General features: G+C 35.9%; 3 protein-coding genes across 5 annotated transcripts; 1 reads left to right on the forward strand and 2 right to left on the reverse strand.

Annotated features, from left to right (window-relative positions):
• Positions 1–8,814: 8,814 nt before the first annotated feature.
• On the reverse strand, positions 8,815–14,086 carry LOC138309107 (inactive carboxypeptidase-like protein X2). 3 transcript variants are annotated; one of them, XM_069250248.1, is made up of 6 exons: positions 13,970–14,086; positions 13,519–13,675; positions 11,889–12,055; positions 9,990–10,121; positions 9,572–9,731; positions 8,815–9,421 (listed from the first exon to the last, which is right to left on the reverse strand). In XM_069250248.1, exons 2-6 carry the CDS (start codon positions 13,586–13,588, stop codon positions 9,186–9,188), a joined length of 765 nt encoding a protein of 254 aa, XP_069106349.1. In that variant the 5' UTR covers positions 13,589–13,675; positions 13,970–14,086; the 3' UTR covers positions 8,815–9,185. The 3 variants fall into 3 exon arrangements, with proteins under 3 accessions (XP_069106349.1, XP_069106347.1, XP_069106348.1); XM_069250246.1 differs by having other exon boundaries at positions 9,975–10,121; XM_069250247.1 differs by having other exon boundaries at positions 9,975–10,121; positions 13,920–14,080.
• A 5,114-nt stretch (positions 14,087–19,200) lies between these two features.
• On the reverse strand, positions 19,201–27,531 carry LOC138309230 (contactin-associated protein-like 2). Its single transcript, XM_069250383.1, has 5 exons — positions 27,187–27,531; positions 25,765–25,931; positions 22,591–22,740; positions 21,520–21,679; positions 19,201–19,851 (listed from the first exon to the last, which is right to left on the reverse strand). Exons 1-5 carry the CDS (start codon positions 27,245–27,247, stop codon positions 19,592–19,594), a joined length of 798 nt encoding a protein of 265 aa, XP_069106484.1. The 5' UTR covers positions 27,248–27,531; the 3' UTR covers positions 19,201–19,591.
• A 9,111-nt stretch (positions 27,532–36,642) lies between these two features.
• On the forward strand, positions 36,643–47,270 carry LOC138309710 (uncharacterized). Its single transcript, XM_069250926.1, has 7 exons — positions 36,643–36,751; positions 38,638–38,695; positions 39,310–39,493; positions 43,361–43,514; positions 44,145–44,356; positions 45,493–45,641; positions 47,068–47,270. The coding sequence occupies exons 1-7, from the start codon at positions 36,706–36,708 to the stop codon at positions 47,210–47,212; spliced, it is 948 nt and encodes a 315-aa protein (XP_069107027.1). The 5' UTR covers positions 36,643–36,705; the 3' UTR covers positions 47,213–47,270.
• The last annotated feature ends 24,819 nt before the right edge of the window (positions 47,271–72,089 follow it).

Consider the following 72,089-nt stretch of genomic DNA (forward strand, 5'->3'; position numbering starts at 1 on the left):
AAGCCTGATTTTGAAAGAAATTGTAATGTTATGCGACTGTTAATATTGTTTCTGTCATTGTTATTGCTTAAAATATTTATATCCTTACGCGAATACACCAGTCACACAATACAAACACTGCACATCGCATACATAAGAGGCCGTCCTTACATAACCCTGGCTGTTAATAGGACGATAATTTTATCAAGTAAATTATTTTGGAAATATGTTCTTTCCTCAAGATTACTTACATGAAACTTCTTTATTTTAGCGATACATATTTATTTTTCGAAGCGCGAATTAAAATGTTTCGCTAATAATTCTACAAATTGTAAAATGAACTTAATAGTCTGGTTATGTACTCGCGGTTAAAATATGTAGAAAATATAGCAGAATCGAAAAGAAAATGTTTTACAGTTAATGATCAACTCAAGGACCAACATAAGTAGTCCGCTAAACCTGTCTATATTATTAGTCTATTTTAATTTCTTTCTTTTGTTTTGCGGCAAGGCAAAAAAAAAATTCTTGTTTTGCCTAATATACATGTAATATATATGTTAGGCAGGGTTAGCGGACTACAACAGAAGTACCTGGTATAAGTTATATTATTTTTTTTCTTCAAAAATAATCTAAATAGGAACAGTTTAAGGATAAACAAATAAATAAATACATTTATCAACTTAATCTCACATAACTCTTCTAGAGGAAATAGAAATAGATGGGAAAAGAAAGAAAAATATTAACGGTTTTATATACATTTATAAACATGATGAAATCTAAAAATTTGAAAAGCACAGTCTTCATGGTGAAAATATCCAAGCAAGTGTCCACACTCTGATCAACCATCGCACCAGGCAGGTATCGATAGATCTAACGATCCAAACCGTAAACGAGTTCTTAAACCTCATTAAACTATGTTTGACTTGAGAGGCAGGCTTTCCATGTCATTTTATCAATATCGAAACCCAATCACACGAGCCAATCAATACACCTTTTGTTCTGTGTATAATTAGAAAGGAAGGGTTATATGTTAAACTGTTGTTAATACAATTAGTTTGTATTCGACCTCCAACGTTGCGATCAAATCTCCTACCGTAGAGATGTATGTGCCATATTTTTCATGCTCACAAATTAAGATGGGCTTCTAATATGTTATTCATCGGTAAAAGATACCATGAGTTTGAGATTTACAGTAGTTTCAATGCATAGGTTTAAATTTTACAAGTACAAATAAGAGTTCTAATTACGTCTATAGTTAAGTATACATACGATTAGACAATCAAACGAAATTGTGTTCTTAAATTTCCTTCAGCATTTTTACAGCGTTATCATTAATTGTTAAGTGATTTCCGTTTCTATCTAAACATGCAGGTGGCATAAAACTCCTATTTTACAGTTCATAATTTTTGTGTCGTAACAAACTTGTATAAAATATCTGAAGCCATTTCAATGATGTTCAAAGCTTTATTCACCAAACCTTATGGTTTTCAATAGATTAATGAAGAGAAAAATAACAAGTCAAAATTTCCGTACAGTTACAACTCCTATGACTTTAAATATGGATATTTTAATATTTTAATGAAAGTGGTAGTTCCTTCTCCTGCTTAGTGATCAGCATAATGAGACTGGGCGGGTTGTGTTTTAGGGAACCTAAGACGAAGTCTCAAGTGACCTATTCTAATCGCCTTTTGTCCGTCGTCTTGCGTCGTGTGTTCGTAAACAAGCTACATTTTCGACTTCATTTCCAAAACTGCTGGAGCAAATTTAATGAAATTTTGCACAGACCTTCTAAGGCATAAGGCTAATCACAATTGTGAACTATATGGCCCCCAAGGACTGGTGGGAGGGGCCAAAAGGGGTAAAAATTATTAAAATTTCAAAAACATCTTCCCTACTCGCAGATGTTGTAGAACCAAACAATTTTCATAAATTAAAATTTACCAAGGCCCTTTACTAAAAATGTTATTTTCATGGCCCTGGAAACTTTGGGGAGGGGTCAAATTTACTATAGTGTATATAGGATAAACACATTTATGAGCATTATTTGCTCAATTTTCATAGGAAATGAGTCAAACAGGGGTTACAATTAATTAACCTGAGATAACAGTGTAACATCATATCCATATAGGTCCTGGCTGACCCCCAGGGGCTAGAGGGGCGGGACTAAAAGGGGTCCACATGGCTAAAATTTCAAAAATCTTCTCAATTCACTGATATAGTAAAATCAAATACTCATATATTGAAGGTCTAAATGCCGTCTACAACATTTGTGAATTTCAAGGCCATGGGGTCTCAGATATCCCCCTGGGGAGGGGTCAAATTTACTATAGTTTATATAGTAAAAATACATTTATGAGTATTATTTGCTCAGTTTTCATAGGAAATGTAACAGATGTAATGGGATTTTTTATAGATTAAAAGGTCAAATTGATAGAATCATTTATTGACTTCAAAAACTTTATGAGCCAATATCAATATAGTGTTTATGTCTTTGTTTCATTCTTTATCGGAACTCAGGTGAACGTTAAGGCCCATTGGCCTCTTGTTCAGTGTCTCGATGTCGGTGTCCTACAGTGATATAGCACTATAAAAAGGCAAGAGTTCCACAATTTTACACAAATATACACGCAGTTTCCCAAACTCAGGTGAACGTTAAGGCAAATTGGCCTCTTGTTCAGTGTCTCGATGTCGGTATTCTACAGTGATAAAGCACTATAAAAAGGCAAGAGTACCACAATATTACACAAATATACACGCAGTTTCCCAAACTCAGGTGAACGTTAAGGCCCATGGGCTTCTTGTTCAGTGTCTCGATGTCGGCAAGAGTTCCACAATTTTACACGAATATACACGCAGTTTCTTAAACGACGCACCTCGCACTTCACACACGTAAGACTAGACATATATGGGGTACCGTCCTTAAGTGACTCTTGCTGTTAATAGAACGTTAATTTAATCATTTTGTTTGTTTATTTGATTTACGTTATGTCAACAGCCTGGTGTGCAGCGCGTACGTATGTACGGTGCTTGTGGACTATTTTCATGTGTTATGTCTTCTTTTATAGTGAACTCTTGCCAATGTTATAGTGCGATATCACTGAAGCATGCTGCTGACGACACCAAGCAACACACTCCACCCGGTCACATTATACAGATGACGGGGCGAACCAGTCGTCCTACACCCTGTACGCTGAGCGCCAAGCAGGATCAAATTGTCGTATCACGAGAACGCGAATGACGTAATATTATAATAGTTTTTGCTGTTTTGGAAATAGCTTGATTCTATTTTTGATTAGCTTATTGATGTCAATTTCATATAGACTGTGAATTAAGCGTTCATTGATAGTAGTATTTATAATAAAATTCAATCAACTGGCAAAGCCGATTCCTATGTGATAAGTGAAGCGTAACGCGTGTTGAAAACAATTAAATGCTGTTATATGTATTAAACAACCATATGTATTGACAAAAAATAATTTAAACACATATGTACAATGTACAACAATCTGATTAAAATACAGATCCTTATTATCACTACGTTGGATATTTAACGGAGTTGTTATAATAAGGATCTGTATTTTAATCAGATTGAATGTACAATGGCTGATTTCCATACTCTATATCTCACAGACTTTGATTATACATGTAAATAATGTACATGTAATATGAAAATATGTTAGATATAGCCCGTATCGTTACAATCAGAAATATAAATAAAATTACGAAACTGTTATGTGTTTTCGGTTCCTTCATTGATGAATGCAACTATCAAATGAGTGCCATGAGATTCATTGCTCGTGAAATTGCCGATTTAATTTTGTATCTCCAACTAGTTCAGAATAAATATATCACTTTTATGATGAAAACAGGCGATAATCGTTGTACAAAAACAGGGACTTATTTTACAAAGAACAATAAGATTTATGAAACAATCTGACATGCTTTGCCTTTTATATGATCTTACATATTTAATTATTTTACTTCATATCTACAGTTTCTGCGTCATAATTTTCAATAATGATATCATTCATTATCGCGATCAAAGGACTGTTCCGGGAATCTCAAAAATGACACGCTACAAGATACAACATGTCATACGTGATAAAAAGAACCCTGTCTCACACCTCTGTCATATAATATACCTTTTGTTTTGGTCATAGAACAGACCTCTAGGAATCACGATGATGTGGTTCAAAACTAATTTATTCCTACACATCACATCTGGCTCTGATAGACTGTGGTAAAGTTTGTCGGTATGTGATGGTCGAGAAAGATGAATTGTGTCAGCAATGAAATATCTTACCACTTCCTAAGAGCTTAATTGTAATCTATACTGCAGTTCCTTGTCAAGCAAACTGGTCAAATTGTTACTTTGTGTTATAGAAAATAGGTCTGTGTGACCATTATAGCATCTTTATTATTTTGGTACTTAATTAACATAATGAAAGGAAAGTAAAGCTTGAAAAATTATAATCAATGTTTTTTTATGATTTTATCAACGTTAAAAATTCATCGCACTCCGCTCAATATTGAATTAATAACCCGGTGTATCTGCACCGTAAGCGCAAAAGTTAATTTCACTTATTTATAGAAGTTAATTAGACCTATATGTACTGCGTTTAAGCAATTTTCGAAGAATTAATGAATATTACATATTACATTGTGCGTCCTTAGTAAATATTTATTCTCATTAAAGCATCATGCAGGATTTTGCCTGTGGAAGTGATTAAGAATTTTCGAGGAAAAGTAATTGATTTGATCGAATCTTGAAAACTGCTTCATGCACAAATGCATATTGGAAAAAAATATTGGTATACTGATATAACACTATACAAAGAGTTCAATTTAGCCTAGTTCATGTAAGGACGGCCTCCCATGTATGGGCTTTTTAGTGCTGTCATTGAAGCATGTCACCGAATGATACAGCAAATGTATAACGTTTCAACTGACACGTTCTAGATCATCGAATGCAATGACATTCTCCCATGATTGCTGTCTCTTTCAAACACCTTACTAGTAATTTCGCGGGGTCACACATTTTTTTTGCTTTTGAAAACAACCAGTATTACATTATATTAAATAACATGTCAAGTCCCTATTGCATGATCGTAAAAGGCAACTAAATTTAGGATCATATCTTTCCTCTTCTTCCTAACTGACTTTATCTTTCCCTTGGCACCGCCTCACTTTCGGCCTTGAGTTAAGCGTTCGCCCCTGTGAGGAAGGCTCTGGGTTCTGTCCCCTGACCGAGACACACTAAAGTCTGTAAAAGTGGTAGTTTCTGCTCCTGCTTAGCGCTCAGCATACAGGGAGTGGGGCGACTGGTTCGCCCGTTGTCAGTATAATGTGACTGGGTGGGATATGTTGCTTACCACTGTCTCCCAAAACAAGCACCTCGCACAACATACACGCAACACACCGCATACATGGGAGGCCGTCCTTACATGACCATAGCTGTTAATACGACGTTAATTAATAAAAAAAAACACAAGTTTAGAGGGTATCTGAATGAGTGTCTAAGGCGGAAAAACTCAATACTTTAGCAGCAGAAATTGATAGCCGTGGTCTGAGATAAGATTGCTCAAAAGTTCAATGTTATACCTGTGTCGAAATAGGCTCAGTTCCGCTATCAGTCATATTATAATACGTGGATTTTAATCTTTCGGTAGATTAGTGCGATAATTCTATATTAGATTTAAAGTAATTATTTTGACAAATATCATAGAATAACAGCAAGTTTATCTATATGTTTTGATTTAGTGGATAGTGCGTAATAAAATATTATATAGTGATTTCGTCATATGTTTTTTTGCACTCGGCGATAACCGGGGGCATATAGCCGTACTGGGCATCAAAAGTCGAGTTTTGTGGCAGATTTTCTGGTAAAAATATAACGCGTAGAAGTTTTTGCCTTTGACAATTTATACCAATGCCTTCGACTTAGTCCACATCAACTTTTGGAAAATGCTCTTTTTTATTTCTAGCCTAAATTACAATGAACATTGCTATATAAATCCTAGTTATCTGCAGCTAACCCAGTTAATAAGGAGGGGTAGCTTAAGTCCTGCCAGCTAGTGGAGGTCGCTAGTTACCTGTAGCCGAGCCTTCCTGTTACAGCTCGTATCATTTAAAGTATTTTATTTTGCATCGGGCGTTCCGTAGCTACAGATACCTACATGTATATGTTACCGTCTATTTACTTTACCATCATTGTACAATTATATCAAGCGTGCGGGTATATATTTGTAAAGAAAATCGAAGCAAGGAAATTAAAATCGAAACGGACTATAAATGCCGCCAGGACTGCAGCTGGTCCGATTTAAGTGTTAATCGTTTCTTACTCACGCATACATATGTAAAAAATAAATGCACCGTTGAATTTCAATATTTATAAAATACAGCAGACCTGCTTTGTTAATAACATATCGTAATAAATATACGGATGTATGCGCAATTTTACACCTGGATGATGATCATAACAAGGAATTTGGAAACGGACTATAGATAACCTATCGTGTATAAGTGTAGCAATAATATCTGATCTATGGATCATGAGCCCTTAGGCCTGTGGGCCTCTTATAAGTACATTTCCATTTTTTTGTTTGGACGGCAAATAAATAAATCAGTGATAAAATATATACAAAGCGAAGTCGGTGGAGAATGAATGTAAGTGTTATGCCGGCCTCTTGGTAGAATTAGTCAATTAGTCAATAGACAATTATGTAGAAAATAAGAATGTCCTTCTTTACAGCAAGGTATCCATCCCTTTCAAGCGTTCGCATGTAGATAGTTGTATCAGAAATTAACCGAAAACACAATATAAAAATGAAATATGAAAGGGAAACTTTCAAATTGATAGACTTCAGTTCCCCAAGCTGTGTATTTAAAAAAAACACTTTTTTTTCGAAAAGTCATTCGGTACAACAGTCCAGGGAACGTAATATATAAATAAACATCAGATAAAATTGAAAGGGAAACGCTTGTTCAAATGCTTAAGCCTCTTTACATTGTCAGTCGAATGGTTCAATCAATTTATTATGTTTGTGAGCCTCGCTGTAATCCCAGAACCGTAATGTATTTAATTTATAATTAAATTATAATTGTGTCCAATCCATTTCTTATTTATGTTAACATAGACATATAATTGTGAATTTTTGTAGACAATCCATGCAAATTAATTTTATTATGCAAGACACAACAAACCATACACCGCGCACGCGCACACACAAGACTTTACATACACGGGAGGCCGTCCTACATGGAACGTAAATATGATAAATCAAATCATCATTGATTTAGTCGCAGTTAAGGAGATCAATGTAAGCATATTAATGGACAGAGGGAAAAAAGTCAACAAACGGCCAGAATATCAGAATAGAAAAAAATAATGAATTTGTCACGCTTGTTCTCCGCCGTAATTTACCAATTACCTCATGCAAACATTTGTATTATCTTTTTCTATTGTTATCTAGTCTGGCGAAATCTACTCTAGATGTTATTTATTGATTATTTCTGTATAAAAATAGGCCAGAGAATAAACCAATATACTAAAAGTTACAATTGATTACCTATTGTGTTATTCGTGATTGAATGAATAATTACTCCTTGATCTGAAAACCTTTCATATTGGTGCCAATTCTTTATATTAAATGACAACGAGTTTTCATAGATATCTTGTGTGCATTTTGATGTGCTACTGAAAATGTACGAATTGAATAGTTGGTCTGGCTACAATGTATATATACTATAACCGTACATATTTTTGTATTTACCTGTAGTGGACAATATGACGATAACATCAGCCAACAAACTAATTTAAATAGGGCACCGCGTCGAGATCTGGTTACTCTATAGTAATCAGGTTGTCCGTTCTTAGTATTAGGGGTTCTTTGCTCAATGTTAATTCATCAGTTTGTCCTTGTCCATTGTAAGGAACACAAGGATTTTGCCATGTGTAGAGATAAACACTTTGACTGCAAAATGCTGCATCGAGATATTTATAGGGGATATGTACAGTATGAAACAATTGGGATTATTATCAAGCTCTGATCAGTAATAGCAAGAAAAATAAGTAAATGAAGAAAAGAAACTCTCAGAAACTTTTAATGTAAGTAAATGTTATTTAAAATTAATCCCATCTGTGTTTTCAATTGATAAATTGCATTTATATCAATTCCAAGGCATCATTTGTTGATATAAATGGTCCTGAGGAGTTAAAGGTTTTCCTTACAATACGAAGTTGCTATCATATGATAATTAATTAGAATAATGATTAATGAAGTTTGTTTATGTACATTTAAATAAATGTGATTTGCTAATTGTATTGTATTTTTAAAAATATTGTCAGAATTGGTTTGTTGTTCTATTGATTAATTTAATCATAATAACAAGGTGGGTAATGATTATCTCCCCTCTCTTACAGCATTTTTTACCATGGTCGACTGCACACATGTCCAGCCCCTTTCATGGTCATATTATAATCATGCTTGGCCATGCATGGGGGATTCAGTCCCTTTCATGGTCAATTAATCCTGATTGGCCATGAAAGGGGGTTATTGTGGAGTCAACTGTGGTAGCAAGACAGTTATTGGCCACAATTTTCCTTTGTGAGAGGTTAGAAGTATGCAGTAAATCGCATACATAGTAGGCCGTCCATACATGACCCTGACTGTTAACGATGTTTTTTGACGGAAATCAATATCACGAGCAGCTGATATTTTGCATTTTGGAAGTTTCTGCTTTTACAATGAATGCAGAGATTATATTTAATGGAATATTTTTAATTATTTTGTTTTTCCATACAAGACCAAACACTGAAATACAATTACTACCATTCTTTATACAATTTTATTTCATTTTTTTAAATTTCATAACAAATATGAAAAGGGACCAAACAGGCTAAATTTATACAGATTCTCTCCCTCCAGTTGATTGTTCACAATTGTTTCTCGGTCATTTATATAATCATTATCATAATAATTATACTCGGAATTCAACAATCTGAAGTGGTTAAACTACATGCAAATGAATATTGGAACAAGACAATTTCTTCTTATAATGTTTGTTTTTATCATTTGTAATTTTCGGGAGGTTAAAATATTGACGTCTTGAACTAGAGCTAGCATCAATTTTGTCAAGGTCACTAACGTAATTTTCCTTTCGTCGTTATAGTAAAGAACTATATTTTGACAAAAAAAAAACGATTATTAAGTTTTTACGAAATACCAAACTCCATGTAGATTGACAGCAGGATATGACTGATCGGGTGTCACTTTCAGCAGTTTACAGCGTGCAGACCCTGCGTCAAATAAAAAGGCGTCACATTCTAGGCGATTGCGACACTCTAGACCACAGACGCCAATGTTTGATGCGTCTGTGTCCACCATCACTGGTAACATGTCTCCGCCGGACCCTCTCTGAGCTGCCCATTTATCACATGAATCTGCAAAACAAAATAAACGTGTATTTAGCATTTTATCATTCATGACATCAAAATATCTGTGACCGGGTGGGCTGTGACTAATGGAATGCTACATTGAGATGTAAAAGGGATGAGTTGCTCTATTACAAGAAGACAGTGCAGTAAACGTACTCGTTAACAACGATACAGGACATCCTTGCACCTCCAGTCTCATTGATCTGTAATGATTTCCGCTTCCGGGTTCAGATATGACCCGGATGTACTTTCCCACGACGTTTCCCTCCAGTTGATTGGTCACAATTGTGTCTCGGTCATTATTTCCTGGGAATACCTTATAAAAGATCGAAAGTATTATTGATAACAGCACCAGCATGTAAATACAATAAGAATTGAAACCTTAAATTATTACATTTATTACAAATAATCCCTAGAAAACTGAAGTAGGAAGCTTGTTTGGAGGGTGGCGGGCATTTTGCTTATTGCCTTACCAAGATCATTTAATCATACACATTCTGTGTTGACGGAGGTAAAATAAAGTTACCGCTAAAATGTATAGTTATACAGTATGTGTAACCTTTATATCTCCTACTGTGTTTAACACAGCGCTCCAGCTGATTCCGTCCATACTCGTATTTACACTGTAGAGAGACACCCATTGATCTAAATCTGCTCGGCCACGGGTCTGCACGGCCGTCAGACGGGAGACATTTTGGAACTCCACCTGCGGATAGTCAAAAATGGGAAATGAAATATCATGGCCGGGGCAGTATAAAATCTACAAGAGTCGAACGTTGAAATTAATAAGTAACTGTCAAAACAGACTTAACCACTATAAACGCCAATAACACAGTGCCGCCATACTTCTGGAGTGAAATTGTCGAGGCAGTGTAAAGCGCCAGCTGATAATAACAATAAATGGGATAGAATATACAGTCAAACTCAAATTTACCGAGGCAGTAAGACCACTGTTCCGAGATAGCCTGAAACTTTAACTGCAAATATTGGAATAACTATTCGAACAAGTCTGAAAAAAATCAATTATCAAATAGGGAACAACAAGAATTGCCGAGAAATATCTGAAGACTCAAGCTGCAGATTATCACACAATAATTATTAAGTATAACATTGTCAAGGAAAATGTAGTATGCAAGACACCATGTCAAATTGGCAGTCCTTGAATTACCCTGACTATTGAAAGGATGTTACAATAATTAAACCAATCCAAAATTAAGGAATTAGTAGCAGGATACATAAATCTAAGCTATTGTGTACAGCAAACTGTAATGACGACACAATTTGTATTCAATATGATAGAAATATAAAAAGGCCAGTTCTTTTATTAGCTCACCTGCCCGAAGGGCAAGTGAGGTTATGCTATGGTGCAGCGTCCGTCGTCCGGCGTCAACTTTTCCATTTAAACAACTTCTTCTCCAAAATTTCGAGACCTAGAGTCCTGAACTTAGACTTATAGCATGCTGGGATGAAGGGCTACTAAGTTTGTTCAAATGGATGACCTTGACCTTTATTCAAGGTCACAGGGGTCGAATAGGTGGAAATGTTTAACAGACTTCTTCTAAATAACCAAGAGGCCTAGAGATCTGAAATTATGCCTGTGACATGCTGGGATGAAGCGCTACCAAGTTTGTTCAAATGAATGACATTGACCTTCATTCAAGGTCACAGGGGTCAAATAGGCTGAAATATCTTGTTAAGACTTCTGCTTCATAACTAAGAGGCCTAAAGACCCGATATTTTGCATGTAACATGCTGGGATAGAGGGCTACCAAGTTTGTTCAAATAATTGACCTTGACCTTCATTCAAGGTCACAGGGGTCAAAAAGACTAAAATCTTTAAACGACTTCTTCTTAATAACCAAGAGGCCTAGGGACCTGATATTGGGCCTGAGGCATGCTGGAATTAAGGGCTACCAAGTTTGTTCAAATGAATGACCTTGACCTTCATTCAAGGTCACAGGGGTCAATAAGGCTAAAATTTTTAAACAACATCTTCTTAATAACCAAAAGGCCTAGGGACCTGATATTGGGCATGTGGCATGCTGGGATAGAGGGTTACCAAGTTTGTTCAAAGAATTGACCCTGACCTTCATTCAAGGTCACAAGGTCAAATAGGCTAAAATCTTTAAACGACTTCTTTTTAATAACCAAGAGGCAAAGAGGCCTCTAATGTGCTTAGGGATGATATAAATTCTTATTTACTCTATTTGTTAACTACGAACCATGTATTGTATGATTACCAGATTGCAGGTGAGCGATTCGGGCCCATTGGGCCCTTGTTGCAGGATGTCACAACACGAATATACCGCAGTCTTCCAAAACACGCATAACACACTACTTCCATGCTGCACACTGCATACATGGAAGGCCGTCCTTATATGACCATGGTTATTGATAAAACGTTAATATAATAAGAACCCTGGAGCCTACCTCACAGGGGCGAGCGCGACGTTATTCTAATCACATAACTGACCTGAAGATAATGTCCCTCGCCTTGGCCATTCGGGCACCAGCTCCTAGAACTAGTGAGTCGTCCAAGTCGTGTAGGACAATCCCTTGCTGTAGACGAGGCGGTTAGTTTGTAGTCAGGCACACCATATGTTCCTGTCACGAGATTTGAATTACAGACAGCACATCCTGCTGTAAAATAAAGAACATCTTTACATTAATTACCATTATTGCTGTTTTTCGTGATTATCTTTTATATTTTTTTTATCATTACGATCATTCCATTCGTTCTTTTTCTTGCTTTTTTCAGACTGGTAATTCAATGTTACAGCATTGTGCTACTGCAATCTAAACAGTTTTTGCATGATTTGATTGATTTTGATTGAACATGGCGGTCAACGAGAATTTTTATAACATAGATTTCCTCGGAGACACAGCAATACAAATCAGAAGGAGAAGGTTCCGATACATGGATATTAGCATATCAGACGTATATTTCATTACGTGTCCGTACCTCTGAATCATATTTGAAGACGACCTGCTCTTAGAAGAGTGAGCTGGGGCCATGGCTCATTACGATATCCTAACATGAAGTTTTTACTTTGTATGTAGACTTACTTATTTTATATCGATTGTGAAAGAATACAAATTACTCGGATGTAAGTACGCAAGGTAATCTGAGTTTTAAATTAACACAAATAAAACTAAACCGCAATTAAATTTGTTTCGCTTGTTGTTTTTAATATAAAGTGATTAAATAAATGCTATGCTTGCGAATGAAGGTAAACTGGGTATTTTCGTTTCATTTTTATTAGTTTCTTGTCTTGTAACACAAGGTGAATTTTAGTTTTATATTATGATATTATGCTGATTTCATAAAGTCAAACGTTCGACAAGTAGTATGGTATTGTATATGCAAATGATATTTATACCTATATATGTAGAAAAGGGGATGAAATATTCAATGGCTTGGGTATTTAAAAGTTCGAATTTAAAACCTTAAAAAATATTATATAATATGAGGATATCATTCTTTCTATATATTGCAGCTAATTCAAAATTCTGTATTTTATTTTTGGGAATTATTTTGACAAATATTACAGAATATTAGCTAGCCAGGGAATTTTTCTGATTAAGTGAATAGTGCATATCTATCGATTTCGTTATACATGATTATTAGAAATGTATTTTTATGAATGTACTTAGTACTTAAAGATGTTCCATCGCCGTCAGAGCATAGACAATAATCATCATTTGAACAATTTTTTGTTTGTTTGATTATTTTAACGTCCTATAAACAGCCAGGTGATGTTTAGTCGTGTATATATTATGTGCCTGATTATATAAAATTTTGCTTTTGGTGCATGCGCAATCAGTGCTTAATTCCATATAGGACATAGTGCCATGGATTTTTGTTTTGGACGCAATTAAAAACTTTAAATATTAAGTAAAATAAGAAGCAGAAATTTCAATGGTGGTAATGATGTAAAGTAAGTAACTTTTGTAACTGAAGAAGAATGCTTATTTGTCTATTTCTTTTTTGGATGGAGGAACAAATAATATTTGTCATCGGTGTGGCATTTACAAAACCTTTCTCTTTATTTATATAGAGTAATAACCAAAATACGACATCAAAACGATGAAGATAAACTTACAAGTTGAAGTCACCAAAGTAAGAATCCCGAAGATTTCAAGCACTCTCCTCATCATGTGGTCCAAACACATTTCTGCTTTTTCTGTTTATTTAAAAATATAGACGCTTCGCGTTTGTTAGTCCGCCACATGTGCTCTTCAAAACTGTTCGATGATTAACTGAAATCAAAAGAATAGATTTTCGTTCCACAAACTTTGTACTTAAAAATACTTTTTCGCAAATTAATTTGAAACAAAGTGTTAGGAAACAATAGATAAATCAAGATAAGATGCAGTTGATATAATTGAACGGCAAATGCATTGATGAAATAACAGAACAGATTTTACAGTGTCTTTCTAATGGTTCAATCCATTCATAATATTTGCGACCCTTGATATAATCTCAGAACATTAAAGTATTTACAATCTATAAATGTGTCCAATCCATGTGCTAGTTATGACAACATAACATACGGTGAAACATGTCATTTTGACCTCCTCATACGTAATTCATGCAAATAATGTCCACTGTACAAGACATAACAGTCTCACAAAACAAGCACCACGCACGTCACACACACAAGACTCAACATACACGGGAGACCGTCCTTAATAAATCAGGCACATCAATATATAAACACATATTGCTTAACTAATGAGCAGGGGAAAAAACCAATGCATTTTTATCACAATAGGAAAAAATCAATTTGAAAGACTTGTTCTCAGCCATAAATTACCAATTACCTCATGCGAACATTTAATTATCTTTTTCTATTGTTATCTAACACGCCGAAATATAATGCAATGTAATTAATTGATTATTTCTTTATAATGATAGGCCAGAGAATATATAAAGGTGAAGAATCACACGTCCAATGTTCTGTAAACCAATATCACAGCTGGTTACTTAATGTGTTTTTCGTGAACGAGGGAGTGATTGATCCTTAAAAGTCTTTGATGTGAAAAACCCGTATATGCGGTGTGTAACGTGTATCAAATGCGTAGTGCGTGTCTTGGGATATTACAATATGTTCGTGTTTTCTTGTATAGTGGAACTATTGTCCTATTTATAGTGCTATATTACTGAAGCATGCTGCCGAAAACACCTAGCAACACATCCCATCCGGTCAAATTATGACAACGTGGGCGAACCAGTCGTCCCACTCCCTGTATGCTGAGCGCTAAGCAGGAGCAGTAACTACTACTTTTATAGACTTTGTGATGTTTCGGCCAGGGGACACAAACCAGAGCCTACGTCATAGGAGCAAGCCTTTAACAGAAGGCCAAAAGTGACGCGGTGTTATGGAGTCATTAGGAAGAGAAACGTACTAGGGTCATCAGGTATAATTCTAACGCCCTACCTGCAGGACCAATCCGGTTTAGACCCCTCTTGACCACTGGTGGCTATGTGACATTGATCATTCGCTCTCAATTTTAAGAGCTAATCCGTTTTAGACAAAGTAGGTCTAGGTATTCAAAGCGAATGGTCAATGTCATACAGCCCGTGGTGAAGTGGGTAGGGCTAGTCATCAATGTACTGTATCGCTTGATAGCCAATCACACTTTTTGTTATGTAATGATGGCATTTATCATGTTTGTTTACATTCTCTTTGTCTGTTCAAACTGTGTCATAAAACAAAACGACGTGTACAGTAACGACAAAGCTTCAATATAAACCAAACAAAAATAACGGAAATAACTATAGTCAATAACGCAAACAAAAAGCGGACGCCACCAGCAACTTTTAATTTTCGGCACATTAAAGATGACATTTTTTTTTTCAATAGATACATTGTCTTGATTGGTAGTGAAATCGATCTGCTTGTCATGTATAAACATCGAACGGCATTTATTATCCATTTGTTCATTAAGAATGTGAAATAGAGGGTAAACCAATTATAACTTTTGCAACCAATATTGACAACAACACTCAGTAGCTAATGACATTTTTATTCGATTCCCAATAATAATAATACCTTTATTTAAACGTCGAAGACCGATTGAGCCAGAGGCTCATCCATCTCCCATGGGGTCGACAAAAAATCATTCAATTCAACAAAGCAGACAATAATATTACTTTTACATGAATAGAAAGAAAGAAATCAACTCAAACTAAGTTAACTAATCAAAATATTATACGAAATTTATCAAAAATTAAATGTTTATCAACTACAACTATAAATCAAGTTAAATAAAAAACTAATCAGAATAAAATACGAAAAATATTTACATTTAAACAAGTTAAATGAATCAAAGTAAAATAGATTTGTTACGTAACACTTAAGGACAGGATCAGGGTTGTATTGTTTACAACATTTAAAGTTGTATGTGCCGTAGTTTTCATATTCATGAATCAAAAAGTCTAAATTTTTTTTACTATTTTACTCATTACTTGTAATTATCAACATTTTGAAAATTAACATACTTACAACTCCTAGCTGCCCCCCGAACATACCACTGTCTCCCAAAACACGCACCTCGCACTTCACACACGTCACACGCTGCATACATGGGATGCCGTGCTTAACTGACCCTGGTTATTAATAGGACTTTAAAATAATCAAACAAGCAAATACAACTCACAGGTTTTAATTTTGCAAGTACCAATAAGAGCTGAAAACGTATTTTGGCAGTACTGCTAAAAATCAGTGTGTTTTCATCGAAAACGTTGTGAAATGAATAAATACGAACAACTCATGAAGACAAGTTGTGGTGTGCTAATCCCATTTTTAACATGCATGCTTTTTTCAAACTGATGATTTTCAATAAGATAACTGAAGAAAAAATAGCATTAATCATGCACACACGCACAAATAGCATGTCAAAATTTTCAGCCAGTTACAGCACAGATAAATTTAAACATTTTCCATACACATTTGCAATAAATTTAAATTAAGCTATTTTAATCAGATTGTGCCGCATATTCTTTAATTGGACTGGGTAATAAATCAGCACTATATTTTAAAACATTAAAGATGCTCCACCGCTGACAAATGGTATGTTTTCACTATCAAAACAGCAGCAGACGGTTTAGTATTTTTTCTTCAGTTACAAAAGTTACTTATCAAAAACAGCAGCAGACGATTTAGTATTTTTCTTCTGTTACTTTACACCATTACCACCGTTGCAAAGTTTGAGCTTTTAATTTTACTTCAAGTTGAAAATATATAAAAAAAAATAATTAATTGCTTCCCGAAAAAAATCCGTGGCACTATATCCTACATGGAATGAAGTACTGATTGCGCATGACCCAAAGGCAAAATAAATTATTCATAAATTCATTTTTTGCGTTAATTAGACTTATGTATGCACGATTAAACACTAATTATTGTTCAAATAATGTATATCATTTATGCTCTGCGATGGAGCATCTTTAAATTAACCAATTCCCATCTCGCTCTTACAGACGTCGACATGTCACAGCAAGGTATCAGAGAAACACTACAAACCGTATACCCCATACATGCCAACGGAACGTTACATACATACATGTATACGGAAAGACATCTTGACAAATCAGAGCACCCAGCCCAACCACAATCTTCAGTTACTCGCAATAGGCTCACTAGAAACAACCAAATATACCCGTACTTTCAGGGGTCCTTCAAGGATCCTATCTGGTACCAATTATATTTCTCCTCTACACCAACAATTTTCATGAACACTTGAATGAATACTCAGAAAATATGAAAATAAATACCCGTAACATCAGGGGCCCTCAAATGAAGATCTACACGAACATTTGTTATTTTCTTTTATTAAATGAACGTCCTACTAACAGCTAGCCAGTGTCATGTAATGACGGTCTCCCGTGTATGGGTTATGTAGTGTGTATGAAGTGCGCAGTGCGTGTTTTGGTCAAGAAAAATATTGTTTATCCTTTCGTCACTCAAAAACATATGACAGGTAGGTAGGGATAATTTCAATAGGTGCCCGAATGCGACATAGAAAGCAATTATGTGTATTGCCGTGTTTGGTACTGAATACCTGTATCTATTTCAGGATAATTATACCAAAGATAGATAACATTCTTACAATCTGATTAAAATACAGATCCTCATTATCACTACGTTTGATAAGGGGATTTTACAACATCTCATTTGGGGTCACGTCAAGATAACCTTTGGAAATGGCCAATCAAATTGCCAATGCTAGAATCTTGACTGTGGACAAAATAGTTTGAAAAAGCTGTCGGAATTATATTCGTATACGAGGTCATCTCGCCCAAAGTGCCCAACAAAGCTAAATACATATATATATACTTATATATGTACACGTGGTAAAAGGTCATCCGAACATGACCCCTTATGGACTGTTGTCAGATCCTCTATTGAACGGAGTGGTTATAAGGATCTGTATTTTAATCAGATTGATATTCCTATCAGCTTACTATTTTTATAGTGTAGCTTCGTGGCCGCTACGGCATATAATTCACATATTCACTATGAAATAACCACGTGTATATGAACTATATGGAAGCCGTGAACAGCCATATACGGAAGGTGTTTACCTTTGTACACAAGAACTCCGACATATAATTGTTTGGTGTTGTTGCCTGGTGAGGTGATACTGCATCGAGACTGAGACCCTTGCAGTGTTTATCGTACTATGATTATACGTTATATATTGAACACCATTGAGGCCAATATGTGTATTGCGGCAGTAAGATAGTGCATGGTCAGTCGGTGATTGATAGACGACCATAGACCTTAATGAGCGCTCGGGAACTATATTGTATTTAGTACATAAAATGTTGTTCATACGGAATAAAGAGTTGCACTACACCGCCTGATATCAGACAGGTACTACTGGCCATATCTGTGTATGGAAAGACAGAGGAAGCACCATGACCATTGATATTGTGTATGGACTTTGTGGAGGCAGCAGTGTAATGGTGTGGAACCGATGAATTTTACACATAGGGGATACATTAGGGATTGAAATTTATTGCATTATTACTATATAGGTGTACATTCTATAAGTTGTTATAAATAATATTGTAACATATAACATATGGACGTGCGATTTACTGGAAGAGTACTGTGGGAGTGTGTACGGAAGTGGTTATTGGATATTGTATATTTTGTATAGTATATGTTGTAACTTGTAATAATTGTGGATATTGTGACATGCTGTTCATTAATTGGTGAAACATGTAACAATATGTCTCGGTTAGTTTACAATGCTCAAGGCTATATAAGCGCCGCCGTGGTTTTTGAATAAATCAAGTGTTTACAAGAAGTTTGTGTGGATAACGGAAGACGGACTAAATTTCCAGAATTTCCCGGTAGGCATTTAGTCTTAGTATTGAAAAGAAAGTCAATAACAAGAAACAACGTGCGTTTTGTTTTATTTGTTTACATTTTTAACGAATTTAATTAAGTTTAGGTTCTTGTCATTGTCAGCTCTGGTCAATTAATTTGTAACCATCCCTTCAAACGAGTTAGTTCTTTTTTAAACTCTGATCAATTTATTTGTAACCATCCCTTGAAACGAGTAAGTTCTTTTGCCAGCTCTGATCAATTAATTTGTAACCATCCCTTCAAACGAGTTCTTTGCATCCTAAACAGTATTGTTAAACTGTTATGACGTAACCAGAAATCACCGGAGTCATAATAACCCGAAGGCCTAAATAACATATGGGAGCGAAAATTAAATAACATATGGGAGCGAAAATTATCATTTATCTAATACGAAAAAGTAAAGGAATATACTGTTTTCGAGGTCACACGTCTAATAAATGTAGATGGAGATTATAAAACAACATAAATGCCGAAACTATTTGTATTCAGAAGTTGGATCAGAAGATGGCGTTGATTTGTGGCAGTTAACATGCATGTTGTTATTGTGTCGCTTTTCATCTCATGTCGAGTGGGTGTGTAACAAATATATTTCGAGCAATCAATAATTAAACTGATACAAACAGGACCAGGTGCAATCAATCAATTCAAGTTACAACATCAATAACAGCTTCAGGTCCTTAAGATAATAAACAAACAAAACCGATTTTATTTTACATGAGAATGAAACTTCAGGTGCTAAAATACGCCAAACACATGAAACATAATAGGTTGTGCATTACCGCTAATTTTATTATCAAAAGTCTACATTGGTGTTTTTGATAAAATACCACACTCCATCAAGATGTACTGAGGGACTTGAGCCATCGAGCGTCGAATTTAGCAACCTACAGTGGTTGTTACCAACGTCGAAAAAGAAACTGTCGCAATCAGGCTGCCTGAAACATCTCAGACCACACATTCCATGGTTAGAAGCGACCATTTCCTCGAGAACCTTTAAAACGTCCCCTGTGGATCCCAGTCTAGCCTTCCATCCTTTACAAGTTTGACAGGTGTCTAAAACATACCACCAGTTGGCTTTGCTTTATATAGTAAATGCTGTTCGTCATCGTTGTTGTGTTAATTTACAAAAACACTCAATCACAAATTTACTTAAAATTAAATTCATTTGATTACATTATCCCTATAATTTAAAAAAAAAACATCACTTAAGTAAACAAATACCTAAGATAATTATAGGGAAAAATTGAAAATTCAATTTTAGCAGAACGTTAATTTGTTTGTTTGTTTAATTATTTTGACGTCCTATTAACAGATTACATACATGTACATCATGTATATACAAATTATGTTATGTGTATAATGTGTCGACGCATAGAGATGCGTAAAAATAAATGTATTTGAATTGTGGCTTAATATTGGACTCTTAAGGACACAATTATACGAATAACATTGATTGTAATAAATAAATAATCCATAAGTAATCCAACTTAGCTCCATCAAACGTGTTTCAAGATCTAATTGAAGTTTGGTTTTATTGAATGTTTTTCCATTGTATCAATGACATATTACCTTTTTCGACGTCGACGGGACTATGGTGATACATTGATGTATCTAAATATTGGATGTCGATAGGACTATGGCAATATCCCGAATTATCCAAATATTGGACGCTGATGGGGCTATGGTGATATCTCGAGTTTTATAAATATTGGACGTCGATCTGACTGTGGCGACATATCGAGTTTTCTAAATATTGGACACCGATGGGACTATGACAATATCCTCAGTTATTTAAATATTGGACATCAATGGGACTATGGCGATATCCTGAGTTATCTAAATATTGGACGTCAATGGGACTATGGCGATATCCTGAGTAATCTAAATAGTGATCGCCAATGGGCTATGGTGATATACAGAATTCTTTAAATATTGGACGTCAAAGGGCTATGGCGATATCCTGAGTAATCTAAATATTGGTCGTCGATGAGACTATGGCGATAATGAGTTATCTATGGCGTATCTGGTTATCTAAATATTGGTCGTCGATGAGACTATGGCGATATCCTGAGTTATCTAAATATTGAACGTCAATGGGCTATGGTGATATCCTGAATTATTTAAATATTGGACGTTGATGGGTCTATGGTGATACTCGAGTTTTTAAATATTGGACGTTGATCGGACTGTGGCGATATCTCGAGTTATCTAAATATTGGACGATGATGGGGCTATGGTGATATCTCGAGTTATCTAAATATTTGACGTCGATCGGATATGGTGACTTATCGAGTTGTCTAAATATTGGACGCCGATGTGTTTGGCAATATACTGATTTATCTGAATATTAAATGCCGATGGGACTATGACGATATATCGAGGTATCTAAATGGGATTATGGCGATATACTGAGTTATTTAAATTTTGGATGTCGATGGGACAATGGCGATATCCGGAGTAATCTAAATATTGGTCGTCAATGGGACTATAGCGATATCATGAGTTATCTACATATTGGATGTCAATGGGACCACGGCGATATCCTGAGTTATCTTAATATTGGATGTCGATGGAATTATGGCGATATCCTGAATTATTTAGATATTGGACTTTAGGTTTCGTATTGTATCAATTCGAGTGGAGGAGGTTATGGGGTATCTAGATATTTATAAAAATCACAATCCAAAATTATAATCAGTGTTCACAAAAGGGGGCACCTACCTGATAAAAAGGAAATCGGACATCCTAACACTTCCAGGCGCATTGACCTTCTGGTACTTGCATATCCTGAGATAGATATGACCCGGATGTACTTAGCCATTACATTGCCTTCCAGGTTGTTGGTAACAATTGTATCCCCGTCAAAGTTTCCAGGAAACGACTGCAACAATTCAATAATGTTATTGTTACATAGTTTAAGTCATCTTTAAATTATCTTAAAATTATATGTTCAATCCGGCATGTACAGAGGATTTTGCATGGTTTGAAAATATTGTATTTCATCGCGTCACATGTCGATCTACTTATGACATAAATCTGTTGACCAATCTTATCTAGAACTCAATCGAGTTCATAGAGAATTCGACAACATCCCATTAAAGATCACGATATAGTGACCTTCAGGATTTACCAATCAAATTGCAACTCCCTTTTTTCTGTGGGGATGGAAGTAAAGGAATCATCTCCATATAGCCAGTGTCTTGTGTTGGGTTTCAGGGAGGTGAATGAAAGCCATATATAATAACCCGATATCTTATTTTGGTAGCGTAATGTTTTCCATTTTATGTTAAAATTGCTTTAATAACTACGATAACAGGTCATATACAATTAAACCAATCCGTCACCGCGACTATTGAAGTGTAATTAGTTTCTGGAGTGGGACGACTGGTACGCCTGTTGTCAATGTAATGTAACCATGTAGAATGTGTTGCTTGGTGTCATCGGTGGCATGTTTTAGCACTATCAAACGAGCAGGACTTACCTGCACCTCATACACACTACACACCGCATACATGGATGGGAGGCCGTCCTTGTATGATCCTAGCTATTAATAGGACGTTAATAAATCAAACAATTAAACAAGTTACACTATACAAGAAGACATAAAACGAATATACCACTTAAAACGAAACACACACCTCGCAGTGCACACACACACGGAAGACCATCCTTAAATGACCCTGGCTGTTACAAGAACGGCAATATAATAGCCAATCTAAACCAAACTGTTCGTGGTCCCAAATAACCATTTTAACACAATGCTATATCAATTATTTGTTCTTTGTCCTTTACCTTTACATCACCTGTCGTAGAATTCAAGATGGCGGTCCAGGTCAATCCATCCAAACTCGTATTAACACTGTACATGGTCACCCATTGCGTAAAAATCTGGCGCCCACGAGTCTGTATTGCTCGCAGCGATGATATCTCCTTGAACTCCACCTTGTAAATATCAAAACAAGAGGCCCATGGGCCTTAACGGTCATCTGACTATTAGTATAATACAACATAGTCGTTTAAAATTTTTAGCCTATTTGACCCCTGTGACCTTGATTGAAGGTCAAGGTAATTCATTTGAACAAACTTGGTATCCCTTCATCCCAGCATGCTACATGCCCAATAATAGTACCACGGCTTTCTGGTTCTTGAGAAGAAGTCATTTAAAGATTTTAACCTATTTGCCACCCGTGACCTTAAATGAAGATCAATGTCATTCATTTGAATAAACTTGATAGCCCTTCATACAAGCATGCTACATGCCCAATATCAGTACCAAGGCCTTCTGGTTTCTGAGAAGAAGTCATTTAACGATTTTAGCCTATTTGACCCCCGTGACCTTGAATGAAGGTCAAGGTCATTCATTTGAACAAACTTGGTAGCCTTTCATCCCAGCATGCTAAAGGTCCAATATCAGTACCATAGGCATTCTGGGTCTTGAGAAGAAATTTGATAGCCCTTCATTCAAGCATGTCAAAGGCCCAATATCAGGTCTCTAGGCCTCTTAGTTATTGACAAGAAGTTGTTTAAAGGATTTTAGCCTATTTGACCCCTTTGACCTTGTATGAAGGTCACAATATGAGTATCCTGGGCCATTTAGTTCTTGAGAAGAAGTCATTTAAAGATTTCAGCCTATTTGACCACTGTCAAGGTCATTCATTTGAACAAACTCGGTAGCCCTTGATCCCAGCATGCCACAGGCCTAATATCAGGTCTCTAAACCTCTTCATTATTCACAAGAAGTTGTTTAAAGGATTTTAGTCTTTTTGACCCCTGTGACCTTGAATGAAAGTCAAGGTCATTCATTTGAACAAACTTGGTAGCCCTCCATCCCAGCAACCTACAGGCAAAATATGAGTACGCTGGGCCTTCTGGTTATTGAGAAGAAGTTGTTTGAATGAAAAGTTTACGGACAGCGGACGATGGACGGTGCATGATGACCTAATAATATCATTTAAATTAAAAACAAAAAATGTATCAGTTTTGAAAAGAACTGCTCTTTGAAATTTTCGTTTACTAGAATCCATTTGTGACGGTTATAAATAACGTCATACACATTACACATCACATACATGGGAGTCCGTCCTCACATGACACTGGCTGTTGATATGACGTTAGTTCATCAAACAAACAAACAATGGCCAATTAATAAGGTTTAGACTGTATTTTATGGAAACAAAATATTTATACACAACAAGTGAAGGACATCGCCAGGATAAATACAAGCAAGTTTCAGCCAAATCGATATAACTATAGACGTTTAAAACGTAAAAATTTTAAACACGGCGGACGACGACCGACTACACATGATAACCTTTCGGATCAGATAACATAACAAGAGGCCTTAGCGGTCACCTGAGTTCGGATACAGAATGAAACAAAGACACAAAAACACTATCTATTGGCCCACCAGGCCCTTGAAACCAGTCAGTGATTTTATAACTGACTTTTCAATCTATGAAGAGTATCTGGTTCCATCAAATCTGTGAATTCAGAAGATTTTTTTTTTCTTATTTTAGTCATTTTGACCCCTTTTGGCCCCGCCCATCTACCCCTGGAGGTTGGCCAGGACCAATATGGATATGATGCTAAAATGCTATCACAGGGTAATAATTCTAACCAAGTTTGACGTATTGAAAATTAAGCAAATAATGCTCATAAATGTATTTTTCCAATATCAATTAAAATAGATTTGACCCCTTATCAGGGGAAAGTCTGAGATGCCAGGGCCATGAAATTAACAATTTTTGTAAATGGCCTTAAAAAGACCTTCCAATCTATTAAGAGTATTTGGATCTATCAAATTTGTAAATTCAGAAGGAGACTTTTGATATTTTAGCCATTTTGACCAATTTTGGCCCCACCCTCTGGCCCCTTGGGGTCGGCCAGGTCCAATATGGATATGATGCTAAAATACTATCTCAGACTTATAATTCTAACAAAGTTTGACTCATTTCCTATAACACATGGAATTTCTGGAATTTCAGAAGAAGATTTTTGAAGTTTTAGTCTATTTGACCCCTTTTGGCCCAACCTCTCAGGCCCCTGGGGGTCAGTCGTGGAAAAATTGTTAATAGGATTCAATGGCCTTCTCATACTGATAATTCTGACAGCATTTTACTTATTTCCTATAACAAATGATTAAATAATGCTCAAAAATGTCTTTTCCTTGTATAAACTATAGTAAACTTGACCCCCTCCCCAGGGGGGAACATGAGACCCCAGGGTCATATAATTCACAATTTTTGTAAAGGACCTCAAGACCTTTTAATCTATGAAGAGTATTTGATTTTACCATTTCTGGAATTTCAGAAGAAGATTTTTGAAGTTTTAGCCTATTTGACCCCTTTTGGCCCCACCCCTCAGGCCCCTGGGGGTCAGTCGTAGAAAAATTGTTAATAGGATTCAATGGCCTTCTCATACTAATAATTCTGACAGCATTTGACTTATTTCCTATTACAAATGACCAAACAATACTCAAAAATGTGTTTTCTCTATATAAACTATGGCAAACTTGACCCCCTCCCTAGGGGGGAACGTGAAACCCCAGGGTCATATAATTCACAATTTTTGTAAAGGACCTCAAGACCTTTTAATCTATGAAGAGTATTTGATTCTACCATTTCTGGAATTTCAGAAGAAGATTTTTGAAGTTTTAGCCTATTTGACCCCTTTTGGCCCCACCCTCAGGCCCCTGGGGGGCTGGGAGCATATAATTCACAATTTTAGTTGACCTTTGGCTATGGAAGGTTTCTGCAAAATTTCAACAAATTTGGTTAAGTAGTTTTGAAGAAGTCGAAAAAGTAAATTGTTTATCGCCATACGACGGACGACGCACGACGACGGACAAAAGGCGATTAGAATAGGTCACTTGAGACTTCGTCTCAGGTGACCTAAAAAGGGTAGATTTCTAGTATACAAGAAGACGAATATTCTTAAACTTGAAAACATCACACTTAAAAACAATACCTGGAAATAGTTCCCATTGTCTGTGTTGTTCGGACACCATCCATCAGAGCTGTTGATTCTCCCGTCTTCTAAATAGCAGGACTTGTATGTAGATGAGGCCGACAACGCATCGTCGCTAACACCGTGTGGCCCAGTCACCAGATTGAAATTACAATGGTGTGCTCGTGCTAAAAAAAAACAACAAAAAATGTAAGTTCCTAAATTTCGCGGGTGCAAAATTTCGCGGTTTACTATGGAACATATTCACTGGGGGTTAGTTACGGGAATTATCTTTGTTGCCTAGAAAGGTTGTAATTTGTAAAGCTATTATTTAGATACATTTCTCGAGGTATTAAATTTCGCGAATTTGGGTCAATCTGCAAAAAAAGCGAAATTAAACCGTAAATTTCAGCAACTACATATTACTGTACGCCGTTGTTTTTGCGAGTATACAAAATTTCGCGCCTCCGTTATTTTCAATACATTTGCGAATATATAAAGTTGCGATCAAGAGCTCTTATTGACAACATTGCATTTATATAATATGCATGTATGCAATTATTCACAAAATATTTGAATTAGCATTCGAGCTATAGCGAAATTACGCAAAATAATATGGTTTGTACTATTGAGTTTGTTACAATAGGACAATCACATGAATTAGCCATTAAGGTAAAAGTTAAAAAAAATTATTATGACAAAATCTTTATTGTAAGTAATGGATATAATGTTATGGAGCAATATGTCAATTAGTACATTTTAAGTTAATTAAACAAAAAAGAAACATAATATCTTGGAATATAATGTACTACTAAATTACAACCAATGCAACTTAATGCTTGATAAAAGTGTCATATAGATTATTTCGGATTATGATTTCAAGAGACCGAATATGAATTAATTATGATCTTTTAAGATTAATCAATCACATCAATAAGCTAGAAGAAAGTTTCCAAAGGTGTTTCCTATCATTGAATATTGAAATATGAATTATGATTACATTCTTCAAAATATATCGATGTTAGGAAAAATACAAACATATCCTATTATTGAAATACAACTTCGTTGAAATTTAAATATCATTTAAAATTAATCCAACACATTAGTACGCAAGCATAGTACTTAGTACATATGCTTTGCCTATAAATAAATCAATAACACTTTGCTGAAAATGAAATATAAACTCACAAGTTCAAATCATTTCAAATTAACCAAACACATTGATACGTTAGAAAAGTGCTTACATAGACATTGCCTGTTACTGAAATTCAATTTCTTTGAAATTGAAATGTGTATTCTAATCATTGTAAATTAATAAACACATCATTACACAAGGAAAAGTGATTACATAGGCATTGCCTATCAATGAAATACAAATTTATTGAAAGTAACAAAATGAGTTCTACTTATTTTAATCAATTAAGCAAATTAATTCCTACTTACCTCTACCTATTATCACCACGATGGAGATAAATCCGAGTGTCTGTATCACTAATCCCGTCATGCGTGGTTAAATGTCTTCTTTTATCAGTCAGATTATATTCGACTTTTGTCGGTACCTATAAACTGTACGACTTTGGTTGGTACATATAGACTGTGGACAGCTTTGGCAGGTACCTATATATATTACCACGTATTTTGGGATCCCAGGATGACATTATTCCATTAACAAGGTAAATTGATCAATAACTTCAGAATGGTAGTGTCAACAATATAAAATGAAATTAAATAGATATATTTTACAAATGTGTAGCTCGAAAGCTAATGTAGATAATAGAAGGATGTCCTTTGTAGCGGTGTAATGTAAAGTATAGTTTAAATACAAAATATTTTATCGGTACACTAAGAAATTCCTCGTAAGCTAGTGGGCTATTTATATCGCTAGGATTATTTTTTCATACTAAATCTGGATGCCGATTCATTTTTTTCATACCACTATACAAATAAATCCCGGAGTGGCGCGGAAACCCGACGTTATCGTGACGACACAATAGAAACATTGACGTTGCGTATTGATTTCAAACAACAATGCATTGGAAAATCATTGGAATCGTTAGTGTAAACGTATTCCATTTTATCAAGTAGCCTGGAAAAGAAACTAAGCATCAGTAAGCATTGATGTCACTCTTTTTTAATTTCATCGAGTTATGTAAGAATTGTTTTTGCAATCTGTGAATCCGCGATGAATATTTTTAAAAAATGATGACATTAGTCTGTGGTTCGTGGCAAGTCCGTCCCTCCGTGTCAACCAAATCCGTAATATCGCTATTTCTTTCTCAAAAAGTACTGGAGTGCACTTCTCAAATCTAATATGTGAGTTCCCCCTGGTACCTAGTTATGCATGAAGGGTTTCAGGATGACTGACAGGCAGTCATCTTGAGTTTTTACAATTATTTTTTATAAGGTTTTGAGGTTTTGAAATATTTAGGTTTAATTTTACAGTAGTAAGCCAAGGAATTCGCCCATGTCATTTGTTGTAATATATTTCGTGTACTTTGAGATATTTTAATCAACAATCATCGATGTGGTTCGTAGAAGAGAATTTTTTTTAGATAAAATTAATCCAATTTTCCGTCTCTGATGTCGAATAATAGCTCAAGTGGAACTATGACGTGAAGTAAGAATAAAAGAACAAATTGACATCATAGTTTTGTTGCTGTGCTGCATGGCATCGTCTATTTCACAAAAAAGAAATGAATCGCATGTTAATCAACATAGTTGACAAAAGCCTAGTCAGTTAAAACGTCATGAAAAAAAAATGAAAATATGCCTAACTACATCAATTATGCTGTATAATTATGACACAACACACATTTGGCATAGTACTATACATACCCTGGATATTAATAAAGTACTTACCTGTATAAAATATAAAATATGCCTTACTTGGTATCTAGTATAATGCAGGTGATGTTTCGAATCTACTTTTTGTGAATTATGATCCAGTGTAGAAATCTAGTATCTGGTATAATATGCCTTACCTGGTATCCAGTGTAATAGAGGTGAGGACAAGATTTGTATATACAACATACAGGTGTAAAATGTGAATGATGTACAAATCTGGTATCTGGTTTAATGCATGCCTTACCTGATATCTAGTACAATAGAAGTAATGTCAAGATTTGTTTATCCAACATACATGTGTAAACAAGAGGCCCAGAGGGCCTGTATCGCTCAACTGGTTTATAATGCCAAGTATGTTCTAAATACAGGTTCATTGTTTCTTTTCTGAAGGAATTTTAATATTAACCTCTAAATCCCCTATTGGGCCCACCTATCCTGCCCCCCCCCCCGGGGGGGGGGGGGGGGCAGAGCCAAATTTGGTTACAATCCATGTAGAACTCTATGACAAGTAGCGATTTAAAGGATTTACTTCTATTTCTCCAATTGGGCCCCCCCTCCTGCCCCCGGAGGGTCAGAGCCAAAATTTATACAAGTTCTCCTCTCCTACCACAAAGGATGTTTGTGGCAAAATTTGGTTACAATCCATGTAGAACTCTATGACTAGTAGTGATTTAAAGGATTTACCTCTATTTCACCTATTGGGCCCTGCCCCTCCTGCCCCCGGGGGACCAGAGCCAAAATTTATACTAGTTCTGTTCCCCTTCCCCCAAGAATGTTTATGGCCAAATTTGGTTACATTCCATTCAGAACTCTATGGCTAGTAGCGATTTAAAGGATTTACATCTATTTCCACTATCGGGGCCCACCCCTCCTATATTCCATTCAGAACTCTATGACTAGTAGCGATTTAAAGGATTTACCTCTATTTCCCCTATTGGGCCCCGCCCCTCCTGCCCCCGAGGGACCAGAGCCAAAATTTATACAAGTTCTGTTCCCCTTCCCCCAAGGATGTTTGTGGCCAAATTTGGTTACAATCCATGTAGAACCCTATGACTAGTAGCGATTTAAAGGATTTACCTCTATTTCCCCTATTGGGCCCCGCCCCTCCTGCCCCCGGGGGGTCAGAGCCAAAATTTATACTAGTTCTGTTCCCCTTCCCCCAAGAATGTTTATGGCCAAATTTGGTTACATTCCATTCAGAACTCTATGGCTAGTAGCGATTTAAAGGATTTACATCTATTTCCACTATCGGGGCCCACCCCTCCTGCCCCGGGAGGCCAGAGCCAAAATTTATACAAGTTCTGCTCCCCTTCCCCCAAGGATGTTTGTAGCCAAATTTGGTTACAATCCATGTAGAACTCTATGACTAGTAGCGATTTAAAGGATTTACCTCTATTTCCCCTATCGGGCCCCGCCCCTCCTGCCTCCGAGGGGCCAGAGCCAAAATTTATACAAGTTCTGTTCCCCTTTCCCCAAGGATGTTTGTGGCCAAATTTGGTTACAATCCATGTAGAACCCTATGAACTAGTAGCGATTTAAAGGATTTACCTCTATTTCCCCTATTGGGCCCCGCCCCTACTGCCCCCGGGGGGTCAGAGCCAAAATGTATACAAGTTCTGTTCCCCTTCCCCCAAGGATGTTTGTGGCCAAATTTGGTTACAACCCATGCAGAACTCTATGACAAGTAGCGATTTAAAGGAAATGTTGACGGACGACGGACGCCACGCCTGGTATCCAGTATAATAGAGATAAGGTCGGGATTTGTTAATACAACATACAGGTGTAAAATATGAACCAGTGTTGAAATCTCATCTGGAATAATATGCGTTACCTAGGATCTAGTAAAATACAGCTGTTGTCGTGATTTTTTTATTCACTTTTTTTTTCAGCATACAGCTCAGGTTGTAGTTGTATTTTCTAGCATATAAAATTTTCTAAAAGGTAGCAAATTATAGATTTTATGTGACTAGATGATATAGCTCAGGTTGTAACTGTATTTTCTAGCATATAAAATTTTCTAAAAGGTAACAAATGAGCAAATTATAGATTTTATGTGACTGTAGATGAACTGGTTAGTGAACTATTCACAGACATAAGGGCAATTCCGGAATTTGCTATTTCCGCTTTTAGTTTCGGAAAGTGCTTTTAACATATCGTGACACATTTCCGGTTAGTTGTGTAGATTATGTTGGATGTTCGAACGATAGAAAAGTCTCTTTTTATTTTATATCATTTAGTTAAGTATATATGACAGTGTGCCAGGTCTTCTCCTTGGCAAATTTCTGATATCTTTTTTTAAAATGTATTTTTGTGTTTCGTCTGTGTACGTTGTAACTACATGTATGTATCTCACACTGCCTTCTGTCCCACCTTTCACTCTATTTCTTCCTTTACAACACTTCTTCCTTCCTTGGCATTTTACTTCTAGGTTAGATGAGACCTATTTATTTCTAGTTCAAACGTTATAATAATGTAAAATGGAGGGGATAACGATTTTATCAGCTAACTGCCAGGGTCTTTGCGATAAACTTAAAAGAAAAGATCTCTTCTCCTATGTAACAACAAAGAACTACAGTATATGTTGATTACAAGACACTCATTTCATAGAAGAAAATCACAATATTATTACAAGTGAATGGGGTTTTGATTGTTACTTTAGCTTGTTTAAATCAAATTCTAGAGGAGTAGCCATTCTGATAAATAATGATTTTGAAATTAAAGTTAAGCGTGAAAAAAAGACCAATCAGGTATTTTTTAGCCTTTGATATAGAGTTAGAGGGCTCAAGAATTACTTTACTTACATTGTACGGACCAAATACAGATACGCCAAATTTTTACAACATCCTATCTGACACCATTGATGATTTTGGTAATGATAAGTATATAGTATGTGGAGATTTTAACTTGGTATTAAATCCTGATATTGATTATGATGATAGCTATAGAAATATAAATAATCAAAAGGCCAGGAAAATTATCTTGAAATTATTGAAAATTACACTTTAGTTGATATTTACAGAGAGTTAAATCCAGACAGAAAAAAGTACACATATTACCGGTACGGCTGTTCATATTTTCATTGCATGCAGACAGTTAATAAAATCATCCTAAACAAATATTCAGGGTATAACAAATCTTGACTCAGAAATACATAATTTACATTACTTTAGAAATAAAATAGATTTATTGCAACATTCTTAGGATTCAGAAATAAATTAGATCGATAGCAAAGTAGCATTTATATAATTGGAACGATAAGTAAAGGGGAATAACTCTGATGAGCTTATAGCAGATCAACACACATCTAATGTAGTACATAACACACATGGAGGAAGAAAACCCCAATTAAATAGGTTCGATTAGATTTTGTTCTCATTTCTGAAAATTTAGTGTTTAGTATTTGTAAGTCAGCTATTGAGTCAGGATATAGGTCTGACCACTCTTGTCCTATAATAGTCTTAATATTTAATGAATTCAGAAGAGGAAAAGGCTGATGGAAATGTAATTCATCACTTTTATTAGCTGCAATATTGTATCTCAAAAGACTTTTAGACAGAAAATGGTGTCGTCTTTAGAGCTACAATTGGTGCCTATTACTGCTAAAGGAGCAAAGTAATGATTATGCAAACCACTATAAAACGTTTGTTTGCATTTTATCGTACGTGTTTGATATGACTAACCTACTAGTCAATTAAACTGTCCGACATAAAATATAAAATTCTCATCGAAGCATTATATTTTTTTCCATTATATTTTTTCCTAATACATATGAAGGCCTTTCTGAAGGGAATTTATACGGCAAGTCCACAAATTGTGAATTTGACGCTGTATGAGCGGTACGGTAGATAAAAAGAATGGTAGTTATGTTTGTTTTAGACAAAAATAATATGTTAATGCACGTATACGCATAAAATAATTGGAAACCTACAAAAAAGTATAGGAAACTGTGCCCGAGTGATTTTCGGATGCAGTGCTCCACTACGACACATAACGTGACGCTACCCAAATTGGAACACTTTTTGAAGATAATTGTAAAAATTTTCTTACTTGAGGTTGAATCCAGATTTTTTTTCTTAATATTCCACAAATAGATGCTTTTATTATTAATTTCATGATTTGTTTACTTGTCAGCAGTGCATATATTTATAAATACAGAGCTTGGAAGCATGCTCGGTCCAGCCCTGTGTTTCAGCAGGTTTGAGTACCCAAAATGGAACACCTCCTAAATAAAGTTTGACTAATAAATGCCCAGGCATGATAAAAAATGTTTGAATTCTTTAAAAGAAAGTTCAAACATTTTTTAGAATTCTTTAAAAGAAAGTTCAAACATTTTTTAGTTTATTCAAGTCACGTGTCTTTCAAAAATATTCCATTCAGCATTTATTTTTCTTATTTTAAAATATATGGTGTTTTTAGGGTTGTCGCACGACGTCGTTTCCCGGAGTTTTTCAAAATTTCATTATTTTCATTTTTAAATACAGATAATAAGCAACTGGAAAGAAAATGACATATTAAAATTGTCACAGTTATTAGTCAGCACCTTAATTTTTGTTCACGACTGTTATTGTTAGTTTAGATTGCATACTGAAAATTCTGTATCACATATTTTTAAAAGTGTTTCATTTTGGGTAGCGTTCCAAATTGGGTAGCGTCACGTTAGGGACTAATTCGTTTATTCGTGTATTCGTTCTACACTTTTATATGATAAGGATTATATAGACACTATCAGAGAAAAAAAACTATTTTAGAGGTGAAATCACAGTACTGTTTACCAGTATAACAATATTACAAATATTCCGGATGCCGAGTTTGTAACTGATGACCAACTGTTTTAATGGAAATTAGAGGGAAAAGTATATCATATTCGTCATACAAAAAGAAAGAGAAATCTGCAAGAGATATAATACTTTTGGGATACCGAAGTTTGACAACCCTGAATCTAAAAGTCTTGAAGGTTTAATTTCTTTAGAAGAGGCAGCCAAAACATTGAAAAATATGAAAAATAATAAAAGTCCTGGCTCGGATGGATTTGCAGTTGATTTTTTTTAAATATTTCTGGAGACAGCTAGGCGTTTTTATTGTTCGTTCCATTAAATGTGGTTATAACAAAAGATTTTATCGGTTACTCAAAGAGAAGGTATTATTACATATATTCCAAAGGGAGATAAATCCAAACAGTTTATGAAAAATTGGCGTCCAATTTCACTGTTAAATATTGTTTATAAAATTGCTTATGGGTCACTATCAAATAGAAATAAAACTGTATTAAGCAAACTAATCAATGATGATCAAACAGGTTTGGACTGCGGTATATTCATGTTGTGTCTTCTTGTATATTGGAACTGTTGCTCTTTTTATAGTGCTATATCACTGAAGCATGCCGCCGAAAACACCAAGCAACACACCCCACCCGGTCACATTATACTGACAACGGACAAACCAATCGTCCCTCTCCCTGTATGCTGAGCGCTAAGCAGGAGCAGAAACTACCACTTTTATAGACTTTGGTGTGTCTCGGCCAGGAGACAGAACCCAGAGCCTTCCTCACAGGGTTGAACGCTCAACTCACGGCCAAAAGTGAGGCGGTGCCAAGGGAGGCATTAGGAAAGACAAAGTCAGTTAGGAAGAAGAGAAATAATAATATCCTAAATTTAGTCGCCTTGTACGATCATGCAATAGGGGCAGCAGGTACAATTCTAACGCCCTACCTGCAGGGCCAAAATGTATAGGTAAGGTCTTGGATTTTTTTCTTCTGATGTTAGGACCGAAATGTATAGGTAATGTCTTGGATTTTTTTTAAATTTTGGTCCTAACATCAGAAATTGCAATTAGGTACAATTCTAACGCCCTACCTGCAGGGCAGAAAATTAACAAAATCGAAAGTAATCACACATTTGATGTTGAGAGTAGAATTAGATCGATTACAAAAAATCAAAAACGTACACATTTTGTATATATCATCTACGTCCTTGAAATATGTAAACAAAATCTAACAAATCATACCCGATGTCTGTTTTGAGACGCTCAAATTTGCATCCGCCTGGTTTCAGGCGGAGCCATTCAAATGAACAGGATTGGGCAATGAATTATTCGTGATAAAACGGCAAATGTGGTCAAAGGTGCCAGGGGTTAGTAAGGAGTAGTGCGACGAACAAATAAGTGATAATGTATATGGAAAGGTGATATTGAAAACACATGGCTATGGAGAAGACATATATGCATCGCATATTTATATTATATGTAACAGGAAAAGGACGTTTTTGGCAAAGGCCTTAGGTGTAACCAGACCATAATATAAAAATACCCACTGTAAATCGGTTTGCGAATGAAAAATAACGAAAATGCTACTGTTTAGTGAAAAGACACAAAAAACTTGATTCTAAATCTTTAATCATCCCTCACAATTAAATTTTTTCTCACTCATAAAGAAATTATAGATTATAATCTTTATAAAAATCCGTGAAAAATTTGCTTTCTGAATGGTCAAGGCAATAAGACAAAATTTCTAGTTGTTTAAAGATCGCTCTCTAGAAGACATGACCTCGTCAATAAAAGATATGTCAAGTTTAATGCGTACAGTGCCAATAACTGTAAACCAAACACAACCCTTGGTTTGAACCCGTCAACTGTTCAACAATGTCCTGGAAGAAATTTGCTTATATAGTCTCAGTTTTTGACGTCTGTAAAGTTACAACACATGGAAATATTCATGTATAATGTTGGTTAAACGTCCTAGTCAAAATTAAGTCCATACAATGTCTTGCTCCGTATATGTGTTGTGTAGAGTGTAAGTATCTATATTAAGAGACTGTGGTATAAAAGTGTTTTCTCTTTATCTTCCGATATAGTTATCTCATTTAAGCATGCTGCTGAAGACAATAAATAAGTACATCCGACATGCAATCTGATTGAAATACACATCCTTTAATATTGTCACTACGTTTGATTGGTATGTTTGAAAGCAAACTTAGTTAGAATTATTAGCCTGAGATAGCATTTTAATATCATATCCACATTGGTCCCGGCCGACCCCCTGGGGGCAGAGGGGCAGGGCAAAAAAAAGGGTCAAATAGGCTAAAACTAAAATTCTGGATGTAGTAGAATCAAATAATTATAGATGGAAAGGTCTTAAGGTGTTTTATAAAAATTGTGAATTATATGACCTTGGGGTCTCACGTTACCCCCTGAGGAGGGGTCAAGTTTACTTTAGTTTATATAGGAAAAACATATTTGTGAACATTATTTGCCCAGTTTTCGTAGGAAATTAGTCAAACTTGATTAGAATTATTAGCCTAAGATATAGCATTTTAACATCCATACCGTACTCGATTTCAATTTCAAAAAATACCTCTAAGTTCATAGGTTTGATGGAAGCAAATACTCTTCCTAGTCTAAAAAGTCAAATTTATAAATCACTGACCAACTTCAAGGCCCAGTATAAAGTGTTTATATGTCTTTAATTTGTTTCATTATATATTTTAACTCAGGTGACCGTTAAGGCCCATGGGCCTCTTGTTTTGAGATTTTGTATTTTATTGAGATTGACCCCATCCGGTCACCATAATTTTTCCTTATGATATTCACATATAGACTTCCTTAAATCAATCTGACTGTTAATAGGACATTAGACCTAAAAACCCAAGCTAATTATATCTAGTACCACCTCAATGGCATCTTCACATGCCAGGGCAAGATAATCAATTAGACTCCTTACAAAGCCATGACAAAATCCGCCCCTTTTACGGTGCTTTACTACTGTTGCCATCTGGTGGCAAAAATTTTCACTACAGCCACTGTCCGATGACGTATTTTATGAACAATCAGAGCGGTCGTTTTTTTCTTGAAGGTCACTAATTTTAGCGCTACTTTGGCTTTCAGACGGCCACGCTGATTGTACGGTCGATTATCATCGCAGCCATTCAGCCCGCGGGTTTCTAGGGCACCGTAAAAGCGGGTCGAGATGCCAGGGGATCATCGTTGTATGTCGCTATCGCTTGGTAGGCGAAGGTGCCTCCATGAGATCGTGACAGTTGTTTAACAGAGATAAAAGATTAGGGTATTGTATCATCAATCAGTCTAGACCATTTGACAACGTCCGGTGTGTTCCGAGTGTTAACCATGGCCTCCCTGGTCTTCTATTCCCTAGTCGTGATTCTGGCTTTAGGCAAGTAACCATATTTGTTTTTAATATGTGTCTACCTATAATGAACAACACGTGCGTTTAAAATCTCTATCACCGAATAATATCGATATATCCGCATAAAGAGTTTCTGTTAACCAAATCATTTTTCACTATTTTCCCGGGCGAATTGAAATTACGAAAATAAATCATCACGTGAAAGATAAAACTGCAAGTACAATCACACCAAAGTCTATAAAAGTGGTAGTTTCTGCTCCTGCTTAGCGCTCAGCATACCGGGAGTGGGACGACTGGTTCGTTCGTTGTCAGCATAATGTGACCGGGTGGGGTGTGTTGCTTGGTGTCTTCGGCGGCATGCTTCAGTGATATAACACTATAAAAAGGACAACAGTTCCACTATCCAAGAAGACACTACATGAATATACCGCAGTCTCCCAAAACACGCACCTCGCCAAAACACGCACCTCGCACAAAATACACACAACACGCCGCATACATGGGAGACCGTCCTTACATGACCATAGCTGTTAATAGGACGTTAATTAATCAAACAAACAAACAAAGCACGTACAATAGAGCGCTCTACCTATAAATCATCGTGAAAAGGCTATTGCGTATAAATTTTGTTTGTTGAACGTCCTATTAACAGACTGGTTCTAGGATAGCTTCCTATGTGTGCGGTTGTTACGTGTATGAAGTTTTTATTTGTTAGTTTGATTACATTAACGTCCTATTAACAGCCCGGGTCATGTTAGAATGGCCTCTCATGTATGCGGTGTGTAGCGTGTATGAATTGTGTTTTTCGTATTTTTGGAGGCTGCAGTATATTTTTATTGTGTCTTCTCGAATAGTGGAATTCATACCCTTTTTATAGTGTTATATCACTTAAGCACCACGCCGAAGACATCAAACAACAAGTATGAGTACAGTATTTGTTTGTTTGAATAATTAACGTTATATTAACAGCTAGGGTAATGTAAGGACGGCCTTCTATGTATACGATGTGTCGCCTGTATGAAGTACGGGTGTGTTTTGGGGACTGCAGTATATTCGTGTTATGTCTTCTATTACAGTGGAACTTTTGCCCTACTTTTTATCATCGTGAAAAGGCCGTCGGGCATGGATTCGCAGAATTAATTTGGTTTACAGTGCATCTTCTTAATTTTTGACGAAACTGCATCAATTTGGTTTATTACCGACACTAACATAATATATATTCTTTAGCCCACCATCATTCAAACCGCCCTTCGTGCATGATACGACCGTTAACAATTCTTCCTTATTTCTAAGAAAGAATTTTTTGGCAAATTTGATATGTAGGTCTCATTGGGCCCTAGTAATGCATACCTATCTGTCAACAAGATGTATTTTGATTTTGATAGTTAAAATTTGTTACCGCTATTTTGCAGAAAGCACTGAAGGGATCTCTCTCATATGTAGGTTCCCCCGAAGTCCCTAATTGTGCATATTGTATTTTGGGACCGATCGGTCAACAAGATGGCCGCAAGGCAGCCATCTTGGATTTTGATACATAAAGTTTGTTACCGCTATTTCTCGGAAAGTACTGAAGGGTTTTTTTCTCATATTTTTCATATGTAGGTCTCCCTAAGTCCCTAATTGTGCATATTGCATTTTGGGACCGATCGGTTTCAAATATGGCCGACCTGCCGAAATCTTGGAAAACTTTGTCATATGTCTGACATTGTCATTCTTTGGTGGGCGACAAGACCCCTCTGGTATCTCTTGTTTAGATGTAATAAATAATCAATATTTAAATTGTAATACGATGTACAATGTAAATGACGTTGACAAGGCTGTTGAAACCGTTAAGTAAAACCTCTTTTAATTTTGAATATTTCAATTCAAGGAAAAGAACCTACACTTAATTACATCAACCATTTCTATTTTAGTGTGTGTTAAGGCTGCGCCGCCCACGCCCCTGGAAATGACATTGAAGTCAATGTACAGGTAACTTCAAAAGTTCGTGGTTTAAGTATAGATAAGCGTATACAGTTTTAAACCCTTATAAAACGCCCCTGGAAATGACATTGAAATCAATCTACAGGTAACCCAAAAGTTCGTGGTTTAAGTAAAGATAAGGGTATGCAGTTTTTTACCCTTAGAAAAAGATAAGAAATAAAAAGCCAATTTAACAACGGTGTTGGTGCTTTGTCGCTTTTTCTAGCATTTGTTAAAACATTTGTATTAAATAAAATGTAAATCTATTATATTCATAATCATATTTGTAATAAATTCGCTTGTAAGCGATCCTTATGAAGGACAAAGAGAATGTGCATCATTGTTTTGAGCTTGTGATCTGAATTGCACGCATTAGCAATGGTGAGAACTATGTGAAGTTCATTGACGTTGGTAAAGTTTGCCTGAATCGTGTTCGTCATCTATTTTATAACTTACCATGAAAAATTAACTAACGATCAGAACCAAAAACATTTGATCTTTCAAACAACTTAAATGTAAGGAAAGTAGTATTTTCACACTAAGAGAAATGTTATTTTTGTTTACTTTGTTATTTTTATTAATTGAAAATATTTCTATGGAGAGATAATGAAATCTTTTTACAGGAAAAATGATTTCGAATTCATTCAAAAACTCATTCCACACAATGCCAGTGCACATCATCACACACGTGCGTCCTTCAAGCACAAATATGTCGGGATGGGAGGGACAATACGACAAACCAAGGGATCAGGGGCGTGGCTAGACATTGAGGCGACGTATTCAGTCAGCGAAGCCGCACATCAAAGGGTAATCAGTTAGGGGTAAAAAAATTGACAAATGCGTTTGGTATTTTTCTGCACGCCCGTGCTTTTTGTTTGCTTGTTTAATTGATAAATCAACGTCCTATCTACAGTCGAGGTCATATAAGGACGGCCTCCCATGTATGCGGTGTGTAGTGAGTATGTATATGTGGTGGTGTGGTGTATGTTTTGGAAGACTGCGGTAAGATATAAATGGTCCCAATATGATTAAAATACAGTTCCTTATCATCACTACGTTTGATAAGAGGATCTACCATTAGGAATACGTTCTAGTGACCTATCGAAATGAATGAATCAAATTACAACGGCCAGAATCTTGTCTTGGGGAAAGTTTGGAAAAGCTGTCAAAATTATTTTCATGTACATTGTCATATCGCATGGCATTTTTTTAAAATGATGTAGTAAGGTGTAGAAAATGCATTGGATCCGATGTACAGGTGGAATAAAGGTCATCCGAATATGATCTCTTAAGGGATGCTGTCAGATCACCTTTTGAATGGAGTGGAAAAAAGGAAATGTATTTCAATCACATTGAATATGATGTAAATCTTTGTGACAGAAATACACAGATCAATTGAGAATCTGAAAACATCCCATGAGGGGTCATATCCTGATGATCTTTATACCACCTGTACCTCAGATCAAAACAAGACCTTGGCTGTTAACAAAATAAGGGTGGGTATTCCGGTTCCATATCCGTATCCGTTCCAGGTTCCGTATCCACTGGATCCGTTTTCACTTGAACTGTTGTCCCAACAAAAGTGCCAGCATCAGTTACCAAGCTGTTATACACATCCAAGCGATTTTGTTCAGTCAGAAATGGCAGCATTTTAAAATGCGGATCAAGAGTTGTTATCTTGTTCAGGAATGGTTTGATGTGACCACTATATCTGGTTTCAAAGTCATCTGCGATGTGTTTTTGTCCATCTGCGCAATCCCTAGAATCATTTTCATGTGGATGTAATAAATGACCCAACAAGTGACAGTGAAGAGGCTGTATTACTGAAGCTGTTGGGATTTTCTCACTGCACAACATTGTAGTGAACGTTTTCAAAGGTAGTAGGCTCTGCACAACATTCTCAGCAAGCTTAATGTCTACATCAGACAGGAATAAGTTCTTATCTCTACCTTTGAGATCTTTACTAATTAAAGCGCTTACTACAGCTGCGTATATGTACCTGTCTAGCATGTCATATGCACTGTTCCATGTAGCACAAACATCAATAATAAGTTTACACTGCATCTCAAGAAGAGTTGCCTTGGTTTTGAGCAATAATGCAGCAACTGTGTTTATGTGAAAAAAGAAACTATCATTCCTACACGAGCAATAAGATTGCTGACTGTCTTGACTTGAAGACACTTTCTGAGCTGCTAGATTGAAAGTATGTGCATAGCAACCTAGATGCATATCACAATTCAAATACCTCCTGCTGTAATCATATTAGATACATGATTTGATACCAAAAACAATGGAGTTTCAGATATGTTCCACACTAATTGTATTCCTCAGAGTGTCAGCTATGTTTTTGCCTGCAAAATAAATAAAGAGCGTTATTTAATTCTACTTTACGTTTTCAACTATAATGGCATACATTATTATTGTTTAACTTGTTTTGTATATGTGTTGTATTTATTCCTTGTCAGCCATCCCAGTATCAAATTAATGGAATAAACAATATTCAATAATAATAAACACATTGAAAGGATCTGGAGCCGGAGTGTTTTTTCGTAGTCGCTACTCGTATAGAATTGAAGGGTATATTTTGTTCTTTAAACAGTATCATACATCTGGTATTTTCTTTCAGTGAAATAAATACTCGCTATTTTTAACACTACGATTGAAGTCCGTCAAGATCCGATAGTCTCCGATTTCATACTATGCTACACCGAAAGTACACCACACCTAATACAAAGAGGCCCAGAGGGCCTGTATCGCTCACCTGTTGTTTTTTTGGGGGGAAATCTGTAATTTAGTAATTAGTGATTCAAAAATCACAAAGACAAATTGCCCCCACAATTTGTTTAATTTTGAATCCTAACCATATCATGATGCTATAGATACCATATGAATATGCTATCCAATACATAGTTTCAGAGAGGAAGTCATTTATAAGAAAATAGTAGCCTAAGTAACCTTTTTGGCCCCACGCCTATTAGCCCCATATCATATTGGTAAAAACCACAATATTTACTTCGAAATATTACTTTTGGTATAATATATAGCATTAATGTGATGATCTAAAACGGGCGACAATCTTATTCGTGCCTTGATGATCCTTTAAATATTGACTGTTTAGAGGTGTGTAATGCAATGTTAAACCCCATATGACACACTGACACAATCAACATAATGAACTATTTTATGACCATTGGTTAGCCCTGTCAAGGAGATAGCGATAACTGGTAAAATGAATACAAACCGTTTGTCTATTCCTGATTGCTTGTCTCGATATTATCGATTTTTTTTTCAGTATTTCTTGATTACTCAAAATTAAAAAATAATAAGCCTTCTCTGGTAACCTTGAATGATCGGCATATTGACGCTGCTATTATCATTTTTCCGCTTTTAGGAACACACGACAAGTATGTATAATTCATTATTTTTACGTCTATGCTGCAGGCATAAGTTCATTCTTTATAACTCCCATGAAAATAAAAAAAAATATTGTGATTGAGTGGGATGTTTTTATTGTTCTGCTCGCAGTGTCCTCGCAGTCACAGTATTCTAAAAACAAATTCATAGACTGACATTATCTACCTAGATCTGCCCTTCAGGTAGGGCGATAGAATTTAACCTACTGCCCCTATTGCATGATCGTAAAAGGCGACTAAATTTAGGATCTGGTCTTTTCTCTTCTTCCTAACTGACTTTATTTTTCTTGTTTCCCTTGGCACCGCCTCACTTTTGGCCGTGAGATTAGCGTTCGCCCCAGGTTCTGGGTTCTGTCCCCTGTCCGAGACACCCAAAGTCTATAAAAATGGTAGTCTCTAAAGTCTCTGCTCCTGCTTAGCGCTCAGCATACAGGGATGTGTTGCTTGGTGTCTTCGGCGGCATGCTTCAGTGATATCACTATAAAACGGACAACAGTTCCACTATACAATAACACACAACACGAACATACCGCAGTCTCTCAAAACACGCACGTCGCACTTTACACACGCTACACACTGCATACATGGGAGGCCGTCCTTACATGACCCTGGCTGTAAATAGGACGTTAATACAATCAAAACAACACAAAACAAAAATCTACATAGCTTTTGTGTTACAATCAAAACAACACAAAACAAAAATCTACATAGCTTTTGTGTTACATGTTCATATCAAATGCAATTTAAACGTCATTTTTTGACAATACGAAATAGGCATGACACAACTAAAACAGCTAATGAATACCTTGTAATTCCATTTTAAGGTGTAGTCGACCGGTAGGGTTTTGCCAGTATTAACCACTTTTTAGTACATTTGGTGTGTCTAGAGTAGATGAAATCTTCCGAGAGAGCATACCCCCTTCATCAAAGTTAGGGAAGTATGCTAGAATCGGGTTGTCCGTCCGTCTGTTTGTAGACACAACTTTGTCCGGCAAATTCCTTCTAAACTCTGTCAGATTTTGAGAAAACTTGCTACAGAGAACCCCAATATAAAGGGGAGTTATGTTAACTTGATGGGGTTCTGCAATGTCCCTTTCTAATGGGGGGTATTGCTAGATTTGTACAGCGGGAGTATTAGTCGTCCACTCTGACGACAGTCCTAGATTTGCACGTTTTGGCAATTTTATCTATATAATTAATATTATCTGAAAAAGTATACTCTATTAAATCATACACCTCATGCGTTATGATTATGTTCCAGGCAGCTACTATCGCCAGTCGAATGACAATGTACATGTCCTCCTCAATCTTCTCTACTCTGGCCCAGCACGCTAAAGTTGGCGTGTTCACCCGATCTGACACTCTGACAGTATTCCCCGAGTATGCAAACCTTCGGGACACAACAGCTTGTAGAGGTTTGTGGAATTTACATGTTTCTGTACAATTCAATAAGAATATTTCATTCTTTTAATATATAAAATATTTTATCATCGACATTGTATCCTACTGAATCTTTGATTTTAATTCTGTGATAAAGCAAATAACGAAATATATTTGTGTCGTACGTCCAACGTCGAAATTTCAAATGTGTGTATTTCAAGACCATAATAAACACCCATGTGAACCTATATAATTGTTTGAAGGGTGCGTCGTTCCGATCATTGTTTAATGCAATGCAAACTTTTTTTTCCAAACAGCGTTAGTTAAGAAATATAATGAATCAATATATAACTTTTCAATCTGATGTCATCGGGACAAGCATATGTGGTCGGTATTATAACTAAGACGAGAAATATTACACACTAAGCCGGAATAGACAGCGATTGGAATTGGACAAGGACTGGTTGTGACAAGTTGCATTATTTTAGTAGGTTTTTATCACTGACAAACTATCAGTACTGGTATTTTGGAATACTAGAAGGATGGCAAAATGTGTAGAATGAAATAAATCATCACACATATTGATTTTTGTGTGCTTTTCGTATGAATTATAATAATTATTTTGGATTGCAATTTAGGTAATAATGGATTTATTCATTTAATAGGATCCTGTTCAGGCAGCTGTTCACAAACGTGCACATTCGATGGCCGGAAGTATTCCTCCCTGGCCGGAACTGGTGGTAGGGTGGGCTGTGTAGTGGACGATAATATTCTGTGTGATTCTAACGACCCCTACCGGCATCAGGCCAATATGCTGGTCCATGAATTTGCGCATACAGTGAAACTTCACGGTATTCCATCTTCAATAAAGTCGCAGGTAGGGTAACATGTTATACCCGAAACAGTATTTCTTTATTCAGCAAAATGAACGCAAAACTACTTTCATAAACCACAGTAGTTTGTATAAGCAGAACAACTAAAATGAAAATATAAGAAAGGTTTACTGTGATTTCATGAAATAATCAATCTGTTCAGGGTTTTTGTTTGTTTGTTTGATTCATTAACGTCCTATTAACAGCTATGGTCATGTAAGGACGGCCTCCCGTGCATTTGGTGTGTTTCCGTGTATGTGGTGCAAGGTGGTCTTTTGGGAGACTGCGGTATATTAATGTTGTGTCTTCTTTTAAAGTGGAACTGTTGCCCTTTTTATAGTGCTATATCACTGAAGCATGCCTCCGAAGACACACCCCACCCGGTCACATTATACTGACAACGGGCGAACCAGTCGTCCCACTCCCTGTATGCTGACAGAGTATTGAGTAAAACACGTTTATAAGCTTACAATGAGTTCATGGTTATGAAGTACTAATTTCCAATCTGATCACAAAAAAATCCTTATAACCACTCCGTTCAATAGAGGATCTGACAACACATCATTAAGGGTCATGTACAAATGATCTTTATACTACATGTAATTCAGATCGAATGCATTTTCTGCAGGTTGCTATATCAATTGATAACGCCATTTCGCTCCAACATACGTATACGATTGGCTTTATTGTGCTCTTTGGGCGAGATGACTACGTACACGGAAATTATTCTGACGTATTTTCAAACTATTTCGTCCGCTGAAATTCACTGTCAAAATTTTGCCAGCAGCAATTTGATTGGCCATTTCAAAAGGTCACCTGGACATGACCCCTAATGGGCTGTTGTCAGTTCCTCTTATCCAACGTCATAGTGATAATAAGGATCTGTATTTTGATCAGATTGTACTAATTCCATTCCGTGCCAAACACTAGAAGACCATAAAGGTTTAAAGTTTCTATAATCGGTGTATATAAGGAAATGTGCTCATAGCGTAGTAATTTTGTTGGTCCATTGAGATTCATTATAACCGTGCTTTACAGAATTTTAGATCATGTTTTTAATTACAATACAACATGGTATGACATTTGGTAGTCATGTTAGCGTGGGAATGGTCTTACCACAAAACTCTTGGTCTCTTTCTAGATAACAGCAGCATATAACCACGCGAGATCTAACCGAATCTGGGATCTGAATGCGTATTCTATGTCGACTGAAGAGGAATACTGGGCGGAGGCCTCTCAGGTTTACTTTAATGTGGAAAAGCTCACCTATACAACAGGAGGAATGAACAGGTGAGTCACAGCAGCCTCACAAAACAATCGTATATTCACAAATCGTAACACTTTGCACACATGGCAGGGCGTCAATATATAATTCTGTCGATAGAACGCTAAAATTAATAACGAAACCACGCGCTCTATTCGATATCGAGAGCTGCATTCTTTGCATTTTGTTCATACACATAGTGTCGCTATATACCTTATCAACAACTAGGTAATTCATCACCCACTGTTTATAACACTGCATGCATTTACCGCTTTTTAAATCCACGAGCTGATTTTTCACGGTTTTCCTCACAGGAAATAATGCGGTACACCTCAACTCGTATACTAACTGTTATTGTTAGCCCAGTTTTGTACACTTAATCACTTGAGAAATGACTCAATCTTAAATATAATTCATAGCTGAATAGCTAATTGGTATTGTGTACCTACTGTCCCTAACTGTTGTCATGCACTAGTAAATCGAAACAACCTACTAATTAACGCCGTAATTGCTACATTGATTAGCTACATTTTCCACTCTATCGTCAAGAACTACATGGTTTTGTCAAAGTAGCGTTACATTTGATGATTTAAATTGTTGCCCGGTGATTTACGTGAAGTCATTATGTTCTATATGATTTCATTTTGCTCAATAAAGTTCTATAACATCAGTCACCTTTGACATATTTCGGAAGTCGCGGGTTTTATTTGGAACGCAAAAATAAAACTGCAACACGTAGCTGCTATAAAGTACAATGTCTCTTGTTTGTTTGTTTGTTTGTTTGATTTATTAACGTCCTATTAACAGCTATGGTCATTTAAGGACGGCCTCCCATGTATGCGGTGTGTTGCGTGTATGTTGTGCGAGGTGCGTGTTTTGGGAGACTGCGGTATGTTAGTGTTGTGTCTTCTTGTATAGTGGAACTGTTGCCCTTTTTATAGTGCTATATCACTGAAGCATGCCGCCGAAGACACCAAGCAACACACCCCACCCGGTCACATTATACTGACAACGGGCGAACCAGTCGTCCCACTCCCTGTATGCTGAACGCTAAGCAGGAGCAGAAACTACCACTTTTATAGACTTTGGTGTGTCTCGGCCAGGGGACAGAACCCAGAGTCTTCCTCACAGGGGCAAACGCTCAACTCAAGGCCAAAAGTGAGGCGGTTTAGTTGTTAGTGAACATTTTACAAAATGTCTCTTGTAAAATGTTCACTAACAACTAACATTGTCAAAACCCCACACATGATGATAGTTGATCTCATTTGGATTGAAAAAATACATACCGTTTTAAACGAAACTGATGTATGTTTAAGATATGCTTTTTTAATCAAAATGTATGATGCGTTGGAGTTTCTTTATTTTAAATATGAAATTTGAACTAAACAAGTCTAGTCAGTGCTTTATACTTTATATAAACTAATGATATCAATAGAACTGGTCTATTTATAGGTGTGGCCACAGTGGATTTTGTACCAATGAGCAGGATTCTCGTTACTACCTGTACACAAAGGACGTCCAGCTTTATAACGCCTTAACTACCGTGTATACCAACAATCGTCCGGCGCTGCACAGCAACCTCGCTACCTGTATGTGAATTACGCCTGACAAAGAACGAAATATATATGTGAATTAAAAAATATACAATTGAAGAAGATCTATCATTGTATATAAAAAATATGCACTTAACTAGACAATTTAGAATTAGTTTCTTTTCTTGTCATTTCAATAAAAATGAACTTAGAACCAAAATTGATCTTTAAAGGCTCGTGTATGTGTTCTTATAAAATTGTATATAACTGTATGAACAAATTAGTAAGGAGAACTGCAAAAATGCCTCGCGTTTGGCAATGGGATTAATTCATGTACCACATGATACCCGATAACGTTTTTGCAGGACTAGTACCTCCAGTGATGGAAATTAACTCTTTGTAATTTTCCCGCTGAAATGACGTCATTCCATTGCCAATGGAAACAATAGTCCCGCACAAATAATCGGGTATCACGTGGTACGTCAATTAGTCCCTTTATGTAATTTTAGAGCAACATCACTATTACGTCATACCTACGTCACGGAAGGATTGTGTAGATAACAACGCGATAAAGGGACGATACTCGTCTGATGCGATAATTATATAGATTATTAGGTCAATAGAAACCCAGAAATGTTGGTAGACAGAACACTTAGAGACTGTAAGGCTGATAAGTGTTCTGTCTTTCAACATATACGGAATTTACTTATATTAAAGTGCTTTGATATATATTTTTTGAATTTATCATCACTTGGGATTTTTTTTAAATCAATGCGGTAAATTAATACGGCCTTTGAAATTGACAATGTACATGTCACATATACAGCAACAGCGACATGTAATGTGTGTGACAATTGATTACAATACTGATCCTTATTATCAATACGTTGATAAGAGGATCTTACAACATCCCATTAGCGTTCACGTTCTGGTGACCTTTGGAAATGGCCAATCAATTTGCTGCTGCAAGAATCTTGACTGGGGACGAAATAATTTGAAAAAGCAATCTAATTAAAACTAGACTTGTAATTCCGCTCCACTACGATACTCTACGTTACGCTCCAATGCCCGTTGTCAGTATAATGTGACCGGGTGGGGTGTGTTGCTTGGTGTCTTCGGCGGCATGCTTCAGTGATATAGCACTATAAAAAGGGCAAAAGTTCCACTATACAAGAAGACACTACATGAATATACCGCAGTCTCCCAAAACACGCACCACGCAGAACATACAAGCAACACACCACATACATGGGAGGCCGTCCTTACATGACCATAGCTGTTAATGGGACGTTAATTAATCAAACAAACAAACAAACAAACGCTCCAATCAAGATATAACGATGCCCCATTCGAGGTCAGCTCAGCATGACTTCTGGCCCAGAATCGGAACATCTCGGGACGTACTATTATCTGTTTACACTTCCGAATGAATCAACCACACCGAAGATTCCGTAGGCGACACACTAATTGACTAACCATATAGGGGTCATGCTGAGGTGACTCCGAACGGGGCATCGTTAGATCTTGTATTGGAGCGTAACGTAGAGTATCGTAGCGGAGCGGAAGTACAAGTCTAATTTTAATTACATTGTTTGAAAAAGATGCCAGCATTCATTTCCTGTAAATAGTCATGTCGCCCAAAAGAGCTCAACGAAGCGAAATGCATATGGATACTGTGACGAAATGGAGTTATCAATTGACATAACAACAGGTAGAAAATAAATTTAATCTTTGACATGTGGTAAAAAGGTCATCCGAACATGACCCCTTATGGGATGGGGTCAGATCCACTATTGATAGGAGTGGTTATAAGGATCTGTATTTTAATCAGATTGTGTGTATGATTTATTATGGATATTGTACTTTTAGCTTAAAAGGAGTGTTAGTTTGTTTGATTAATTAACGTCCTATTAACAGCTATGGTCATGTAAGTAAGGACGGCCTCCCATGTATGTAGTGTGTTGCGTGTATGTTGTGTGAGGTACGTGTTTTGGAAGACTGGTATATACTTGTTGTGTCTTCTTGTATAGTGGAACTGTTGCCCTTTTCACAGTGCTATATCGCTGAAGCATGCTGCCGAAGACACCAAGCAACATACCCCACCCGGTCACATTATACTGACAACGGGCGAACCAGTCGTCCCACTCCCTGTATGCTGAGCGCTACGACTAGTTTACCACTTGTTCGTAAATGCGACCCGATAGGGTGCTTGATGTATTCGGCGGCATGCTTCAGTTATATAGAACTATCAAATGAACAACAGTTCCACTATACATATCATGAATATATAACGCAGTTTACCAAAACACACATTTCATACACAGTACACATCACATACATGGGAGGTCGTCATTATAGGACCCTAGCTGTATAGGCAAGTTAGGCAAGTTATAAAGCAAACAAACAAAATCTAATCACAATTGATGACATCACAGCTATGTTTTTTAAGATGTTTTGTGGTTTTGCTATGTTGCCAATAACCCGAGAAATGAAAAATCGTTTATATTATGCTAAAACTATTCATGAAGCAATCAAAATGCGTTTAGAAAATAGACATTGGTTATTAAGAGAATGCATTAAACATCACATATAAAACATGTAGAATGGTGTCAGTATCACATGAAAACCACTTCAATTTGCGAAAAGACGACTTTGTTGGAATCTTTACACAAATCTCAAATTCTTATTGAAGGAATCTTTACCACAACACCTTTTAGTCATTCATTCTTATTAATAGGGTTTTCTTTAGCTTGCAGTTTATTTCTGATTTGATTATCTCACCGCAAGTAAGATTGAAAGGATATGGGTCTAACATAACGTTGATATTGAGAAGACACTTTCAGTCATACTGGTTTTAAAATGTTAATAATAATATTAAATATCAATGCTGTCGCATATTCCAGAATATACAATTTCAATAAAGTTACATGTTGTGTCAATGGTTTCATTTTATTACAGCACTGACATATATCGGCATATGCAACATATACAGTTGTACAAATGACATTTATATTACCTCTTGATTTTACTTTCTGGCACAATGCATGTTAAAAGTCCTAGAAGACCGCTGCAAAGGTGGCATATTTTAGTGAGATAGCACTAAAACAGGATGATAGGGTAAGAGTTCCACTAGTGCAAGGAGACACAAACGAATATACTAGCCTCCGAAAACATACCTACCATCCACATACGGGGAACTTTGCGGTCTTAAAATGACCATGGTGGATAGATAACCGTTGATCTCATAAACTATAACCAAACTAAGTAATGTTTAGGGCTTTCATCTAGATAAATACTACAACATTCCACGCTTCTATTATATTCTTCCCATCCCATAGATGTTTCGTGTTCTAACGTTGGATCAATATCATACAATATGCATATGTTGCCAAGTGGCGGTTTTAAAAAATCTGGGTACAAAATTCATTATGCACACAAACTATTCATGAAGCAATTTACAACCGCATAAAACGTCGTAGACAGGAGACTTGGAGACCCCAAAAGAACACGGATTATTCATATTTCATCAGTGTCAAGTACTTACAAAGAAACTCTTTAAGCATCAATTTTAAAGCTGACATTTTCAACATTTCTGTATGTAGTTATGAATAAGTGAACACATTAGAAACATTACAGAAATAGTTATGGGCTTCCTGTAACGTTTTTAACATGGATGGATAAATGACCTCTATAATATTACAAATAACATATGACGTATTAGTATAAGAAATCAAAGTGCCAAGGCCACTCATAGATGCTTTGAATGAAGGACTCAAACAAAGGAATAAAAACATGGTTTTTCAGCATTTAAATATTGAATTTAGTATACTAAGTGTGCAGTGTTGAATATCGGAGTTTAATAAGATAAAGTAACAGTATACCGTATTTGTTTCATGATATTTAAAGTTTTTCAATAACAATAAGTTGAATAATTCGTTTTCCTGAAATAACTGAAATAAATTGTATATTAAATTATTTCTGAAATAACGATTTCAACATCAATTGAAACCGTTCAGAATCTGAGTATTATTTTTTGTAATTCTTTATTAATTACTAAATTATCAATTTCATAAATGTCTCTTCCATGACAAAAAAAGTAACAAGTCAACATATCCGTATCTTAATATCCGCTTAACACTTAAGAATATTTTTGGGAAAATATAACATTAGAAATATTACCATTTTCAGAAAACTACCACGAGTTGCTTTGACGACTTTTGCCTAATAAATCATGGCCAGACACTTTTACCAAATAAAAGGTACATTATTTCATTACGTATATCACTCGGATTTCTTTTACATCATGTATTGTATCGGACTTTAGCAAGTCTTCGTAAGCCTAACAGTTAACTGGTTGGCGACATATATTATCGTGAGTTTTGCTTTGCCGACTTTTGACTAATAATAATTCATGGCCATGTACTTTTGTAAAATAAAAGGTATATTATCTGGTTCCTTATAACACTCAAATTTCTTTCGAATTCATAAGAACGCTATCATCAGAGATCTAAATAGTATAAATTCTGTTATCATCAAGAAAACTTCATGCAATGCATCGGACTTTAGCAAGTCTTCATAAGGCTACCGTACATTACACGGCAATAAGTTCATTATCATGATATTTTGTAAGTTTATGTTGATAAATGTTGTACTTTTTCCCTTTCAATATAACGCTGTTGTCGATAAACAAAAGACACAACTCCCAGTCACAGAACAAGAGGAAACTCGTCCGTCCTCAAAACTATTAATTTTTACTGCGCAATAATATCACCAGATATAGTTCGTCAATGCAACCAACACATAAAAAAAACCTTTATAAGCGATATAAGAACTTTCTTTCGCAGTTACCTTCCTAAAATTTGATTACAATAAGCGATCATTACCATGAATTACGTAAAATTGAAATAAGCATATATAATCCAAAATCCACCGAAAGTGTGTCGCGGAGGAAGACAGTGAAGAAGGCATTGTTTGTGATTTTTGGGAGACCAGTGTTCTCGGAGTAATACCAATATCATAGAGTCCCAACTGAACACTTAAAACACTCCATCCATGGTGTATACGTATGTACAAATTCAATGTATGTTGTTTAATCTGAACATTGGGGTTTTATTTTTTCATATCATCAAATATTAGGTGAAATGAACAAAACAACTTTAAATTTTCGTCGCGGAGTGGTTTCATTGTTTTGATGTGCACAGGCTCGCCGAGCGTACCTAAGAATGCTGTTTCACAGCATCAAAAAATAAATAACTCAATATGGCGTCATACAAAATAAAATGAAAAAAGACGCGTCCTTATATGCAATAGCTGAAATAGAATTGTACTAGATACTTACGATGGTCCATATGCGTCTTGTCAATAAAATATACAATTATTAAAGAAACGAAGTTTTTTGGCAAGAGTTTCACACACACAGCAACCACAAATTTAAAAGGAAGGCAGAATTTTACAAAAAAAAATTAGACAAAAATCTTGACAAAATTCGACTGCTTTTGTGGTTGTGTGAAACTACTGTCAAAATTATTCTGCTTAAGTGAAGACGTATTGTGTGCCATGGTAGATAATATATTACTGCGTTTTACTCAGGTCGACAGAATTACCATATATGGAACAAGACAAAATTCCTGTGAGAGTAATTCCCCTTGTAGTCATGCACGTGATTTGTACGGATGTTGATCAATGGGATTCGTTTACGCATAGCAACGCGTAGTAGTTTCAGGCGGTACTGTCTTTAATTTCCCCTGCGAACCACAATTTTGAGAATTTAATTTTTAAATGAAATCCATAGTCTGTATTTATAACGTATAAACATTTTCACCGCACACCGATTTCGGGAAATTCGGCGTTTTTGAACAATAGTGATTTAAATCTTCTGTTTTATATTACAGCTTATGCAAACAATCAGTACGTTATCAGACCTTTCATTTTAACTATAAACAAACTCAATAAACAAATGTTGAAGTAATAAGTAAAATACATAAAGTTTATTTGTCACAAATTATTTTGGATTTTCTGTTCGTTTACTTTTATGATATTTTGTTTCAATTTTACGATACATTCACCGCATATCGTTTTCCAGAAATATGACGTTTTTGAAATGGTATTTTAATTAAGAGTTTGTGATAATCAGAAACAAATATTAGAGAGACAGATGTACCTATGTATGTGCTTAGGGGTTTTTAGATTCACTATCAAATAATACAGCAGAAAAACTTTTATCATACGTTACAAATGTTACACTAATTTTCAGATTTTACGATTTTAGAAAGAAGATGTAGTTTGCAGTACGATTTTAGATATTAAAAAGAAAAAATCTAATAACTATCCGGTCGACTGTGTCATGTATGTGTAGAACTTGCAGTAGGGTCTACTTAAAGGGGGGTCTGCGTAGAAAGGTTCCAACAGCAAAGAGCACAAACTTTATTACTCCTCTAAAATACCCTCGTCATAGATGAAGATTTGTGCTTATGGTGATGTCAATCGACTTTACCTAGGGAACATCCTTACGTCGTGTACGAGCCCTTACTTGTGAATAAGACGATAGTAATCGAACAGATCGATCTAAGATGCGCTCTGAGATCTATAGGATTTATCTTTTGACGTATACTTTCTGAGATAATAGAGACAACAAAACTTTAAAAAAATATAACGCCATCTTGTTGACCGATTTAGCCCAAACACGAAATGCACAACTACTAGGGGAACCTAATTCTTCGTGACTTTCTGAGAAACGACACTAACTTAACTATCACATGGCGGCCATCTTGGCATTGGTCCCAAAAAATGCAATATGCAAAACTTTTTATGAAAAGAGATTGATCAAACTTTCTCGTGTATAACGACTTTAATATCAAAATTCCAAGAGGGCTGTGAATCTTGTTGACCGATTGAACTTAAAAACTAGGGCCTAGGGAACTACATATGTAAAAGAAAACTTTAGTGAGCGATACTCAAGAATTTTAACGGAAACGGAAGGATTTGAGAGAAAATGTAGACCCACGGACAAAAAGCGATTTGAATAGCCAACCATCTGATATTGGTGGGCTATGCAAAAGAAAAAGAAAACTTTTGAGGAAATTTTAAATGATTGGAGATAATGAAACATATATTAAGTAAATACATGTATGCATATTAAGTACATGTAGTAGTCGAACAGATACGTGAAGTATGATAGATTAATGATCGTTATTCATAGTTAAAATTGAATAATTACACACATATTGATTGTTTTGTTAGATTTATTAAAGATATACGTGATTCAAAATCACTTGCATTTCCCGAAATCGGCGTGCAATGAAAATGTTTATAATTTATTAATACGCGCTATGGATTTCATTTACCAATTATATCATCAAAATTGTGGTTCGCAGGGGAAATTAAAGACAGTGTCCCTTGAAAATACTTCGCGTTGCTATGCGTAATAAGCGAATTCCATTCATATATCACACTTTCCATTGACCAATGTGCGTACAAATCACGTGCATGACTACAAGGGGAATAACTCGCACAGGAATTTTGTCTCTTCCATATATAGTAATTCAGTCGATCTGTTACTATTAAGGAAATTTTAACTAAACAAAGACAAAATTTATGAAAAGACTTTGGCATAACAGTGGATGAATCTAAAAAACAAAGGCGTCTGTCTACAATTGTTACTGCATAAAACATAAAACAGGCTAGCATTGCGAACTTTTTTGCATAAAGTGACATACGGTGATCGATAGCTTGATCATGCACAACATGTGTTGTCCCAATATCTACACTTATATAGCCGAGAGAACCAAATAACCTTAGCCAGTTTCAGTTAGAGCTAACGCCGACACTAAAGTCTGAATTCTTACCCATGGGAAGTTTTTTCTGTTGTTTTCCGTGGATATTAACCATTGGCTTTAAGCATAACAAGTAAGTGTTTTTACGATTTCATTTATCAATGTTATTTACTTCCATGGCTTTGACATCCCCTGTAAGTATTTTAAAGTATGAAAGCAAAAATGTATTTGTTTTCCTTCAGTGTGCTTTTGTTCAGGTGCGAGAGGTACCCCCTTCGTTGAAATAATATGAACAGAAGTTTATGAATTAATGGGTTTATATTTTTCGAATTGGTTTTTATCGACATTGAATCGACCAAATTAGCTATATTTTAGTACAAGATTTTATCAACTTTCACCATCGTTTATAAAATGTTTATCATGAATTGTGATACACTAGAGAGTACGAAGTCAATCACAGCAGTGATAACAGCTACCAATGTTCGCATTAATAAACGTGCCGAATTGTAATTTCCATTCTGGTTTAAGAAATTAAGGCCCTGTTTAAACTATAGAGATGTTTTGTATACCTATATATCACTTCTTAGGTATACTTGGACATAACTTAGTTGATATAAAGTGTCAAAGCATCTGTCCTAATCTTTAATGTTGACTTGTAATGTTGTAATGTTTGTAGATTGACGACTAAATTTTAATTTTTATTATTTGTTTCAAGTTGTTAGTATTGTTTGTCTTGACCGGCCCTTTACATAAGCCTACACACTGGTAGCTCACCGTTGGCCACCGAAGGGCCCGATTAGCATAACACAGAGTTCTTTTTAGCTTCATGTCATGGATGCGTGGGCTGGCGCGGGGTCCGTCGTCCGTCCGTACGTCAACATTTCCTTCAAAATCGCTAATATATCATAGAGTTCTGATTGTAACCAAATTTGACCACAAACATCATTTGGGGGAAAGGGAAACAGAACATTGTATAAATTTTGGCTCTGACCCCCCGGGGACAGAGGGGCGGGGCCCATTAAGGAACATAGAGAAGTAAATCCTATATAAATAACCTACAAAGTCATGGAGTTCTGCATTGATTGTAACCAAATTGTAATCACAAATCGTTAAAACATCCTTGTCTGAAGGGGAACAGAACTTGTAAAAATTATTGCTCGGGCTAGTCCCCCGGGGCAGGAGGCGTAGGGCCCAATAGGGAAAATAGAGGTAAATCCTATAAATCGCTACTTGTCATGGAGTTCTGCCAAATGCCTCCCTTAGCACTGCCTCACTTTTTGCCTTTTGAGTTGAGCGTTCGCCCCTGTGGGGAGGCTCTGGGTTCTGTCCCCTGGCCGAGACACACCAAAGTCTATAAAAGTGGTAGTTTCTACTCCTGCGTAGCGCTCAGCATAACGCGAGTAGGACGACTGGTTCGCCCGTTGTCAGTATAATGTGACCGGGTGGGGTATGTCGCTTGGTGTCTTTGGCGGCATGCTTCAGTGATATAGCACTATAAAAAGGGCAACAGTTCTACTATACAAGAAGACACAACACGACTATACCCACAGTCTCCCCAAAACTCGCACACATAAGGGATTGGATTTTCGCCTTATCTGTTAACCCATGAGCTTGTATGGAGCAATTACCTCTCTTAAAATTATATATCTATGTGGGCTCGCTTATTGAATATGTTTCATTGAGAATGCACCATTCAAGCATGGTTAACTGTAAAAGCGAAATCCAATCCCTATATTATACACTAACATATCTTTTTTTTATTTATATCTATTGCAATATAATTCGCTCATTTAAATATGTTTTTATGACGTAAATATTCAATAAAAGTCGGTTCTAAAGTGGGAGAAGACTTAACTCAAATTGAACAGCGAATGATGACACATTCAAACATAAGTAGAATCTTAATACATACGGCGTTTACAAAAGGTTCAATAATTTTATTGTAAAATAAACATGACAAACAAAGTTAATTTCAAGGATTATTTGATTTAATCAGATCAGAACTTTAAATTATATATATATCAATACAAATAATAACATAAAGAATATGTACACACATGTGTGAACTCAGGTGACCGTTTATTGTGCACGAGGGTGAAGCTGACGCACGCTTACACATTTTAGTTTGCCGAAGTTGTCAAAACACCGATTTTCAAGTAGCTCAATGTGTTTGAGATGCCGTCTGACTTGACGAATATTACATCCTTGGGAGCCATTGTGATTATATAATCTACATCCATCGCCATCGATTAGATGAAACAAATTCACTTGTGTTCGATGGATACAATGTATTTGTGGTGACGTGTTACTGTCAACACGTGGATTACTAGCGGTGCATGTTTTATAATACACATATTAAATTCTCAAAGAACAAAGACAAGAGGATATGTTTATAACTGACCTCTATCAGAGGGTCTCACGCCCCCGTCCACTCCAAAGACTCGATCGTTGGACGAACACAGACACAGAGGTAATGTTTACATTTGACACCCATCATTTTTAACAAAAATGAAAGCACGTCGCTCCGGTCGGGATATTTTTCCGTTTCTTTATACAATTGTTAATTTAAAAAATTGTTTGAATCATATATAAATATAAAACATGTATATATTGTTTACATTTTTCCAAAATTCTATGAAAAACAACAATATTCACGTAATGTTTCGTCAAACTGTAAACAAAAGCCATGTGTTTCTTTAAAAAAAAGTAGTCCTTTTACGTTGCATAGAACATTTTCATACGCAAGTTCAAAGTTCAATGTTACCATGCAGTTATGGTAAACAAAATCGGCTAGTATTAGCGTATAGTGACCAAGCCAAGCAAGTGTAAATATACACGCATCACACCGCATACATGGGAGGCCGTCCTTACATGACCCTGGCCCGATGGCGTTCTCGTATGCGAATGGGAGGATCGTGTCGACAACCGATATGGAAGCCGCGAAGGTGAATGGTCGAGAAAGAAAAATCGACGATTTGACAATCAATATTCATGGTGATAAAGTATGTTACATTGGGGTGGTTCTTATTTATCCTCACCGTGAAGCTTCTTACGTGGAACACTCGTGGGGTAATGTATGGAGCCCCACTGCTCGCTGATATTTTGAGAGATACAGACATTGCTGTTATTACCGAGCACTGGTTACTTCCAGAACAGCTCAACTTTCTCGATACTATTGACAGTAATTTTTGAGTCGTTCGGACGCAGCGATGCACGAATTCCAATCGAATTGGAACTGAGGACGCATCCCCGAGGGTTTGGTGGAATTGCGATACTGTGGAACAAATGTTTGAAGGTATCTCCTCTTATTAATGAAGGGAAACGATCGTATTATAGGCGCGTCGATACAACTCGATGACAAAACGTTTGTATATGTGTTTGGTGTTTTGATGCCGTCAACTAACTTATCGATGGTTTTATATCGAGAAACTCTTCAGACTTTAAATGATTTATATCAGTTTATATAGTGAACAAGGGCAAGTTATAATTCTTGGAGACTTTAATGGACACATATCTAAACGCTTCGGTAAAAAGAATATGCGCGAAACCAACGACAGAGGAGCACTTATTGAAACTTTCATCACTGAGAATTATCTCGTATCGGTCAACTCACAAGAATGGTCGAAAGGCGGCAATGTAACGTACGTTTCATGGGATGGATTGAATAGTTTCACTGATTGACCATTATTTTAATAGAAGCACAATACATCGACAATGTAACACAATGTGTTATACACGACGATCATTTTCTAAACGCGTCAGATCATCTTCCTGTGTCCTTTGAACTCCGATGCGCAATACGAAACAAGCCTCGAAACACTTCGACTACGGCAATACATTGGAGGAAAATATCCTCAGAACAGAAAATAGTTTACACTGAGAAAGTCTCGCAGTCGATCAAAAAGGTTATCAATAATTACGAGAAAAACTGTAATGAGCTTGACAGATTCGTACAGGACATTGTCTGTGTTATCAATGATGCATCGAAAACGCTGCCAGTTAAGCAATATCGTAAAATTATTTAAAACCCTACTGGAATTTTGGAAGTGTCAGACAATATCACATGAACATGAGACAATTCCGTAGAGCTTGGATAGAGAATGGTCGTCCGCGCGGTATGGAACATACAGTGTACAAAGACTACAAGAATTCTAAAAAATATTTTCGTAACGCATTAAAAGAAGCAAGAGAACTTTACGAACAACAGCAGCTCGATAAGCTACAGGAAGCGGCCGAAATCGATGTCGGCACATTCTACAAGGTCGTGCGTGCACGTAGATGTTCAGATAAAAAAAGGTTCAGGACTAAAAGTTGAAGATAAAATTATTCGTGACTCCGATGAACTGAGGAACTGTGTGGTATGAGCACTACAGGCAACTAGCTCTACCATCTGAGGAAAAACGATTTTGATGATATTCATAAGACCAGGCTACAAATGGATATTCAGAACATGGTTGTCAATAGCTATGAGAATGAAGATGGCATTTGTGATCGCTCAATAACTTTAAGAGAAGCTGAAGCAGCAGTCAGAAGTATGCAAAATGGTAAAGCCGGAGGCCACGACGGCATAGTAATCGAACATATCCGTTATGGCGGCAAAAGCCTACTAGAAGCGATTGTTATGTTGTTTAACCAAATACTAATCAAAGAGGAATATCCCGATCATTTTAAAAAAGGTATAGTTATAACACTATTCAAAGGCGGAAATAAAGATAAACTGAACAAAAACAACTACAGAGACATTACATTAACATCGGTTCTACAGAAGTTATTTGAAAAAATTCTTTACCAACGCATATCAGCTCGTTGTGCCGAAATTCAGTTCCCACATAAATTACAACAAGGATTCAGACAGGAATGTGGCAGTATTATGGCCGCATTCACGGTAAAGGAATCAATCTGCCATTACATCGAAAATGGGTCCAACGTATTCGCAGCTTTCCTGGACAATGCCAAAGCATTTAATAGTGTATGGATAGACGGGCTTCTACACAAAGTGTACAACTTAGGTTTCAATGGAAAATTCTGGAGAATATTAAAGAACTCATTTCAAAACGTAACATCACGCGTATTATTTGAAGATAAACTGAGCGAACCCTATCCGGTCAAGCAAGGGGTCGGTCAAGGGAGAACATTGTCAGCCTGGATGTTTCTCGTTATGATAAATGATCTTGCGCGTGACCTTGATGACGCAAAATTTGGCCTACATATTCAGACATTTACACGTTCCTTGTGTTTTGTTAGCCGACGACACTCTCGTATTGGCAGGTAGTATTGCAAAATCTACAAGCTCAACTTAATATCGTTAGTGCCTATGCTAAAACCTGGAGGCTAAACTATAACTCTTGCAAATCTTCGCTGATGCAATTTTCTCACAAGAAACGAAATGCCAGTTATCCTACAGCAGTGTGCTCACTTGGAGGCGCAATAATAGAATGGACTAACTCGAAAGTTTACGCGGGAATTACCTTTTGTTCTGACCTTAAAGCTGACGTTGGCATAGTAAACGCGTGTAACAAAGGTAGACGGAACCTCAACAGTTTAATAAGTGTAGGTATTTATCCTGGCGGGTTAAACCCTCTAAAAAGTGCAAAACTCATTAAGGCAATTATCATACCAGGTATTCTCTATGGATGTGAACTTTGGGCGAATACTACGCAGAAATCGAATGATATATTGAATACAACAATACGGTACGCTGCGCGAAGATGCCAAGGCTTTGAGAAAACATCACCCTCAGCTATAACTGCCAGGGCTATAGATCTACCTGACGATATATGGTCGGATGTGGAAGTTAGGAAACTGTATATCTATGGAACAAGCTGTGTCGTGCTAAGTCGTCTTTTGTTTGGAAAACTCTCTTTATTATTCGTTTATGTACATTTATGTTTACGCCACAAAAACTTAGAAACGTCAGCTTTATCGTGGATATCCTCGACACAATGGTGAAATTTAGCATTGAAGCCTTCTTCTTTGACTTTGTTATCTCCGGTGAATTTTATAGAGAATTTCAGTGGAAATCATTCATTAAAAACGCAGTGACAATTTTTTACTTTGATATATGGTCGGAAAAAATGTAAAAATCGTCCTAATTTATCATATTATAAGGCAGTTCACTATTTTCTCGGACCAAATCCCTTATGGGATTTAACACTGAAATTTCCAAAAAATACGTGGAAAATTTGTGAATTGGTCAAACTTTCGTACCGGGTTGAGCTTAAAGATGTAATTTGCAAACTGTGCAACAAACGAGTGGACAATGACGTAAAAACATTTCTTAGTTGAGTGTCCATCACTGTACAAAAGTAGGGACAACTTATATGAACAAATTGTAAACTGTGTTAGTGTAGAGAAATACGTTAGTTTTGACACATTAGAGCCAGATGAAAAGTGTTCATTCATTCTTGGCGGAAGGACACTTATTCAATTGGAGGATATCGAATGGCAGAATATGATGGTTGCTCTAAGCAATGCAGTGGAAGTGATGCTTACGGAGATGAATGTACTCCTCAATGACTGAGTTCTTGTAATTATAATGTAAATACGTCCGTTCTGCAGTTAAATTGAAATGTTAAAATGACATGTACGCAATCTCGATTCAGAGGAAATAAAGAATGTCTGTCTGTCTCATGGATTGTAACCAAATTTGGCCACAAACTTCCTTGGGTGAAGAGGAACAGAACTTGTATAAATTTTGGCTCTGACCCTTCGAGGGCAAGAGGGGCAGGGCCAAATAGGGGCAATAGAGGTAAATCCTATAAATCGCTTTTAGTCAGGGAGTTTGAACATGGATTGTAAATCAAATTTTTTCCCACAAACATCCTTGGAAGAAGGGGAACATACAAGTTCTGTTCCCCTTCCCCCAAGGATGTTTGTGGCCGAATTTGGTTACAATTCATGTAGTAGAACTCTATGACAAGTAGCGATTTAAAGGATTTACCACTATTACCCCTATTTGGGCCCCGCCCCTCCTGCCCCCGGGGGACCAGAGCCAAAATTTATACAAGTTCTGTTCCCCTTCCCCAAAGGATGTTTGTGGCCAAATTTGGTTACATTCCATTCAGAGCTCTAATGAGCGTTCGCCCCTGTGAGGAAGGCTCTGGGTTCTGTCCCCTGGCCGAGACACATCAAAGTCTATAAAAGTGGTAGTTTCTGCTCCTGCTTAGCGCTCAGCAAAAAGGGAGTGGGACGACTGGTTCGCCCGTTGTCAGTATAATGTGACCGGGTGGGGTGTGTTGCTTGGTGTCTTCGGCGGCATGCTTCAGTGATATAGCACTATAAAAGGGCAATAGTTCCACTATACAAGAAGACACAACACGAATATACTGCAGTCTCCCGAAACACGCAACTCGCACAACATACACGCAACACTACGCATACATGGGAGGCCGTCCTTACATGACCATAGCTGTTAATAGGACGTTAATAAATCAAACAAACAAACAAACATGAAACATCGAATTTCACTCTTTAGTTATTTACACTCGAGCCAAAGTTATTGTACGATTAAACTTCACCCAAAAGTAATTATAAAAAAATCGTTGATCGGCTTTTCCTGTGACCGTCGATGTAAGTGATAGCACATCAGTTATAGTACAGCTATTAGCCACGGACTATTATGACGTCACACGGTTTAGAGCTAGAATATATCGGGCGGTCAGAAGTTTGGACCTCGATATCGACGGTTTACAGGTTATTCCGGTCGTGCGCGGAACGGAGAGGTTTCTACACGTGCTAATAAAGCCATTTCCAGCATAAACTGAAATTATCATTTTTGACTGCACAAATCCTTTAAGAATGATATATATTTGAGAGCAGCTAGAGATTCTTATAGTTGCATCTTGCTGCAATTAAATTTTTGAAAGACTTGATTTCATGATGAAAAAAATCCGAGAATGGCGCGGAAACCCGACGTTATCGCGACGTCACAATAAAAACATTGACGTTGCGTATCGATTTGGAAAAAAATAATCCCTTTGTTTGTTTGTTTGTTTGTTTTGATTAATTAACGTCCTATTAACAGCCATGGTCATGTAAGGACGGCCTCCCATGTATGCTGTGCGTTGCATGTATGTTGTGCGAGGTGCGTGTTTTGGGAGACTGCGGTATATTCATGTAGTGTCTTCTTGTATAGTGGAACTGTTGCCCTTTGACGAAATCAATGGAATCGTAGGTGTAAACGTATTTCATTTTATAAAGTAGTCTGGAAAATTAATTATAAGCATGTAAGTCACTATTTTTTTAATTTCATCGGGGTATGAAATAAATTTTGTGTGCAAACTTTTGTGAGAATCCGCTACTGATGAAATTAAAAAATAGTGACTTCAATGCTTAAAAAAGGTGCATTAGATGTTGCCAACTGCTGGAATATTGTTTGCTTGTTTGATTTATTAACGTCCTATTAACAGCTATGGTCATGAAAGGACGGCCTCTCATGTATGCGGTGTGTTGCGTGTATGTTGTGCGAGGTGAGTGTACTGGGAGACTGCGGTATGTTCGTGTTGTGTCTTCTTGTATAGCGGAACTGTTGCCCTTTTTATAGTGCTATAATACTGAAGCATGCAGCCGAAGACACCAAGCAACACATCCCACCGGTCACATTATACTGACAATCTCTTTTGTTTTCAAAATTTGAAATGAAAAGCTGGATGGGGATTATATCAAGCTTTTCTTTGTATATTCTTAAGCTAGTGTTTGGTTTTGTTGCATATAACAGTAATTATTGACAACATCTGGATTTTTGTTTCAAAGTTAAAAAAGGTACAGTAGAAATGAAAAGCTGAATGAGAATACATTACATTCTTCTTTTCATATTGTAATGTTATTGTCTGATTTCTGTTGTATAATAACAATATAGAAAGAAATGATGAAGAAACCAATATTTCCATTAAATTAAGTATCATGTTCAATTTCCAGATGTTTTAATGTTATTAAAGCATTTTGAATATGATTTCATTTTGTCAAAAGTCAGAGGCACTATTGTAAATAATTTAAATAATGCATTTGTATGGATACTCTCTTGGCCTCTTGTAAATTAATATTACATTTTGTGTTATATGTAGAACATAATATACATGATTAACGATAAGTTACTTTTCATATGATGATCGGTTATACATGTACCTCTGTCGGTGGTGGTACCTTGTACCTGAATATTTCCCCAGTCTTATTCAATTTCCCTCCTCTCTTCACGACAAAAACAGTCATAACAACTCAAAAACGATAACCTGTTATCTTCATTTGTTTGACTTTTGTCAAGCATACATTGTACCACAATTGTGTGAAAGAATGGGTGGCCAATATGTGAATGCGCAACTCAGTTTACTGCAAAAAAATAACAATGAAGGAATGGAGTAATTAGTACAGCATTTTTACCAAACAATTAAAGCAGTCAGGCATGTAACACATGCTTGACTGACTGAAAATCACACAATAACTCTAATAGTGACAAGAATTCCACGGAAGTGGATGTGTCGCCTGCACAGCAGTTAAAAACCTCACAAAAAATATTTAAAATTGAAAAATATTGCTTATTTAGGTGAATTTTTTAAGTCCCGTAACTCTTGCAAATATTGACGAATTTTTGACAAGTATCTAACCAATTCGAGATCTCATTGATATAAAGCGATATGTTGAAATCGGGCAATACAGATTTAGCTATCGCACGGAAACCAATTATCTGTTTTGACCATTGTAAAGTCCCGTAACTCTTGCAAATATATGCCGACGCCGCCGACATAGTGATACCTATATGTCGCCCTTGCGTTGCAGGTGACACAAAAAAGATAATCCTATAAGGGGATCTCGAATAATTTTTTTTTATAATTTATTTTTTTATTTCATTTTCATGTGCAATATACCACATAATAAATAGATTCTCGCATTCTTATTTACATCCAATATCCCTATCACGCTCATTCTCAAAACATCTTACTCATATCATCATCATCATCATCATCACATCATCAATCGTCACCATCATCACAACCAACATTGTTCCATGAGTTTTCATCATCATCATCATCATCACAACCATAATCTATCTCATCATCATCATAACATCATCTTCATCATCAATATCATCATCACCACCATCATCTTTATCATCATCAACATAATTATAATCATCAACATCTTCATCTTCATCATCAGCATTCATCATCACATCGTCTTTATTATCTCATCATACTGTCAATTATCATACTTTCATCTTATATTAACCATTCAAGAACAATCACACTATTCCGTCCACACATAAAAAGACGCATACATAATCATATATTCTCTTCTCTCATACTATCTTTCACTCATGAAGGCGGTTATTAGTAAGGTGATAATAGTAAATTAGATGCAAGTTGGGCCATATAGTATATATATATTGATAGAGGTATATTGCACTTATAAGTAGAGCAGAAAGAAAAGAAAGGAAAGTATAGCAAGGAGGTAAGATAAAGATTTAGAAAGGAGGAAGGTAGGCTAGCAGAATTGTGGTATTCGGCCATGTCAAAAACAATCTTAAATACTTAATATGTATATGTCTTTTAAAAAATCAAAATAAGTCAGCAGAATATATAATAAAAGAACACTGAAACAGGCTTAAGAGAAATCAATAAGTTTTTTCCACTTACTCCACTCTGTATCAAATTTTTCCTTTTTTCCTTTTCCAATAGCAATATATTTTTGAACATTATAATGGTCTTTTATTGTATTAATTAAAGAATTTAAATGTATTGAATTATGAAAGCATCTCATCCTATAAATATATTGTTTAATAATAATAATAATTTCATTATCAACCCTATTTATTGATGGATGATTATCAGAGATCAACCCAAATAGAAATGACTTTTTATTTACAGCAAAGGGAATTAATAAAGCCTGTAAGAATGTTTCAAAACTTTGTAGTAATGACTGTACCTCAATACATTCCCATAAAATATGTATAATAGTTTCTCTTTCAGAATTACACAGTATACAAAGAGGGGAGGTAACCAGACCAATTTTGAATAAAAAAGAATTTGTTGTTAAAATATGATGAGCTACTCGGAACTGAAACCACTGAAGCTTTGTATTTTTTGTGACCTGGAAAGGGATTTTATATATATTTGTCCAATCAGTATCATTCAAATCATCAAATATCAAGTTCCATTTTCTTTTACTAGATGGTGTTGTGTTATTTTTCATAAGCTTTTTGTAAAATATCTTTGAGCCTTTCATTTTAGGACACTCGAAAAATGATTTTAAATTTGATGGTATAAAGGGACAGACAATTCTATTATTACTCAAATCCAAACCTGAAATCACCTTCTTAATGGCTGATGTAAAGCCGTGATATTGCAAAAAGTTTGTCACAATCTGGTATTTCTGTGAGAATTCATTTAAAGAATAAAAAGATCCTGTGGATATATCTTTCATTACATCAAAAATATTAACAACGCCTTTTTTATACCAATTTTTATAAAAAATAGTTTTCCCCCCAATACATATCTTTTTGTTATACCAGAGTGGTATTTCCCAAACTGACTCATTGTTCTCCATCTTTTCCTGTTGTTGGTTAAGTCTATGCCATGATCTTAAGACATCTCTCCAAAACTGGTTTTTACATTTGTTTATACTTAAATAAATATATTCGCTACCACAGTTGGCCAATAAATCAATATCAATATAAGTTTTCAAAATAGATTGCCATTTTTCATTGGTTTGGAATAGTCTCCTTATCCAATTCAATTTTAGCGAGCAAATAAAAGTGTCAATATTTATCATTTTCAAGCCTCCATTCATGTAATCTTGAACCACAACATCTCTCTTGATTTTATCTGACCCACCATTCCATAAGAAATGAAACAAAATTGAGTTTAGATTCTTCAGAAAAAGTTCGTTTGGATTAGGAAGAGAAATAAAAAGATGATTAAGTTGCGATACAAGCAATGACTTAATTATATGAATTCTGCCTATTGGGGTCAAAGACCTTCTACTCCAAGTTTTGATTAGAGACTTAAGTTTAATTAATTTTTTATCAAAGTTCAACTTTGGAATTTCATGGAGGTTCACGCTGAACTCAATTCCTAATAAAGTGAATTTGTTTCTACCCCACTGTAAATTTAAATGTGGTAAAAATGAGTCCTGGCTATACTTTTTGCGACCTATCCAAACTACTTGAGTTTTTTCTATGTTAATTTTCAAACCTGAAATTTTTGAATATTCGTCCAATTCATTAATTGCCCCAGCCAAAGATTTTTCGGATCCATCTAATATAAGTGATGTGTCGTCTGCATACTGTGATACTAGTATTGGACAATTATCAATATCAATACCTGTAATATTATCATTATTTCTTAATCTAATGGCCAAAATTTCTGCACATAGTATAAACAAGTAAGGAGCGATTGGATCTCCTTGACGACAGCCTCGTTTTATATTAAGAGAAGAAGATAAATTACCACCTTGATTAACTACTGAGAAAGCATTCCTATGTAGAGTTTTAACCCAAGACAAAATACTGTTACCAAAACCAAAATAATTTAAAACTTTTTCAATAAAATCCCATGATACTGAATCAAAAGCTTTTTCAAAGTCTATCATTAATAACATCCCAGGAATATCGTGTTCTTCTGCATAATGCATTATATCATAAATCAGCCTAGTATTTACCCCTATGTATCTACCCGAAAGAAATCCTGTTTGATCGCTATCTATCAATTTATCCATAACACTTCTAATTTTATAAGCTACAGTACCTGATGCAATTTTGTAAACAATATTCAATAATGATATAGGCCTCCAATTTTTTATGAAATGTTTCGGTTTGTTAGCTTTTGGAATACATGTAATAACTCCTTGTCTTTGAGTTATAGACAATTCTCCCATTCTATATCCATAATTAATTGATCTGACAACAAAATGACCTATCTGCCTCCAAAAACATTTAAAAAATTCAGCTGTGAATCCGTCAGACCCTGGACTTTTGTTATTCTTCATGTGTTTTAAAGTTTTACCTGCTTCTTTAAAAGTTATCTCCCCTTCTAAACTATTTGATTCAATTTGAGATAATTTTGGTACTTCACAATTTTGGAGAAAAAGTTCTAAATTTATATTTTCCGGTGAATCCCAAGGTAAATCATATAATTTCCTATAAAAACTGCTTACTTCTTCTAAAATGTCATCCTGTTTTGTTATAACACCATTATCTGTAAACAACTTAGGTATAATTTTGGACGTAAAATTTCTGTTCTCTAGGCTAAAAAAATAGTTTGTAGGCTTTTCCCCTTCTTCTACCCATCGTGCTCTAGAACGAATTATACTACCTTTAATTTTTTGTAATCTGATAGACTGTAATTCCTTTTTCTTCATGTCTAATTCTTCTATATTAACATTTTCTTCAACTTCCAACTTTTCAATTAATTTTTTAAGATTATCCTCACAAATATTCAACTGTTTTTTCTTGTAAGATGAGTAAGAAATAGTTTTCCCTCTAATTTCCATTAGTAATGTCTCCAAAAATAGCTGATCGTTTATTATAAATTGTAAATCATAGTCTGGAATATTATTCAAATTTTCAATGTCATAAACAGGAATACAATATTGTTTTTTAACAGTATCAATACAATTATTTATAGTATTAAGATAATCAACATCATGTAATAAAGAATTATTAAATTTCCACAGACCCTTACCTTTTTTAAACTCATTTATTTTAATAATTATTTTGGGTAGAGAGTGGTCTGATCTATAGCCTGGGTCTATGCAAGAATGATTTACACTACCCAATAAATTTTCTGAAATAAGAAAAAAATCAAGACGGGCTTGTCTAACTGGGTTGTTCTTCCTCCATGTATACCTTCTAGTTTCCTCATGTTGTTCTCTAAAAATATCTATCAAATTACAATTATCAATTAACTCTAAAACTTTATCTCTGGCCCGAGGGTTATTAATGTTCTTATAGTTTTCATCATAATCAAGATCAGGTTTTAATACTAAGTTAAAATCACCACATACAACTATACTTGAATTATTAAAGTAATCTAAGGCTTCATACACCTTGTTATAAAAATCTGGTTGATCCTGGTTAGGACCATATATATTAATTAATGTCATTCGCAAGCCTTCTATCTCAACATCTAAAGCTAAAAAATTACCTGTTGAATCCTTCTTTTCCCTATATACTTTAAATTCAAAATTATTATTAAAAAATATAGCAACCCCTCTGGCATTTGACCTGTAGGAATTAAAATAGGACTCATATCCCCACTCATTTCTAATTAGCTCTTCATTTTCCGGAGTAAAGTGGGTATCTTGCAAACAATAAATACTGTAATGCTTATCTCTAAGATACATAAAGACATCTCTACGTTTAAGTTTATCAGAAAGCCCTTGACAATTGGCCGAAACCACAGTCAAACCAGTTTCCACCATAAATTAAATAGTAAATCATGTGTAGCCTACCTTCCAAAGACATAAAATAACGTCAGAAAGGAAAAGAGAAGATGAAAAAATCATCCAATAAGGTCTGGGTTCTTGCCTACTACCCACCTACGTACTAAGGTATTATACACTAGAATAGACATATTATATGTTAATACAGAGATATATTTCCCACGCAACAGTCTGATACATACAAGTCACGTACACCACACCTAGGACTACCCCATCAGCACGCTTCATTGGCCGGAAATGAAAACTAGATATTAACCGGAAATGGACTATCGGATAACTCAGGCTATACCTGTAGACGCAAGGATGAGGTCCGAGATATTCCGAATACATACTCTAGTATATATAAAACTCATAGAGGTCCCGAATAAATAATCCGGAATAGTTAAAAATAATCAAGAGAAATTGGGGTAGGGAAAACATTTTTTAAAATTTAAAACCAACTGTATCTGAGTAAAATATGAGTATAATAAATGCAGAAAAAAGACAGAGATAGCCTTATAATACGGGAAATTTAATAGTTAGTAACCTTCATTACAGAACACCCTTTCACTACACATATATAGTGTACTATATTACTTTCAAAACACACTTACCGTTTCTTGCTCACTGTAGAACAGATAGATATGTATAATCCAATTAATCCCAAACACACATTCGGTGATGAATATATATATACACAAACACGTATCCAATATAGTTCGCTCTAACCATAGACGCTTTTTTCCGATCGGCAGCACGTTGCACGTGCCTTTAAGTCCGTTACCGATCGTGTCACAAGAAAGTCTATACATATGTATAAATCCTCATAAAGCATATACGAATACTTATCTTCATCATCACCGAAAACACATCCGTACGCACATATACAAATATCTATCCGCAGGAATAAAACTGAAACAACGTTAACGCGTCTCAAGATCGGCTGTACAAGTACAAAAGTATACATGTACATTTACTGTCCGTAACCGTACCTAAAATTGCCAATATACACTTTATACAAAGTTACTGTCATTTCGTAGATAATCATCATTCAATGGTGTATCATGAAAAAGTCTACGTTTAGTCCCATTTTGTAGCACCGCAAACAGCTTACCGTCCACACTATATGTGTTCTGAACAGAACTCAATTGATAGGCTTCCTTCAAAATCTGCAGATTAATTTTAGTCAAGTCCTCGAAAATCACATACCCTGTGTTCTTCAGCTTTCTGCGTTTATGAAGAATGCCATGTTTGATCCTTCTCCTTGTGAGTTTTACGATCACATTCCTTGGTTTGTTTCTCCGGAATTTTCCTAGTCTATGTGCAATATTAATATCATCCTTACACAATCCCACATCCAGCTTGTCGTTCAGGAGGTCCACCACTTTCTGCACACACTCCTCTACAGATTCCCTCTCTCAAGTATCCTCCATTCCCACGATCCGGATGGAATCCTTCCGCCCATGCTGTTCAAGATCGTTAATCTTGCCGTTGATGTTACCCTGTAACTCATCGCACCGTGTCTCTAACTTCTCCATGTGTTTTCGTAGATCATCATTTTCCTCTTCAAGATCTTTAATTCTCTCTTCCAAGCGATCAGTCCACACTTTGACTTCAGCACATATATCTCTTTTGAGCGTGGTTAGCTTACTGTCCAAATATTCCCGTGTCAACAGTGAAGAGATAGCACTCGTTATATCGTCAAGTCTCTGATCTACACTTTTCTTCTCCTTTCCCTCACTATCCGAATCACCACGTGTAGAATGTCTTGCACCTGATTTTCCTCTTGCAGACATGGCTACGTGTTATAATACTGGCAATATATGTCACGAAAAGTCACAATGATACATGTACAATGTGTAAGTCCATATAGTAGCACGTACGTAGGTGAGCAGTAGTCAACGTGAGGAGCTCAATCCATTATGCAGTTCAAAAAGTCCTAATAACACATTTCTTCCAGAATATAAAGATAAGATTCTTCAGTATATCGACGAGTGTTAGGTCCACAAATTACATGGCCTAAAATGAGTTTCCACACTTATGAAAAAACAGTGAAAATTCGACGATTTTTAGGAGCAAACAAAACACGACCGACTCCTTGCCACGTGACCACGAAATCTCAAAATATAACAACACTTGTGAAATATAATTACTGTGTTTTTGTCAAAAATATGAAATATAATCGTTTAATTTTTTTCAAAAATTCATCCACATCCCTTCAATATCAATAAATGTAATGAATAATCATATAGTTACTTGACGTTATGTTATTAATAGACCGCATTTTTACAAAAAAATATCATGGGAGACGCTTTGTGAAATTAAAATAGAAGAAAGACAACTGCATTTCACTTTCAGTGTAACATGAAATTTCATATTTGTTCGATTGATTTAATTAACGTCCTATTACAGTGATTTATCGCACCTCGGACAGAAATGTCCCCAAATGATTGGCGGAGAGCCGTCACGTGGTGACCCCCTAACACTTTATAGGGGGTCAGTAAATTTTATTATGGTGCAATATGGCGGCTGTCGCCCTCGCTTCAAAATTTTAACACATTCTCTTCAACTAAATATACCATTTCTTTACCGTAAAAATATATTTTACTTATTATCTTTTATGTAAAATTCATTTAAAATCGTTTTATACTTCAAATTAAATGAAACGCATTTTTTAAATACGAGTTGCTTCCCCTACGCCAGTTTGAAAGTTGATGACGCGGTGAAAGTCAAACGTAAGAATTCAAGCGTTTTCTTG

This window comes from Argopecten irradians, chromosome 15, assembly GCF_041381155.1.
Source record: "Argopecten irradians isolate NY chromosome 15, Ai_NY, whole genome shotgun sequence".
NCBI classification, from domain to species: domain Eukaryota; kingdom Metazoa; phylum Mollusca; class Bivalvia; order Pectinida; family Pectinidae; genus Argopecten; species Argopecten irradians.

Excerpts from the sequence above, each read along its gene's own strand:
- LOC138309230 (XM_069250383.1), bottom strand. The coding sequence starts at position 27,247 with ATGACGGGATTAGTGATACAGACACTCGGATTTATCTCCATCGTGGTG. Across the intron at positions 25,932-27,186 it reads CGTGGTGATAATAGGTAGAG|CACGAGCACACCATTGTAAT; the intron begins GTAAGTAGGAAT and ends GTTTTTTTTTAG. Across the intron at positions 19,852-21,519 it reads TCCGATTTCCTTTTTATCAG|ACACCTGTCAAACTTGTAAA; the intron begins GTAGGTGCCCCC and ends GGTATGTTTTAG.
- LOC138309107 (XM_069250246.1), bottom strand. The coding sequence starts at position 13,588 with ATGTGTTTGGACCACATGATGAGGAGAGTGCTTGAAATCTTCGGGATT. Across the intron at positions 9,732-9,974 it reads ACACAGTAGGAGATATAAAG|GTATTCCCAGGAAATAATGA; the intron begins GTTACACATACT and ends ATCTTTTATAAG. Across the intron at positions 9,422-9,571 it reads TCCTGTATCGTTGTTAACGA|ATTCATGTGATAAATGGGCA; the intron begins GTACGTTTACTG and ends TTTGTTTTGCAG.
- LOC138309710 (XM_069250926.1), top strand. The coding sequence starts at position 36,706 with ATGGCCTCCCTGGTCTTCTATTCCCTAGTCGTGATTCTGGCTTTAG. Across the intron at positions 38,696-39,309 it reads ACATTGAAGTCAATGTACAG|GAAAAATGATTTCGAATTCA; the intron begins GTAACTTCAAAA and ends ATCTTTTTACAG. Across the intron at positions 45,642-47,067 it reads ACAACAGGAGGAATGAACAG|GTGTGGCCACAGTGGATTTT; the intron begins GTGAGTCACAGC and ends GTCTATTTATAG.